This window comes from Oryctolagus cuniculus, chromosome 16 (assembly GCF_051225735.1).
Source record: "Oryctolagus cuniculus isolate XC-2025 breed Fujian yellow rabbit chromosome 16, ASM5122573v1, whole genome shotgun sequence".
Classification (NCBI taxonomy): Eukaryota; Metazoa; Chordata; class Mammalia; order Lagomorpha; family Leporidae; genus Oryctolagus; species Oryctolagus cuniculus.
In genome coordinates, this window is record NC_142882.1 from 13,573,569 (window position 1) to 13,645,657 (window position 72,089).

A 72,089-nucleotide genomic window follows, 5' to 3' on the forward strand; every position below is an offset into this window, starting at 1 on the left:
GGCAGGGCAAAGTCACTATCTATCAATAGTCACATGGAACATTAATGGACTCAACTCTCCATTTAAAAGGCACAGACTGGCTGAACGGATTAAGGAACAAAACACATCTATTTGCTGCTTACAAAAAACACATCTTTCAAACAAAGATGCATGCAGACTGAAAGTGAAAGGTTGGAAAAAGATATTCCATGCCAACAGAAATGAAAAAAAGCAGGTGTAGCCATATTAATATCAGACAAAATAAACTTTAACACAAAAACTGTTAGGAGAGACAAAGAGGGGCACTATATAATGATTAAGGGTTCAATTCAACAGGAAGATGTAACTATTATAAATGTATATGCACCTAATTACAGGGCACTGGTTTATTTAAAAGGTATGTTAAGGGACTTAAAGGGAGACTTAGACTCCAATACAATAGTACTGGGGGACTTCAATACTCCACTCTCAGAAATAGACAGATCGGGATGTCACACAGTCACCAGTGGAGAGAGTTGGGATGCCCAGGGCTCCGATTCCACACATTGGCTCTGGAAGGGGAGGTGAGCTCAATAACCCAAGACATTGGCGGGGAAACGGAGGTCAGAATCTAGAGGGGAGCGGGAAAGTGCACCAGACTGACTATAGGAGAGAAGGAAAAAAAGGTGGGGGGTTTCTCTCTCCACCAACCTTGCAAAGGTTGCAAGGTTGCAAGGCTTGGGAGAGTTTGCAAGAGTTTGCAAGAGTTTGCAAGAGACAAAGAGCAGGCCCCCTCTCTGGATTTACATAACAACAGGGGAGAGCTAAGGAACTGAGTCACTACAATTCAGTAGCCTATGCAACCCAGTGGGAGTCCAGAGGAGAAACAGAGCCTGCACAGACTCTTTGGGTAGAAGCCAGAGACTGGAAGCTAAATACCATCAATTCTGCACAGCCGTGCATGCGGTATTACTTACCCCCTGAATAAATAAAATAAATAAATAGATAAATAAATAAAAAGAGAGAGATTTAGCACGCATAACCTGAGGGTGTCACCTTTGCACACCCGTAACAAGGAAAAACCAAGCAGAGCTCTCAGGCCACACCCATCTCAAGCCTCCAAGGCTCCTCCAACAGCATGCAGGCCACTTAACACAGACATAGTATAAAATAAAAAAAAAAATAAAAAGAACGCACAGTTATGAAAGAAGAATTAACTATGCCAAGCAACAAACACAGAAATCGAGGGAACAAGATCAACGATGACACTATGATGCCTCCAAATAAACAAAACACCCCAAACCAAGATTATGAAGATGATGAGATAGAAGAAATGCAAGATACGGATTTCAAAAAATTTATGATAAGAACAATTAGAAGTTTTCAAAAGCAAATCCTTGAACTACAGAAATCCTTATTGACAGGATTGAAAATCCCTCTCGTGAAAATGAAATTTTCAGGAAGAATCAAAATGAAATAAAGCAACTAGTAGAACAGGAAAGTGTGACAGTGAGGAGAAATCAAAACGAAATGAAGAGCTCAATAGATCAAATGACAAACACATTAGAGAGCCTTAAAAACAGAATGGGTGAAGCAGAAGAGAGAATATCAGACTTAGAAGATAGAGCACAGGAAAACATACAGTCAACCCAAAGAAAAGAAGAGGAAATTAGAAATTAAAAAATATTGTCAGGAATCTACAGGATACTATTAAAAAAAAAACAACATTCGAGTTCTAGGAGTTCCTGAAGGCATGGGGAGAGAGAAAGGATTAGAAGGCCTTTTTAGTGAGATACTAGCAGAAAACTTCCCAGGTTTGGAGAAGGACAGAGACATCCTAGTACAGGAAGCTCATAGAACCCCTAATAAACATGACAAAAAGAGATCCTCACCACGACACGTTGTAATTAAACTTACCACAGTGAAACATAAAGAAAAGATCCTAAAATGTGCAAGAGAGAAATGTCAGAATACTCTCAGAGGATCTCCAATTAGACTCACAGCAGACTTCTCATCAGAAACCTTACAAGCTAGGAGGGAATGGCGAGACATAGCACAGGTGCTAAGAGAGAAAAATTGCCAGCCCGGAATATTATATCCTGCCAAGCTCTCATTTGTGAATGAAGGTGAAATAAAGACCTTTCATAGCAAACAGAAATTGAAAGACTTTGCGGCCACTCATCTGGCCCTGCAAAAGATACTTAAAGATGTGCTGCACTCAGAAACACAGAAACATGGCCATCAATATGAAAGAAGGGAAAGGAAGAACACCTACCAGTAAAAGAGCATGGGAAGCTCAAAGCATACACGAGAAAATATCTCCAGGAAAATGGCAGGGCAAAGTCACTATGTATCAATAGTCACATTAAACATTAATGGTCTGAATTCTTCACTTAAAAGACACCGATTGGCTGATTGTCTCAAGGAACACAACCCAACAATTTGTTGCCTACAAGAAACACATCTCTCTAACAAAGATGCATGCAGACTGAAAGTGAAAGGTTAGAAAAAGATATTCCATGCCAACAGAAACCAAAAAAAAAAAAAAAAGGTGTAGCCATATTAATATCAGACAAAATAAACTTTAATACAAAAACTGTTAAGAGAGACAAAGAGGAACACTATTTAATGATTAAGGGTTCAATTCAACAGGAAGATGTAAGTATTAGAAATGTATATGCACCAAATTACAGGGCACCGGTTTATTTAAAATATATGTTAAGGGACTTAAAGGGAGACTTAGACTCCAATACAATAGTACTGGGGGACTTCAATACTCTACTCTCAGAAATAGACAGATCATCCGGACAGAAGATCAACAAGGAAATAGCAGATTTAATTGACACTATTGCCCAAATGGATCTAACAGATATCTACAGAACTTTCAACCCTACATCTACAGACTTCACATTCTTCTCAGCAGTGCATGGAACGTTCTCTAGGACTGATCACATACTAGGCCATAAAGCAAGTCTCAGCAAATTCAAAAGCATTAGAATTATACCATGCAGCTTCTCAGACCACAGCGGAATGAAGCTGGAAATTAGCAACTCAGGAAACCCTAGAAAGTAAGCAAACACATGGAGACTGAACAACATGCTCCTGAATGAACACTGGGTCATTCAAGAAATCAAAAATAAATCAAAAATTTTCTGGAAGTAAAAGAGGATAACAACACAACATATCAAAAATTATGGGATACGGCAAAAGCAGTGTTGAGAGGCAAGTTTACAGAAATAGGTGCCTATATCAAGAAATTGGAAAGGCACCAAATAAATGAGCTTTCAGCGCATCTCAAGGACCTAGAAAAACTGCAGCAAACCAGACCCAAATCTAGTAGGAGAAGAGAAATAATTTAAATCAGAGAAGAAATTAACAGGATTGAATAAAAAAAAAAAAAACACTACAAAAATCAGCCAAGCAAGAAGCTGGTTTTTTGAAAAAATAAGGAAAACCGAAAACCCATTAGCCCAACTAACTAAAAAAAGAAGAGAAAAGACCCAAATCAATAAAATCAGAGATGAAAAAGGAAACGTAACAACAGACACCACAGAAATAAAAAGAATCATCAGAAATTACTGCAAGGATTTGTATGCCAGCAAACAAGAAAATCTATCAGAAATGGATAGATTCCAGGACACATGCAATCTACCTAAATAGAACCAGGAAGACATAGAAAACCTAAATAGACCCATAACTGAAACAGAAATTGAAACAGTAATAAAGACCCTCCCAACAAAGAAAAGCCCAGGACCAGATGGATTCACTGCTGAATTCTACCAGACATTTAAAGAAAAAGTGATCCCTTAATCCCTAAGCCAGAGAAAGATACAGCACTGAAAGAAAATTATAGACCAATATCCCTGATGAACATAGACGCAAAAATCCTCAATAAAATACAATACAACAACACATCAGAAAAATCATCCACCCAGACCAAGTGGGATTCATCCCTGGTATGCAGGGATGGTTCAACATTCGCAAATCAATCAATGTGATTCACCACATTAACAGACTGCAAAAGAAAAACCATATGATCATATCAATTGATGCAGAGAAAGCATTCGATAAAATTCAACACCCTTTCATGATGAAAACTCTAAGCAAATTAGATATAGAAGGAACATTCCTCAATATAATCAAAGCAATTCATGAGAAACCCACAGCCAGCATCCTATTGAATGGGGAAAAGTTGGAAGCATTGCCACTGAGATCTGGCACCAGGCAAGGATGCCCACTCTCACCACTGCTATTCAACATAGTTCTGGAAGTTTTAGCCAGGGCCATCAGACAAGAAAAAGAAATTAAAGGAATACAAATTAAGAAGGAAGAAGTCAAACTATCCCTCTTTGCAGACGATATGATTCTTTACTTAGAGGATCCAAAGAACTCTACTAAGAGACTATTGGAACTCATAGAGGAGTTTGGCAAAGTGGCAGCCTTTGTATACACAGGCAATGCCATGGCTGAGAAAGAACTGCTAAGATCAATCCCTTTCACAATAGCTACAAAAACAATCAAATACATTGGAATAAACTTAACCAAGGACGTTAAGGACCTCTACGATGGGAATTACAAACCCTTAAAGAAAGAAATAGAAGAGGATACCACAAAATGGAAAAATCTTCCATGATCATGGATTGGAAGAATCAACATCGTCAAAATGTCCATTCTCGCAAAAGCAATTTATAGATTCAATGCAATTCCAGTCAGGATACCAAAGACATTCTTCTCAGATCTAGAAAAAATGATACTGAAATTCAAATGGAGGCACCGAAGACCTCGAATAGATAAAGCAATCTTGTAAAACAAAAAGAAAGCCAGAGGCACCTCAATACCAGATTTCAGGACATACTACAGTGCAGTTATAATCAAAACATCATGGTACTGGTACAGAAACAGATGGATAGACCAATGGAACAGAATTGAAACACCAGAAATCAACCCAAACATCGACAGCCAACTTATGTTTGATCAAGGATCTAAAACCAATTCCTGGAGCAAGGACAGTCTATTCAATAAATGGTGCTGGGAAAACTGGATTTCCACATGCAGAAGCATGAAGCAAGACCCTTACCTTACACCTTACACAAAAATCCACTCAGCATGGATTAAAGACCTAAATCTATGACCTGACACCATCAAGTTATTAGAGAACATTGGAGAAACCCTTCAAGATATTGGCACAGGAAAAGAGTTTCTGGAAAAGACCTGGGAGGCACAGGCAGTCAAAACCAAAATCAAATATTGGGATTGCATCAAATTGAGAAGTTTCTGTACTGCAAAAGAAAGAGGAGAGTGAAGAGACAACTGACAGAATGGGAAAAACTATTTGCAAACTATGCAACAGATAAAGGGTTGATAACCAGTATCTACAAAGAGATCAAGAAACTCCACAAGAACAAAACAAACAACCCACTTAAGAGATGGGCCGAGGACCTCAATAGACATTTTTCAAAAGAGGAAATCCAAATGGCCAACAGGCACATGAAAAAATGTTCAAGATCACTAGCAATCAGGGAAATGCAAATCAAAACCACAATGAGGTTCCACCTCACCCCGGTTAGAATGGCTCACATTCAGAAATCTACCAACGACAGATGCTGGCGAGGATGTGGGGAAAAAGGGACACTAACCCACTGTTGGTGGGAATGCATACTGGTGAAGCCACTATGGAAGTCAGTCTGGAGATTCCTCAGAAACCTGAATATAACCCTACCATAAAACCCAGCCATCCCACTCCTTGGAATTTACCCAAAGGAATTTAAATTGGCAAACAAAAAGCGGTCTGCACCCTAATGTTTATTGCAGCACAATTCACAATAGCCAAGACCTGGAACCAACCTAAATGCCCATCAACGGTAGACTGGATAAAGAAATTATGGGATAGGTCCTCTTTAGAATACTATACCGCAGTAAGAAACAACAAAATCCAGTCATTTGCAACAAAATGGAGGAATCTGGAACACATCATGCTGAGTGAAATAAGCCAGTCCCAGAGGGACAAATACCATATGTTCTCCCCGATTGGTGACAACTGACTGAACACCAAAAAGGAAACCTCCTGAAGTGAAATGGACACTATGAGAAACGGTGACTTGATCAGCATAGCCCTGACTGTTAATGAACAACTTAATACATTATCCCCCTTAGTAGTTTTTTTGTCTGTTCTACTTAATATGACTGGTTTACTTCTGTAATTAATACACAGTTATTCTTAAGTGTTGAAATTTAACTGAAATGTGATCCCTGTTAAACATAAGAGTGGGAATAAGAGAGGGAAGAGATGTACAATTTGGGCATGCTCAGGCTGACTTGCCCCAAATGGTAGAGTTAGAAACATACCAGGGGACTCCAATTCAATCCCATCAAGGTGGCATGTACCAATGCCATCTCACTAGTTCAAGTGATCAATTTCAGTTCACAATTGATCATAATGAAAGGACTAAGAGTCAAAGGGAGCACATAAACAAGTCTAGTACCTGCTAATAATAACTGATAGAATAAATAAAGGGGAGAGTGATCCAACATGGGAAGCGAGATACTCAGCAGACTCATAGAATGGCAGATGTCCTAAACAGCACTCTGACCTCAGAATTAGCCCTAAAGGCATTCAGATCTGGCTGAAAAGCCCATGAGAGTATTTCAGGCATGGAAAGCCAAGACACTCTGGAGAAAAAAAAAAAAAAAAAACACAAACCTAAATGAAAGATCTCTGTGAGTGAGATCCCAGTGGAAAAAACAGGTCTTCAAAGAAGGAGGTACCTTTCTCTAAAGGGAGGAGAGAACTTCCACTTTGACTATGACGTTGTCTAAATAAGTAAGAGTCGGAGAACTCAAAAGGCTTCCATAGCCTTGAAATCTCATGAATGGAGCATAGGGAGATTAGTGATGCCATAAACAGGTGTGTCAATTTGTAAAGTCAACAACAGAAGTCACTGTGCTCTTACTCCTCATGTAGGATCTCTGTCCTTAATGTGCTCTACATTGTGATTTAATGCTATAACGAGTACTCAAACAGTATATGTCACTTTGTGTTTCTATGGGGGTGCAAACTGTTGAAATCTTTACTTAATGTATACTAAACTGATCTTCTGTAAAAAAAAAAGAAATTATCAATTCCCAACTTGACTCTCACTGGGATTAAACATAACAATAGGTCTGATCTGATTTCATTATCATTTAAAAAATCATCTATTATTTTTCACTTTATGTTTCTGTGTGGGAGCAAACTGTTGAAATCTTTACTTAATGTATACTAAACTGATCTGTATATTAAGAGAATCGAAAATGAATCTTGATGTGAATGGAAGGGGAGAGGGACTGGGAAAGGGGAGGGTTGAGGGTAGGAGGGACGGTATGGGGGAAGCCATTGTAATCCATAAGCCGTACTTTGGAAATTTATATTCATTAAATAAAAGTTAAAAAAAAAAGAAAGTTACACACTAAGTGAAAATATTTGCAAATCATATACCTAAAAGATATTATATTAATAATATCTAAATATTTCTTTCAACTCAGTATACTGTAAGACAATCTTAAAAAGCATAGAAGAAATCTGTCAAACAGAAATAAAAACATAGGTTCACATAAGAACTGGGGAGATTTTTTTTTCTGGCAGTCAGAGTTGGACAGTGAGAGAGACAGAGAGAAAGGTCTTCCTTCCATTGGTTCACCCCCCAGATGGCTGCTACGGCTGGCACTGCACTGATCCAAAGCCAGGAGCCAGGTGCTTCCTCCCGGTCTCCCATGCGGGTGCAGGGCCCAAGCACTTGGGCCATCTTCCACTGCCTTCCTGGGGCACAGCAGAGAGCTGGACTGGAAGAGGAGCAACCGGGACAGAATTTGGCGCTCCAACCAGGACTAGAACCCAGGGTACCAGCGCCGCAGGAGAAGGATTAGCCTAGTGAGCCATGGCGCCAGCTGGAGATGTGTTTTTGATAATATTATTCATAATAAAAAAATCTGAAAGCAATTTAAGGTCTATTCCAGATAGATGAATAAATCAAATGGGTATATTTGTGCAGTGGAATTCTATTCAGCAATAACAACCTAGATACTTGATACATGCCACAGCATGTGTGAAGCTCAAAATGATTATGCTAAATTAAAGAAGCTAGTCTTTTTTAAACTAGAAACCTTTTATTTAAGGTATAGAAACTTCATGCATTTCATATATACAAATTAAGGATCATAGTGATTCATTCTTCCCACCCCACCCTCCCTCCCACCTTCTTCCTGCTACCCTTCTTCCTCCTCCCTCTTCTATTCCCATTCTTATTTTTCACTAAGATCTATTTTCAATCATCTTTATGCACCTAATTTTTAAAAAAAATTTTATTTGACAGATAGAGTTAGACAGTGAGAGAGAGAGAGACACACACACACACACACACACACACACACACACAGAGAAATTTTCCTTCTGTTGGTTCACTCCCCAAATGGCCACCATGGCTGGTGCTGCACCGATCCGAAGCCAGGCACTTCCTCCTGGTCTCCCATGCGGGTGCAGGGCCCGGGCACTTGAGCCATTTTCCACTGCCCTCCAGGGCGCCACCAGAGAGCTGGACTGGAAGAGGAGCAACCAGGACTAGAATTCGGTGCCCATATAGGATGCCGGCACTGTAGGCAGAGGATTAACCAAATGAGCCACAGCGCCAGCCCTATACACCTATGATTAACCTTACATTAAGTTAAAGAGTTCAACGAATGGTATGAAAAAGAAGTCTGTTCCTCAATTGTTGAGACAAGGGCTGTTCAAAGTCATCACATCTCAAAGTGCCAAATTCAGTTCTATAGATTACCTTTTAGGTACTCTATTATATTAGTTACCACAGATTAGGGAGAACATATGGTATTTGCCTTCTTGGGACTGGCTTATTTCACTAAGTGTAATGGTTTCCAGTTGCATCCATTTTGTTGCAAATGACAGGATTCCATTTTTTTAATTGCTGTGTAGTATTCCATGGTGTAATATACCATAATTTATTCAGTCTTCAACTGATAGACATCTGGATTGATTCTATATCTTAGCTATTGTGAATTGAGCGGCAATAAATATGGGGGTACAGATAAAAAAAAAGAAATAGATCAACAGGACAGATCAACAAGGAAACAGCAGATTTAATTGACACTATAGCCCAAATGGATCTAACAGATATCTACAGAACTTTCAATCCTACATTTGAAGATTTTACATTTTTCTCAGCAGTGCATGGAACCTTCTCTAGGATTGATCACATACTAGGCCATAAAGCAAGTCTCAGCAAATTCAAAAGCATTAGAATTATACCATGCAGCTTCTCAGACCACAGTGGAATGAAGCTGGAAATTAGCAACTCAGCAATCCATAGAAAGTAAGCAAACACATGGAGACTGAACAACATGCTCCTGAATGAATAGTGGGTCATAGAAGAAATCAAAAGAGAAATCAAAAGCTTTCTGGAAGTAAATGAGGATAACAACACAACATATCAAAAATTATGGGATATGGCAAAAGCAGTGTTGAGAGGCAAGTTTATAGAAATAGGTGCCTATATCAAGAAATTGGAAAGGCACCAAATAAATGAGCTTTCACTGCATCTCAAGGACCTAGAAAATCTGCAACAAACCAGACCCAAATCTAGTAGGAGAAGAGAAATAATTTAAATCAGAGAAGAAATTAACAGGATTGAATCAAAAAAAAAAAAAAAACTACAAAAAATCAACCAAGAGAAGAACTGGTTTTTGAAAAAATAAGGAAAACCGAAAACCCATTAGCCCAACTAACTAAAAAAAGAAGAGAAAAGACCCAAATCAATAAAATCAGAGATGAAAAAGGAAATGTAACAACGGACACCACAGAAATAAAAAGAATCATCAGAAATTACTGCAAGGATTTGTATGCCAGCAAACAAGAAAATGTATCAGAAATGGATAGATTCCTGGACACATGCAATCTACCTAAATTGAACCAGGAAGACATAGAAAACCTAAATAGACCCATTACTGAAACAGTAATAAAGACCCTCCCAACAAAGAAAAGCCCAGGACCAGATGGATTCACTGCTGAATTCTACCAGACATTTACAGAAGAACTAACTCCAATTCTTCTCAAACTATTCAGAACAATTGAAAAGGAGGGAATCCTCCCAAATTCTTTCTATGAAGCCAGCATCACCTTAATCTCTAAGCCAGAGAAAGATGCAGCATTGAAAGAGAATTATAGACCAATATCCCTGATGGACATAGATGCAAAAATCCTCAATAAAATTCTTGCCAATAGAATACAACAACACATCAGAAAGATTATCCATCCAGATCAGGTGGGATTCATCCCTGGTATGCAGGGATGGTTCAACAATTGCAAATCAATCAATGTGACTCACCACATTAACAGACTGCAAAAGAAAAACCATATGATCATCTCAATAGATGCAGAGAAAGCATTCGATAAAATTCAACACCCTTTCATGATGAAAATTCTAAGCAAATTGGGTATAGAAGGAACATTCCTCAATATAATCAAAGCAATTCATGAGAAACCCACGGCCAGCATCCTATTGAATGGGGAAAAGTTGGAAGCATTTCCACTGAAATCTGGCACCAGGCAGGGATGCCCACTCTCACCACTGCTATTCAACATAGTTCTGGAAGTTTTAGCCAGGGCCATCAGACAAGAAAAAGAAATTAAAGGAATACAAATTAAGAAGGAAGAAGTCAAACTATCCCTCTTTGCAGACGATATGATTCTTTACTTAGAGGATCCAAAGAACTGTACTAGAGACTCTTGGAATGCATAGAAGAGTTTGGCAAAGTAGCAGGATATAAAATCAATGCAAAAAAATCAACAGCCTTTGTATATACAGGCAATGCCACGGCTGAGAAAGAACTGCTAAGATCAATCTCATTCACAATAACTACAAAAACTATCAAATACCTTCGAATAAACTTAACTAAGGATGTTAAAGATCTCTACGATGATAATTACAAAATCTTAAAGAAAGAAACAGAAGAGGATACCAAAAAATGGAAAAAATCTTCTATGCTCATGGAATAGAAGATTCAGTATCGTCAAAATGTCCATTCTCCCAAAAGCAATTTATAGATTCAATGCAATTCCAATCAAGATACCAAAGGCATTCTTCTCAGATCTAGAAAAAATGATGCTGAAATTCATATGGAGATGCAGGAGACCTCAAATAACTAAAGCAATTTTGTACAATAAAAACAAAGCTGAAGGCATCACAATACCAGGTTTCAGACATAATACAGGGCAATTGTAATCAAAACAGCATGGTACTGGTACAGAAACAGATGGATAGACCAATGGAACAGAATTGAAACACCAGAAATCAACCCAAACATCTACAGCCAACTTACATTTGATCAAGGATCTAAAGCCAGTCCCTGCAATAAGGACAGTCTATTCAATAAATGGTGCTGGGAAAATTGGATTTCCACGTGCAGAAGCATGAAGCAAGACCCATACCTTACACCTTACACAAAAATCCACTCAGCATAGATTAAAGACCTAAATCTATGACCTGACACCATCAAATTATTGGAGAACACTGGAGAAGCCGTGCAAGATCTTGGCACAGGCAAAGAGTTTCTGGAAAAGTCCCTAGAGGTGCAGACAGTCAAAGCCAAAATTAACATCATCAAATTGAGAAGTTTCTGTACTGCAAAAGAAAAAGTCAGGAGAGTGAAGAGGCAACCGACAGAATGGAAAAAATATTTGCAAACTATGCTACAGATAAAGGATTAATAAACAGAATCTACATAGAGATCAAGAAACTCCACAACAACAAAACAAACAACCCACTTAAGAGATGGGCCAAGGACCTCAATAGACATTTTTCAAAAGAGGAAATCCAAAGGGCCAAGAGACACAGGAAAATGTGTTCAAGATCACTAGCAATCAGGGAAATGCAAATCAAAACCACAATGAGGTTTCACCTCACCCCACTTAGAATGGCTCACATTCAGAAATCTACCAACGACAGATGCTGGCGAGGATGTGGGGAAAAAGAGACACTAATCCACTGTTGGTGGGAATGTAAACAGGTAAATCCACTATGGAAGTCAGTCTGGAGATTCCTCAGTAACCTGAAGATTACCCTACCATTCAACTCAGCCAACCCACTCCTTTGAATTTACCCAAAGGAAATTAACTTGGCTAATAAAAAAGCGGTCTGCACCTTAATGTTTATTGCAGCACAATTCACAATAGCTAAGACCTGGAATCAACCTAAATGCCCATCAACAGTAGACTGGATAAAGAAATTATGGGATATGTACTGTGCAGAATACTATACAGCAGCGAAAAACAATGAAATCTCGTCATTTGCAACAAAATGGAGGAATCTGGAAAACATGCTGAATTAAATAAGCCATTTAAATGGACAAATATCATATGTTCTCCCTGATCAGTGACAACTATCCGAGCACCAAAAAGGAAACCTGTTGAAGTGAAATGGAAACTATGAGAAATGGTGACTTGATCAGTCCTTGCTCTGACTGTTGATAAACAACTTAATACTTTATCCCTCCTAGTATTATTTTTGTTTGTTCTACTTAATACTATTGGTTTAATTCTGTAATTGATACACAGTTAGTCTTAAGTGTTGAAACTTAACTGAAAAGTGATCCCTGTTAAATATAAGAGTGGGAATAAGAGAGGAAAGAGATGTACAATTTGGGACATGCTCAAGCTGACTTGCCCCAAACAGCAGAGTTAGAAACATGCCGAGGGATTCCAATTCAATCACATCAAGGTGGCATGTACCAATGCCATCTTACTAGTCCAAGAGATAAATTTCTGTTCACAATTGATCATAATGATAGGACTAAGAGTCAAAGGGATCACATAAACAAGACTAGTGTCTGAACATACTAACCGATAGAATAAAAAAGTGAGAGAACCATCCAACATGGAAAGGGGGATACACAGCAGACTCATAGAATGGCAGATGTGCTAAACAGCACTCTGGCCGCAGAATCAGCCCTTAAGGCATTTGGTTCTGGCTGAAAAGCCCATGATAGTATTTCAGGCATGGAAAACAAAGACACTCTGGCAAAAAAAAAAAAAAATTGACCTAAATGAAAGGTCTCCACGAGTGAGATCCCAGTGGAAAGAACAGGTCATCAAAGAAGAAGGTACCTTTCTCTGAAGGGAGGAGAGAACTTCCACTTTGACTATGAACGTGTCTAAATATGATCAGAATCAGTGAACTCAAAGGCTTGCATAGCCTTGGCAACACATGACAAGAGCCTAGGGTGATTACTGATGCCATAAACAAGAGTGTCAATTTGTTAAGTCAACAACAGGAGTCACTGTGCACTTACTCCTCATATAGGATCTCTGTCCTTAATGTGTTGTACATTGTGATTTAATGCTATAACTAGTACTCAAACAGCATTTTCACTTTGTGTTTCTATGTGGATGCAAACTGTTGAAATCTTTACTTAATATATGCTAAACTGACCTTCTGTATATAAAGATAATTGAAAATGAATCTTGATGTGAATGGAATGGGAGAGGGAGCAGGAGAGGAGAGGGTTGCAGGTGGGAGGGAAGTTATGGGGGGAAGCCATTGTAATCCATAAGCTGTACTTTGGAAATTCATATTCATTAAATAAAAGTTAAAAAAAATGAAAATAGATCTCAGTGTAAAGTAGGAATGGAAATTGGAGAGGAAGGAGGAAGAAGGATGTGGAGATTCACAATGTTCCTAAGGTTGTATTTATGAGATGTTTGAAGTTTAGATACCTTAAATAAAAGTGTTCTGGGGAAATAAAAGAAAAAATTCATTTTGGCTATAAAATAAAAATAAATTAAAGGAAAGTAAAATGTCTATGTGTATCATTTTGGCTGAAAATACAATGTTTTGCCATACTTAGTTTTAAATCTTTGTGGAATAAATTATTAAGAACTACATGGTAGCTTTGGGATCCACAAGGAGAGAAGGCCTATACTTCTGGGAATGGAGAGACCCTACCCGCACTTCTGGGAAAGAAAAGTCCTTGTGAAGGTCCACCGGTTGCCTAAAGGTCAACCCACGAGGATCAGACCTGCCTCAACCTTTAACCTCTATGCCCTATATCTATAAAAGGAGCCCTTCCAACCTCTGACGCTCTGTTGGGGCTGGGAAACCTTGCCCAGGAGCGGAATCCCAATAAAAGCTTGTGAATTAATTGATTCATCTGCCTGGGAAGGTTTGTTATGTGCCAGAAAACTTCCACTGCACACTACCATAGCATGAATGTTCAAAAGTTATTTTAAAATTTGCTATATATAAGAGAAGTTGAACATTTTTCATTGGATTATCATTTATATCCCCTGCCTATATTCCTGCAGAACTATGGTCTTCTTTCTTGGTATTTGTTGAGCACTTTATTTAGTGCAGCATTAAGCCTTTGAGTCAAATGCAAACTAAAACTATACTATCTCAAAATAACAAATAAAATATTACTAGGTTGAGCAATAAAATGAATCAATAAAATTGTAAAACAGAATGATAAAAATCTGTAAGATGGAAAGTTATACAGTTTGAAAAAGAAATAAATGATGCCTGCTGCAATGTGGATGGGTTTGAAGCCAGACTCCTATGCTACATATTGATCAGAATTATTCAGAAAAGGTAAGCTCAGAGAAACTAAAGAAGATGATTTCTTGCATGATATGAGTTTGAAACTGACTTCTTATTGCATAAAGAAATTTTTATAGGGTGATGAAAATGTCTTCAATCCACTTAGAGAAGACTATTGACGAATGTGTGAACATACTATGCACAATCTGAATGTTCAATATGAATATGCATGTACTTAAATGCTTTTGACTTATCCAGTTTAAAATTGGTTCATCTTAGCTATGAGAATTTCACATTAATAAAAGCAACATTGTGTCGCATGTGCAAGTGAAAAAATAAAACTTAAAACAAAGACAAAAACAAAAACCAATATATTGATGAAAGAACATACAGTTAATGATTCGGTGCCATGTTTAAATGAATATTCCATATATGTTTGATAAAGACATCATTTCAAAATAGCTCAACAATGAGAATTTATTAAGATATTTTGGGCAACACAATATCTCTACAGAGGAACACTGTATGACCAAGCACCTCCCGTGTCTGGAAAAGGAATCTCACTTAAATGACAATGTCAACAAAGAGATGTCAAGCACTCAATAGCCAGGGCAAACAGAACATAAAGCTTGTATAATTAGATGTCTTAGCAAATATGAACAATTACATTGTCTGTACATTGATAAAAAATATAAATTAATTCAGTCTCCACCATTTCAGGGATAGCCTTTTAATATAAAATAACATTGTCGTTGTAGCCTGGATGAAAATTTACATCATAATTTATTTTTACTCAATATAAAATTTTTCTCTAAAATCCATTACTAACTCTGAGAGGGAGAGAAACACAACCCCATGCCTGTCCTGGACTGAGGCTACAACCAACAACAGGCAGTCAGACCCTAGTTTTTCAAATAGGTGGCCAGGACCAAGTTAACATGAAGATTCAACCCTTCCTTCCAGGGTCCCCAGGAGTCAGACGTCCATGTCAGGAGCCAAAGCCAAAGGTAGAAATTTATGCCATGCACTCAGAATGCTAGGATAATGTCCAATACAATAAGTTTTTAAAGGAAAAATCAATTTTAGTTCCCCCATATTTCTGGAATGCTATTTCAGAGTGGATTCTTGGTACTAAACTCTAAATATATGATAATAAAACAAGTGGAAAAAATTTAGAATCCTTTAGAACTTGCTTTTTTCTTTAAGCCTTTCAAAGTGTTCTTCTCAGGTCTAATAAGAATAACATAGCACTTGGGAAAAAAGATGCAGCCTAGGAGCCCTGCACTGGAGGCCAAGATAGAGAAGACCTCCACGGCCACCATGACCTTCCCCTTGATGCTGTGGTAGACAGGCAGGAAGGTCACCCAGACACTGCAGAACACCAGCATGCTGAATGTCAGGAACTTGGCTTCATTGAAGGTGTCAGGCAGATTCCTGGCTAGGAAAGCTACAGTGAAGCTCACCAGGGCCAAGGAGCCCAGGTATCCCAGGACACAGTAGAAGGCAGTGGCCGAGCCCTTGTTGCACACCAGGATGATGTGGTCAAGCTCAGAGTGTGTATCTAACTCAATAAAAGGAGGGTAGGTTCCCAACCAGATGCCACAGAGAGCCAGTTGGATCAAGGAGCAGATGGGAATAACAGAGTTATATACGCCTGATACCAGCAATCTCCTCATTGTTCTTCCAGGTTTTGTAACCTTGAAGGCCAGAATCACAGTGATGGTCTTGGCCAGCACAGTGGAAAGAGCCACTGTGAACACAAGGCCAAATGCTATTTGTTGCAGGAGGCAGGTGGCTGTGTTGGGACGGCCAAGGAAGAGTAAGGAGCAGAGGAAGCACAGGAGGAGGGTGATAAGCAGGATGTAGCTGAGGGTCCTGTTATTGGCCTTGACAATGGGAGTGTCTCGGTGCTTCACAAAGACCCAGAGGACCGCAGCTGTGAGGACAGAGAAGCACAGAGCCATGCAGGCCAGAGCCATCCCCAGGGATTCTTCAAAGGCTAAGAAGGTCACCAGTTTAGGGAGGCAGCGACTTCTTTCCTGGTTTGGGTACTCATCGTCTGAACACTGCATGCACTGCTTTGCATCTGATGAAGGAGAAATACTGAATTTTTACTTTGCAGAAATTTTGAATTTTTTCCTATTGTCAAAAATGGTCAACTCTGCAATGCCAGTGGGAGCTTGTGATGTATACCAGGGCACACCCAATCAGGTTTCTGCATTGCTGACCAGGGAGCATGCCCATCGGCAGATTGGAATAAACTCATTCAAACAACACCTTCAGGAGATGGGGGCTCAGTTAACTCATCCTGTGACACAGTGCTGTTCCCACGAGCATGGATGCTTTCCAGCCTTTGTCTGTACTATCTCCTAAGTCAGCCTCATGTCACATCCTGTATCTCCATGCTTCAGACACAGAAATAAATAACCCAAACCTCGCAAGATAAACTTACCATCATCAATACTCCAATTGCTAGCATTTCCTGACTGCATACTACTTGATATCTGCAGAAAATGTCTTTTCTCATTTTATATTTTTATTTCCTTGGGAACCTTGTTTCAATTTTAATGTAAACTTGAGGTGCATTTTATCAAGTAAGCAACATTTGGATTTGAACAGAGGTGTTTTTTATAAATAAAGAAATTTGAGTGCAATTGATAATTTATCAAGTTATTGATTGAGAAATTAGATATTTTTCAAGTTAGTACATAGTATAAATTAATTTCAAAATGAATTTATTAATATATTACATTCTCTGGGTCACAACAATTGCATGATAATTACTATAACATAATTCTCACCAATTCTCATGTTAGTATGATATTAATAAAAGCAAAAGAGCTAACATTCCATTCATTGGTACCATTTTAAGATACTTCCTTTTCTCCACCTCACCTCTACCTTCCTCCATCCCTCCCTCCTTTCCTTTCTTTTTTCTCTTTTCCTTTCTTCTTTTCTTCTTTTTTCTTAATTCCTTCCTTCATTTCTTCCTTTTTATTTTTTGAAATAGCATATTTTTAATTTACATTATAGTCAAAGGCTTAAAACTCCACTAAATCAAGAATTCAACAAGTAAAAATTAATGACTATAGTTCAGTGGGAATGGAGGCAAAGGCTATAAACAATAACCAAAACAAAGTGTCCATTTCACTTATACATATTAAATTTTAAAATAATCGTAGAAACTCTGAGTAATTTTTTATTTTGTATTTTTTGAACTTTTCAACTCATTTTCATGAAATCATGGCTTGTTACCCCATTGTTCTTGTGGATGGTGGGGAAAAACGTCAGCTCTGAACACCATGTTGTCTCTCTTGAAATAACATTTCAGTGCCAGTACGGCAAGAAATAAGTCATAGAGACAAGTCAATGAATGGACATATCTCTGTTTTAGTTAAATACAGAAGATGGGCTCCGGCGCTGTGGCATAGCAGGTAAAGCTGCCTCCTGCAATGCCAGCATCCCATATGGGCCCCAGTTCAAGTCCTGGCTGCTCCACTTCCAATCCAGCACTTGGTTATGGCCTGGGGAAGCAATAGAGAGTGGCCCAAGTCCTTGGTTGGGCCCCTGCATCCACATGAGAGACCCAGAAGAAGCTCCTGGATCCTGGCTTTGGATCAGTGCCACCCTGGCTATAGGGGCCAAATGGAGAGTGAACCGACAGATGGAAGACTCTCTCTCTCTCTCTCTCTCTCTCTCTCTCTCTCTGCCTCTCCTTTTCTCTGTGTCAATTTGATTTTCAAATAAATAAATAAATCATAAAAAATACAGATGATGATATTGGGGTCTGGCTATACTTGTCATAAGGTTTTGATTTAGGTTTTGTAGATGATACTTCTTCAATCATACAAGATCCCAATGTAATTTAGAGTAAATCTTTCTGGATTTCTTATCTTGAAGTACTCATTCCTGCTCTTGGGGTCTCCAGAGGCTCTGTCTTCAATCTCAGATACTTTACACAGTATTTGCACATACAAGCAAGTATTGTTTTACAACATGTTTCCAGAATTAGTTTTTTTTTTAATTCTTTTTTACTTGTTATTGAATTTTTGTTAAAAAAAAAAGCATAGGTTAACTCTGTTCTGTTATCTTCTCCATGTCCAAAACTATATATTTCCTCTAGGAAATGAATAAAGCCAGATGGTTGCTACTGCTAACACAATGGGAATTGAGATGCTCTTTTGGAGGTAATCAAATCATTACTAGGTCTATTTCTAATATATTGAAAAAAAGAAATTATTTCTCAATGAGACCTTGCATAGTTTTTACATTCTCGGTACATTTTGTTTGATAGGTAATTCTTTTTATGTTTGTCTTGTTCAAACATTTTTAATGAGTATGCCAAACTATATATTATAGCAGGATGTGATATTCATACTTCACCTTGAATCTTTCCTTTAATAAATTCTAGAAATCTAAATGTAACTGTGGTACTAATTAGACATCCTTAATACCATGCACAAGATTAATGAAAGTGCAGGAAGGAATATGGTATTTTCACGATGACATACAAGCGCTTGCTCTGTGCTTATCATGTGTTTGTAAAGATGAATTGGTTTCATGATCTACAGGCACCAATAGAAAGTCTTGATTATTATACTTCCTGAATTTCTCAGCTGCAATATAGCAGGTTCCACCCGCAAATCTCAGATGATGACTCATCTAATGTGTTGTGATGTCTTTTGGCATCAGTGCTAAAGTTGACTTTCTAGAATGAGCACCACCAGACAACAGCTTAAACATAAAGAAATAGCTGTAGTGATCATAAGTTGATATATTGAATTAACAAGTACATATGTGCATAGAAAAAATGATGCACTAAAAATTCACTGGGTCCTACTGAAACTCTTTGGTTTCCCTTTTGTGGAGAATTAATTAGGACCATAAATTATGGATTGGAAATTTTCTACCTGTCTGATTGGCAATTTCTCTCTCGGGACACAAAACACAAGTATAGCAGCAGATAGGTCTTCCTTCCTGTGACATTTTCCTGAATCCAGGACCACAGCTCTGGCTACACACAGATCGAGGAGTCTGAAGGAAAAAGAGAAGCATGATCATGGTTTGGTTTATTATCAGCCACCGTGAAGGATGTCAGTAGAGCCCTCCTCACTACATAACACCTTGGTCTTCAATTGAAAGTCACAACTATATCCCCTCCTCCTGTACCTGTGGTCAATACCTAGACATCCATTTCAGTATTTCAACTATTACCACTCCTGTTTCACTGACCCTGATTCCCAAGGATTACAAAGGAACCTGATCATTTCACACTTAATCTCCTCACAAGACTACTCACGGATCTCTCTATGGGTATTCCTTGTCAAAAGAGAATCATACCACTTTGAATGCAACAGGCCATTCTATCATCTCTTCATTGATAAGTAAGCTTTGTTCATGTGGATTCTTGGAGGAAAACTCTCCAATTTTAATAAGCAAACGCAGACCACTAGGAAAATTCACAACGTTCTGGATATAGTAATGCACCATGTGGTTTCTTGTTTCATGGAAGGATACATCTTCTCCAGCGCTGTTTGTAAATTGGATTTTCCTAAGAAATGGATGGAGCTGGAGGACAGATATAATTGAAATACAGAGCACATCCAAATTAGTTGTTGGAAGTCAGATGCTCTAAACAAGCCCTCTTTCTTGTCTTCTGCATTCAGATTTTCCATTTGGTAGAACATTAGTTTTCTTTGGATGGTTAAACATCTCCTGGGTCAGGTACTCCTCTGCTCCCTCAACAAAACATCAAAGAGTGATTGTCCCCAATCAGAAAGCTATAGTTTTTGGTCCAGAGGTTGACTGGAGCATAGGCTCTATTGCAGCCTTGGTCATGAAAGATTGGTTGGGGCTTTGTGGAATCTAACTTTACTGTTACTAGTTTGGAACCACATAGATGGCTACTGAAATAACTTGATAGGTGTTGTGATATATCACAAGTGTGCATCTACATAAGTTCTTCATAAGGTTCAAAATATAGTTGATGATTAGTGTATTTTGGTTGGGGAAAAATTAGAGATTTATGCATGATTGTTTCATAAGATATTTTCCATCAAGAGACTCAAGACAACTGGTAACACCTCAGAGGTCCATATTTATAAATATGTACATTATGTACATTACATATATCAGCAATATGTCTTATACCTTATAAGGTATACCTTAACACAGGTTGAATGTGGTACAACATGGTGTTCTTCCTTTCTTTGGTTTTGGGTCACTTATTGTGATGACTGTGACTATCTTTGACATATCAGGAAGTATGGTATGACTAAAGGCAAAATTTCAAATCTTTGAAAGCTTATTATGTTTTATATAGTATGTGTTAACCTTGGACCTTCTAGATCACAACACACCTGCTATGGGATACAACTAAGTTCTTATTTTTTTTTTTTAATTTTTTTAATTTTTTTTTTTATTTTTGACAGGCAGAGTGGACAGTGAGAGAGAGAGACAGAGAGAAAGGTCTTCCTTTGCCGTTGGTTCACCCTCCAGTGGCCGCCACTGCAGCCGGCGCACCGCGCTGATCCGATGGCAGGAGCCAGGATCCAGGTGCTTTTCCTGGTCTCCCATGGGGTGCAGGGCCCAAGCACCTGGGCCATCCTCCACTGCACTCCCTGGCCATAGCAGAGAGCTGGCCTGGAAGAGGGGCAACCGGGACAGAATCCGGCGCCCCAACCGGGACTAGAACCCGGTGTGCCGGCGCCACAAGGTGGAGGATTAGCCTATTGAGCCACGGCGCCGGCTTAAGTTCTTATTTTTTAAACAGTTTTCACTTAATTTTTAAGTAATGTAGAGGACAAAATTCACAAATAATTCAAAATTATATCTATGGAAGCCTTCTTGAAAAATTCATTTTCTTTACCAAGGTTTGACTCTAATCATGTGGATTATAAAATATGCTTCTTATGAGTAAAATATAATTAATTTATGAAGTAAACTTTCTCATGTTAATTTTTGCATATACATTTTACCTTTTCTACATATCACACTTATTTAATTTATTCTGCAAATTTATGAATGTATTTGTCCTTTGCATACACAAACAGAAGTTCCTAAATACATTCTATATATAGGGAATGGATTATGTAAGCTAGGGTTAAAACCCAGACAGATTCATTTGTAATCCAGAGGGCATATCCTGTGCTTACGTGCATCCTCAGTAGTCTCATGTATAAGAAATGGGACTACAGTCCATGCTCCCTGATTGCTGCAGAGTTTGTAAGGACAATTGGTCTAACATGCTTTATTTCCCATCCATTTCCTATCATGTTTAGGATATTATGTGAAATCCATTTCTATTTTCACAAAAAGTATCTTATGTCATTAAGGGCTGAAGCCACAGATTATACAGAATTATAGATCAATTTATTAATCGATAATTAATTATTGATCTAAAATCAATTATATAATAGTTAATTATTGATATAATAATTAATTGTGTACTATATTATATAATTACATAATGTATATAATTAACTTATATTATATATAATTAATCAATTATAGATTTGATCAATATTTGCAACAAAATACATGGAATTGAAGATCACTATGCTGAGTGAGATACTGCAGGCCCAGGAAAGAAACATCAGGTGTTTTTCTGATTTGTTCAAGTTAATATACAGAGTACAAACACCGTGCATGTTGTTTCCATGAAGCATACCATGTATATGATATATACCCTAATTTCCCTTTATTAGGAACATTGTCATTAATCCCTCACCTTTTTAAATTAATAGTCCTATTCCAAGAAAAAGCTGTATATATGAATATATATAAATATCTACATGTGATGTACACGTAGCAGGATGCCAAAATTGTTAAATTTTACAAATGAAAAATGAATAGAAATGAAAAATAATTGGTCAATATGTCTTTTTTGGCTTTATATAAATTCCAAAGAATGTTAGGGAATGACAACTTTTTATCTGTTGTTTACTCATGTGTTTCATTGTATACTTTACAGTATTTCAGCCAGCATTAGAAACTTTTCTAATATGATTTCTGATTAGAACGTAAACATTCAAAATCTACAGTGACTGAAATTTCCAGCCAAAGCCAACAATCACAGATATACCACTAACCAAAAGAAAGAGCCCATATTCTTTTGTACCTAATCTCTCTGAACTTGAGATGAAAAGCAGGGTCATGATGCTGTACCTCAATAAAACATCTTTAGATTCCATCAAGTGGCCAGTGCTTGTTCTGTTCTAAGGGAGGTTTACCTGCCAGGGAAGAATCATGGGCTGGGCTGCTTCTCCTGGAGATCCCATTTCTACTTTCTCCAAAAGCATTTTATGGAGGACATGAGCCACTGTGTAGACAGCATTGTAGACTAAATAGCTGGAGTCAGATATGGTCAACAGGTCAATATGTCCTGGAAGAAACTCTAAGGAAGTATTTCGTGAGCAGGTTCCAATACGTCCACAAAATGACCCTGCAAGTGAGCAGTCCAGATGGAAAAGCCATAATTTACTAAAGTAAAAGTCTTCTGGGTAGTGGGAAGGGTTTGCCATCTTGACAAAATGTTTGAGGCCAGGGATTTCTTCCTTGTGGGGTGAAAATGAGAAGCCTCCATGTAGAGAGTGCAACATGTGGTTTGTCTCAGACATAACAAGATCCCACTTTGATGTCAAGATCCACACCTTCCCCATGGTTAAAAAGGACCTCACTGAAATATCCACAATGATGAGACCTCTTACATCACCATAGAGTATATGCACATTTGCAGATGAAGCTCTGATGCTACTCATGAAAGTGAGATCACTATCCCCATACAACTTCTTTGTGACAGGGAGCTTCACTGTAAAGGCCACACAGACACTTTTCTTGAGCATCTCTGCTTCAAAGTACTGAAGGAACTGCTCTCCCTTCATGTCATCAGACACAAAGAGAGCCACCCACATCCAGCCAAAATGCAGCAACAAGGAGATCATTCCATGGCCCAAAGAGCTGTCACTGGTGGCCATCTGATAGAGTGAGGGAAACTGGTCCTTATCATTTAGCATGGGATCAAAAGGGCCATAGGTGAGCTGAAAGCAAAGAAAAACATGATCACATTTTTGTGAGATTTGTCTTATCTCACTTGGAAGTGAGTGAAAAAAAATCTCCCCAAGGTGAGCTTTAAGTAGGTTACTATTGTGTGAAAAGAAAAAGTGCAGTGAGATGAAAAATCTTGCTATATTGACCACAGAGAAGACCATGCTTCACATGCACATTACTTTAGGTTAATACATGTGACTCCTCATCCTTAGCTTTAAAGAAAATCTGTCAGTTTCTGTATGCTCTTCATGTCCTGCAGTGGGGACTGAGGAATAAGAAACTTTGGATGCTGCTTCACCCAGCCAGTGGTCTTTCCCACATCCTTGCCCAGGGTGACTGGTGGAGCAGAGCCACCTTCTCCATGGTAGATAACTTTAGACAGAAATCTCTACTGTGTTGATCTCTTGGTATTTGGTGTACACGGATTACCACAGGAATCCTGCATTGTCTCCAAGAATACAATTACCAACACTCTTTGATTTGGGGCAAAATAATTTTTCCAAAACAGAAACTTCTGCTCACCATGTGGCCTATGTTTGGCAGGCACATTTTCTTGTGTAGTGTGTCCCTGGGGAAGTATTTTTTAGATACTGGTGCAGACCTAGGGAGGAAGTGATAATGTCTCAAGTCATTGGGTCATGGAATTCATGTGGAATGACTTCCTGGTTCTACACATCTGCTCTGGCAGACTCAGCCCAACATCATGACAGACATTTGGTGAGCAAACCAGCAGAGCTGGTTATATTGGAGCCCCTTGTCTGACTGGCTGCTTCGCTGTCTCCTGAAGATTTGATTCAATGTCCACATGTTTGATATGTAGAGTTGTATATGGCATGGCCACTGAGAATGTGAAAAAAATCAATCTGTGTGCTTGTGACTAATTAGGATTGAAAACATGATTGGTTGAGCTCCAGTATAACTGGATATGAGTCTCAACACTCCATGGTGGAGCCAGCCTTGTGGCACTGTGTGTGAGCCTATCAATGATGATACCAGCATCCAATTTTAAATTGTCAGTTCAAGTCCTGGCTAATATGCTTCCGATCTACTTGCCTGCCAATGTGCCTGAGGATTCAGCAATGTGTTACACAAGTACTAGGCCCCTTTCTACCATGTGGTATAACTGGAAGGAGATAGTGGCTGCTGGCTGCTGGCTGCTGGCTGCTGGCTGCTGGCTGCTGGCTGGCTCAGATCTAGGTGTTGTGGGAGTTTGGGGAGTGACCCTGTGGAATAGGAGATCCACCCCACCTCTGTGTGTATGTGTATGTGCCTTTCCTTCTTTCTCCATTGCTTTGCCATTTAGATAAACAAATATAGAAGTCTTTTTAAAAATAATTTTTCACTGTTACACTCAGTGTTTTCCCAAAGAGAACCAAGAGGTAGATCCCCATATCCATTAGTCCTAGATCTCTGGGTGCCACCTGAGACAGTGCTGTCCTAGGATGGGGCATGTCTATGTGCTGTGGACATTTTTTATGAGGCATAGAGGTGAGACTATTAGATAGTCAATGCTTCCAGCAGGTGGGAGATGGTTACACAGGCCCTAGACAGGAATATTAAGAATATGGTCAGCCGGCGCCGCGGCTCACTAGGCTAATCCTCCACCTTGCAGCACCAGCACACTGGGTTCTAGTCCCGGTTGGGGCACCAGATTCTGTCCCAGTTGCCCCTCTTCCAGGCTAGCTCTCTGCTGTGGCCAGGGAGTGCAGTGGAGGATGGCCCAAGTGCTTGGGCCCTGCACCCCATGGGAGACCAGGATAAGCACCTTGCTCCTGCCATCAGATCAGTGCGGTGCGCCGGCCGCAGTGCACTGGCTGCAGCAGCCATTGGAGGGTGAACCAACGGCAAAGGAAGACCTTTCTCTCTGTCTCTCTCACTGTCCACTCTGCCTGTTAAAAAAAAAAAAGGAATATGGTCAACATACCCTGCTATTTGCCTTTATTCCTTATCCTTCCCCTGTTAATAATCTCATGTCCCTGAAAAATCCATGGGATCTCTCCTATACCATGGTGGAATATGTACACTCGGCTGCCCCATTTCCATTTTTCAGAGGTGAGAGAATGGTGTTGGAGGAGATTCAACTATTGTTCTCCAAATTCACAACTCATTTACCTGTGGGGTTTTGTAGAGCTCCAAAAGTGTTCCAAATTCAATGGACAATGCTGATGTGGTTCCAGCAATGATGGCAACATGTCTTCCTTGTTTATGGCAGCTGTAGTTAGGAAAAGCCAGATTCATCCCAGCCAACCAATACACTAAGCTCAATAAGGTATACTGTTCACTGGCAAAGGCATTGAAGAATTTGAAACCCAGGGTCAGGTTGGGGAGTAGCTGGGGGTCCTTATTGATCTCCTGGATGGCAAAGCGGAAGGCCAGCACGTATTGGTAGTTCTTCCACAGCCACCTAAAAAGAGGGGCAGCATCAGGGAGAAGGTTCAGAGCATGGAATTCAGAGCAACAACACAGCCATGCCCTGAAGCAGCAATAGTCAGACTCAGGCTTCCACTCAGTTGTGCCACAGCTCTTGCACATGGAGGAGGTGTGAGGGAGGTTCCAAGGGCTCTAGAAGATCCTGGCAAGGTCCTTGGACTCCTCTGAAGCAAACCATGTCTATGATCACTCTCACCTTCATGAACCCTCTAGGGAATCTTTGATGTGTTCAACCTAAGGACAACACCCAGGAGCAAGCATTTCTGTTTTCAGTAATTTCTGGAGTAGCCTGAATACCACCTGACTCATCTGTTGTCCAAAATTTTAGAACATTCTCAGGGCCACCTGAGCTGTTTTTCCCTAGTCCTCACTTTAATTTTCTACTCTAATATTTTGCTTTGCTCAAATCAGATTTAACATTTTGTTTTCCTTGAATGTAAACATTTGACTCCTGAAATCTGTCAGATAATGGCTGATGATTGCTTAGTTTCCATTTATTTTTTCTTTATTGAATTCACATTTGTCATTTCATATTTTACACTTGCATGTTGCCTCCTGTTTTCTATATATGTTCTTAAAATTGTTATTAATACAAAGATTTCATATATTTCATAGATATTCTAAGAGGATAACCATATGTCCCTCCCTCAATTATCCCTCCTTCCTTTCTCTTTTTTCATTTAATCTTTGATATAACATAATCTCAATTTACTCTATAATCACAACATATATCTTAAGTGAAAATAGGATTTCTGAGAATTTAGGAACTCTCACATTTTATGAGAGAGTAGATGGTCTATTTCCTCACTATGGATTTCTTTTTTCTTCTTCCCTTGGAATTCTTTTGAACTTTTATAACTTATTACATTGCTTCCATAATTTGAAAGCTAAGAAAAGTCATACATGTTAATAAGTTACCTGGGACTCAATATATTCATCCAATCATTCCTTTAGTTACTTTGCATTGGATATTATGTTTCTGTTTTGGGCTTAATTAAGAGTTTGTCATTTATCCTTATCCTCAATATTATAAACACATTCAAAAAGTTTCTAATTGACAGTGCTTTATTTTTAGCTGAACAGTATTTATTGGGTCAGACAGTGTTGTGCATGTTGTTCTTATATGTGGAGTTTAAAATTTAATTTTGTCCTCCAGGTAAAAGTCAGTATTCTAGACACACTTAATCCAAGGAGATTTTCAGATATGTCGAGGACTTACTTGTTAAAAATGAAGTCAACCTGGCACAGAAATCATGCTACTGTCATGTGTCCATAGCTTAAATTTATTTATTTGAATAATAAATTCAAACCATTGAATAAACTTTTTTTTCTTTTACACATTTAGTCTTAGTAATAGAATTTTTCATTGTGAAGGGCATACTGCATTCACCCTGGGTTATTTACAGCATGTGCTATCAGCTGAAAGTTGACTAGCTTAATTCTTTTTTTTTCCTGAATGCAAAGTTGTGAGTTGTTAAGTACAGAACCTGGCATGCAGAGTTATTATTTTAAGTAAACAGGAGTGTCTGACACCAAAGCAGACCTAGATATTAAGATATTTTGAGAAAAGTATACTAAATGCTGTTGCAAGCCACAACATGGATAAAATAGGAAAACATGGTGCACTGCAAGATGTTAGTCACAAAAGACCACAAGGGGTATGAATCAGTTCACATGGAGGGGCTATAACAGACTGATCTTCAGACACACAAGACAGATGGGTGGTATGGACTAGGAGAGAAAGAATGAAAAATGTAGAGACACTGAAAAGGACTATGGGGATTTGTGAGTGGGTGATGAACATTAACAGGTTTATCAGCAATGAGTTGGTAACTCTTTTAAAAATCTTGATAAAAGACTTTATCTCATTATTCAATGATGTACCCCAATCATCTCAGAGAAATATGCAGCTTATTAAATGAAATTGATCATTAGAGTATTACATACAGTCACACAAAATGAATGCCAAATTAAAGGCCAAACACTGGGTAAACAAGTGTGGGATCTGCACATAAAATAACTCCTTTTATGCAAATAACAACACATCTTCCATCAGCTTTAAGGGAGTTCAGTCATTGTATTGAAGCTGGAGCTTGAAGCCAAAGTCCGCAAAGAATTAATCATCTGGCCCATATTAACTAAAGGAGACTAAAGCATACATAATTTTATTTTAGAGTGTGACAAGCACATGAAGGCTGGCATGTCTGCACAAACAAGGGTGACCAGACACTTTTCTACCTGGGGAACAGAAGGCAGGGCAAAGCCTGTCCTCCTCTTTTTGGCGTGGGCTGACCTCACCCTGAGATCATGAACAAGACAGGTCCTCACTGTCTCCCAGTGTCCCTGAGATGAGAGATTACATGGTAACACTGTGCCTCAGAGGTTGCCAGGCCCATTATCAGTTGCCCACACTGCATGGCAATCTGCTGAGTGGATAAGCTTTGAATTCCAAAAAGCATGGAAAAGCCAGACACACACCATTTAAACCAACAGCTCTCTGCCTCACCCTCTTCTGAACACATGAGCATGTGGTTCTCTGCAGTGAGTCAGAAATACACTCCACTGTCACCATCAACAAGGGTGCAGAGACAGGATGTTTGTTTCTAATCCTCTTCAGACATCCATGTTAAAAGTTACTAAAACACATGCTGCACAGGTACGTCAAGCCCAGAATTTTCTGTGTGATTCCTGGAGAACCATCAGGATCCAAGCGAAAGAATTGGGGAAGACAAACCCCTTTCTCCTTGTGACTTTCAGAGACTTAATGCCTGCAGTCTGTTGGGGCTAAGTTATTGACATGTGGTGAGACACAGTCTGTCACAGTCTGTTTATGGTGGCACATCTCAGACACACATTGATTCACTATCAAGTGCATTTCAACAATGCTCTTGTCAGCACTGACACTCAGAATGACCTCTTAATCCTAACGCTGACCCCAGACCAGGGTCTCAGTGTCTCAGGACACCTGTGCCCACTCCATGCATGCAGGTGGGATGGGATCTGGAGTCCCCACATTTTGACTCATCCCAAGATGTCCAGGGCTACATGGAGTGGGCACATTTCTATTGATGTCACTGCTCTGTCCCTGAAAGACTAAGAAACAAATGGAAAAATGAACAGGAATGTGTGGAAGGAACAAGAGTGGAGGGAACCTATGCCTTTCTTTATTGGCATTTATGCCACTTTCTGCATACCTTCCAGCATTCTCAGAAAGTATTAAACACAGACATAGTAACATACACTCACATTCAAGAATAACCAGACTTAACACATATGCACAATCTTGAACTTACCACGAAACAACAGTTTTATACTGGGGACGATGTAAAAAAGATATCTGGACCTTTTCAGTTTCTGTTTCTGGATAGTAGAGAGGGAAAAAGCCACCCAAGATCAGGTCTCCGTCTTGGTTGATACTTGGCTTAAGGTAATGATGGCATTCCCTGTGAGTCATGCCCTGTAAAGTGTGTATAGTATGCAGGAGTAGGCACAGAAGGCTCACAGACAACATCTTGCCAGTGTTTTCACAATGCAGAGATGAAGCCCAGAACATCAGCTGAGGTTAGGGAACAAGGAGCTGGCAGGTGTCAGCAGGCTCAATCCCCTGCAGAGAATTGCTCTCTGTGCAGGGCACTGCCGAATCCCAGTATCGCTGTCTTCAAGTCTAGTGAATCAGAAAGGGGCACAACTAGCAACTACAGGGAGTTATTTCTAAGGAAGTCCATGCAGTGAGACATTGCCCTTGGTGTCCATGTGATCAGCACAGCACTTGCAGCTCAGCCTTTTCATTGCTTCACTGTGTCCCACACAGTAACTCAAGGGATCACCCAGCCCTGGGGCCCTGCACCTGTCACCCTCCATTATTGGGGAAAACATGTTGGAAAAACATGTTTTGGACTCTCTTTCCTCTCCTCCTTGTATGATTTCATCATGGTCCAACAAAGCACTGGGGACCACTGAATGATTGGACTGTGTACAAAGTGTTAAGTGTTACTCCAGGGGACTTCTTGGTGTGTTTGGCAAGTTTAGAAAGAGTCGATGCTAGGATCAACAAAATATCTAGTTGCATAATTCCACATATGAGTTGGAAAGAAGTCAAGGGCTGATGTCTATCATTGATGACTCTGTGCTCCCCACCCAGTCTCTTCATTGCTGTATCTAACATCAATCTCAAGTCTACAGAACGCTGCTGGGAACATTGGCTTCATGATTAAGAATGAACGGGCATATTCAGAAAAGGGGACCAATTCTTTCACCATGTATACCCCTCCACACAATTTATCCAGTTACCCACCTCCCTGAGGTTCTCCCCATTTAACAAGCCTTTAGCATTGGTATGGTTTCCATGTGACAAGTGAAAGGAATTCTGTTCTGTATCAAACATGGATTTCTCAGGCTATTTTCTCTCACTTTTTACAGGAAACATTCTAAACAATATTCCTCTACCTTTTTTTAAACTTTTATTTAATGAATATGAATTTCCAAAGTACAGCTTATGATTACAATGGCTTCCCCCCATAACTTCCCTCCCACCCCCAAACCACCCCTTTCCCTCTCTCTCCCTGCTTCCATTCACATCAAGATACATTTTCAATTCTCTTTATATCCAGAAGATCAATTTAGCATATATTAAGTAAAGATTTCAACAGTTTGCACCCACATAGAAACACAAAGTGAAAATACTGTTTGAGTACTAGTTATAGCATTAAATCACAATGTACAGCACATTAAGGACAGAGATCCCACATGAGGGGTAAGTGCACAGTGACTCCTGTTGTTGACTTTACCAATTGACACTCCTGTCTATGGCATCAGTAATCTCCCTATGCTCCAGTCATGAGTCGCCAAGGCTATGGAAGCCTTTTGAGTTCTCCAACTCTGATCATATTTAGACAAGGTCGTAGTCAAAGTGGAGGTTCTCTCCTCCCTTCAGAGAAAGGTACCTCCTTCTTTGATGACCTGTTCTTTTCACTGGGATCTCACTCGCAGAGATCTTTCATGTAGGTTTGTTTGTTTGTTTTTTTTTTTGTTTGTTTGTTTGTTTGTTTGCCAGAGTGTTTTGGCTTTCCATGCCTGTAATACTCTCATGGGCTTTTCAGCCAGATCTGTGTGCCTTAAGGGCTGATTCTGAGGCTAGAGTGCTGTTTCCTCTACCTTTTTAATTAATAATCTTCTTACCTGTTTTTAATTGTTAACTTTAAATCGTCTAGACTTATGGTTCCAAGTGAATGAGTTGATATCTGTGCACATTGTGAATCAGTTCATCCAGCTCTTTGCCATGTATTTACCTCACATCCTCTCATCATCTTCAATTTTTTGGGTTAACCACATTAAAGTCAACTGCCTCAGACATTTTGCAAGTAAACTGCATGCTGTTCCCAGGCTCCCCATGATGCGCAACACATCACTTGAACTCATTGGTCTTGTCTAAATGAAATTTTATTTTTCTAACTTCTGAGCATTGAAACTCCCAGCCTTGGTAACCTTTGTTCTTTTCTACTTCTGTGAAAAATGACATGGGGATTTTGACATGATTTGAACTAAGTTATTATATGCCTTTTCATATTATGTATATTTTAAGGCTATTAATACTTATAATACATGAATACCATATTTCTTTGCATTTATTTGTGTGCACATCCGTTTATCTTATGAAGATCTTAGTTTGTATATCTTCTACTTCCTTGCTTAAATTTATTGAGTTTAGTTTCCCCATCATGATCATGCCCTTCAAGGTTGTACCAATTACCTATGAGAAATCTGGTAGCAACCAATTACACTCATTCACATATAGGCCTCCATTCTACAAGACTCACACACCAACCTAAAAAGAAATGTGAAGAGTACTTAGTGCAGGAAGAATTAGAAATTGAATAAATAACATATCATAAAACAGAAGACCAATGCTTGACAATTTCATTAGATCAGGAAAAAAAGGGGTCATGTAGGTAGTGGGTAAGAATGTGATTTTTTATAGAATTCTAGAGGAATCTTTGATAGAACGGTAGCAGTAGTGGTGGGGAAGGGGCCTGACTTCCAAGGGCCACCATGTAATTGAGAGATGGAGGGTCTAGAATTTGTGGAGGTTGACAGCTGAGCCTTATGCTTCCTGGACTTCATCCAACATCTCTCTAACATGGCAATGATTCAGGGAACATGTATGGATAATAATATTTTTAGCAAGCTGTCATCCTTATCTGAGCTGGAACTTTAAATTCTATATAAAATATTCTAATGATAGCATATTGTAGGCACAATACTTGGGGTAACTACTCAAAAATATATAGGCCAACAGAGAAATGAATGATATCACATTGTTGACATGAACACATATAGTCACATGTACATGGTTCATGTTTAAACCATTTCTAAGATTCTGAATCTGGGGTATGAGGGTTCCACTACTTAGGAACTAACTATGCATTAGGAATTCAACCCCTGTTGTTATGGAAAACACTTGAAAAATTCCCTAGGATTGTCCCACTCTGGCAACACAGCATGAAATAATGGCCTTGCCTGAGATCCTCCACAGAGAGGGGTTGAATGGAATAAAAGTGACAAAGGCAAATATGTATGGTATCTACAAAGGATGACTGTGTCAATCATAATCTCTTGAATTAGGGTGTACCATAGTATGATAATTATTCAAATCATATATACCTAAGGTTTTAGAATATATGAAGGAACACTTTTGGTATTTATATAGATGCATTTGGGTCACTGCCTCTTTCTGTACGACTTCCATCTCTATTCATTAGCTTTTTTGGAAAACTTTTATTTAATAAATATAAACTTCAAAAGAACAACTTTTGGATTATAGCAATTTTCCCTCCATAACCACCCTCCCACCTGCAAACCATTCCATCTCCTAATCTTTTTCCCATTTCATTCTTCATTTTTTGAAAGACTTACTTATTTGTGAGTCAGAGTTACACAACAGAGAGAGGAGAGGCAGAGAGAGAGAGAGAGGTCTTCCATCTGATGGTTCATGCTCCAATGTCCACAACAGCCAGAGCTATGCCAATCCAAAGCCAGGAGGCAGGAGCTTCCTCAAGGTCTCATGCAGGTGCAGGGGCTTATGGACTTAGGCCATCTTTTACTTCTTTCACAGGCCTTAGCAGAGAGCTGGATCATAAGTGGAGCAGCTGGGTCTCAAACAGGTGCCCATATGAGACACCAGTGCTTCAGGCTAGGGTGTTTACCCTCTGTGCCACAGCACCTGCCCCCCATTCTTCATTAAGATTCATTTTCAATCTTTATATACAGAAGATCAACTTAATATACACTAAGCAAAGATTTCAACAGATTGTACCGAAACAGACATACAAAGTATAAAGTACATTTTAATACCAGTTTTACCATAAATTTACAAAGGAAAAACATTAAGGACAGAGATCCTACATGGGGAGTAAGTACACAGTGGCCCCTGTTGTTGATTTAACAATTGACACTCTTATTTATGACATTTATGACATCTGCCATTCTATGAGTCTACTGTGTATCCTGCTTTCCATGTTGGATCTTTCTCTCCTTTTTAATTCTTTCAGTTATTATTAGCAGACACTAGTCTTGTTTATGTGATCCATTTGACACTTAATCCTATCATTATGATCAATTATGAACTTTGAACACTTTGATGAGTAACATGGCATTGGAACATGCCACCTTGATGGGATTGACTTGGAATCCCCTGACATGTTTCAGCTTTACCATTAGCGGTATGTCCGAGTGAGCATGTGTCTAACTGTACATCTCCTACCTCTCTTATTCACATTCTTATATTTAACAGGAGTCTATTTTCAGTGAAATTAAACACCTAAGAATAATTTTGTATTAATTAAAGAGTTCAACCAATGGTATTAGGTAGAACAAAAAAAATATTAAAAGGAATAAAATAGTAGGTTGTTCCTCAACAGTCAGGACAAGGGCTAATAAAGTCATTGTTTCTCATGGTGTCCATTTCACTTCAACAGTTTACCTTTTAGGTGCTCAATTAATTGTCACCAATCAGGGAGAACATATCATATTTGTCCGTTTGGGACTGACTTATTCACTTAGCATGATGTTTTCCAGATTTCTCCATTTTTTTGCAAATGACTGGATTTCATTTTTTATTGCTATATAGTATTCTATAGGGTACATATCCCATAATTTCATTTTCCAGTCTTCTGTTGATGGGCATTTAGGTTCATTCCATGTCTTAGCTATTGTGAATTGAGCTGCAATAAACATTGAGGTGCAGACAGCTCCTTTATTTGCCAATTTATTTTATTTTGGGTAAATTCCAAGGAGAGGGATGGCTGGGTCATATGGTAGGGCTATATTCAGGTTTGTGAAGAATCTCCAGATTGACTTCCATAGTGGCTTTACCAGTTTGTATTCCCACCAACAGTGAGTTAGTGCCCCTTTATCCCACATCCTTGCCAGCATCTGCTGTTAGTTGATTTCTGTATGTAAGTTATTGTAACAGGGGTGAGGTGAAGCCTCACTGTCGTTTTGATTCGCATTTCACTGATGGCCAGTGATCCTGAACATTTTTCATGTGTCTGTTGGCCATTTGGATTTCCTCTTTTTTTTTTTTTTTTTTTTTTACAGGCAGAGTGGACAGTGAGAGAAAGAGACAGAGAGAGAAAGGTCTTCCTTTTTCCGTTGGTTCACCCCCAATGGGTACTGTGGCCAGTGTGCTGTGGCCGCCGCACTGCACTGACCTGAAGCCAGGAGCCAGGTGCATCCTCCTGGTCTCCCATGCGGGTGCAGGGCCCAAATAGCTGGGCCATACTCTACTTCACTCCCGGGCAACAGCAGAGAGCTGGACTGGAAGAGGAGCAACCGGGACAGATTCCAGTGCCCTGACTGGGACTAGAACCCTGGGTGCTGGTGCCACAGGTGGAGGATTAGCCTATTGAGCCACGGCACCAGCCCGGATTTCCTCTTTTGAAAAATGTCTATTGAGGTCGTTGGGCCATCTCTTAAGTGGGTTGTTTGTTTTGTTGTTGTGGAGTTTCTTGATCTCTTTGTGGATTCTGGTTATTAATCCTTTATCAGTTGCATAATTTGCAAATATTTTTTCCCATTATGTTGGCTGCCTCTTCACTTTCCTGACTGTTTCTTTTGCAGTACAGAAACTTCTCAATTTGATGCAATCCCAAATGTTAATTCTGGCTTTGACTTCCTGTGCCTCTGGGGTCCTTTCCAAGAAATTTTTGCCTGTGCCTGTATCTTGGAGGATTTCTCTGATGTTCTCTAAAAATTTGATGGTGTCATGTCATAGATTTAGGTCTTTAATCCATGTTGAGTGGATTTTTGTGTAAGGTGTAATTTTGGGGTCATGCTTCATGCTTCTGCACGTGGAAATGCAGTTTTCCCAGCACCATTTATTGAATAGACTGTCCTTGCTCCAGGAATTGGTTTTAGATCCTTGATCAAATATGAGTTGGCTCTAGGTGTTTGGATTGATTTCTGGTGTTTCAATTCTGTTCCATTGGTCTATCCCTCTGTTTCTGTACCAGTACCATGTTTTGATTATAACTGCCCTGTAATATGTCCTGAAATCTGGTATTGTGAAGCCTCTAGCTTTGTTTTTCTTGCACAAGATTGCTTTAGCTATTCAAGGTCTTCGGTGCCTCCATATGAATTTCAGCATCACTTTTTCCAGATCTGAGAAGAATGTCTTTGCATTTTGATTAGTATCGCATTGAATGTATAAATTGCTTTTGGGAGAATGGACATTTTGATGATGTTGATTCTTCCAATCCATGATCATGGAAGATTTTTCCATTTTTTTGGTATCCTCTTCTATTTCTTTCTTGAAGGTAATTATCATAGAGATCTTTGACATCCTGGGTTAAGTTTATTCCAAGGTATTGGTTTGTCTTTGTATCTATTGTGAATGGGATTGATCTTAGAAGCAAATTGGGTATATTAGGAGCATTCCTCAACACAATCAGGGCAACTTGTGAAAAACCCCCAGCCAGCACCATATTGAATGGGGAAAAGTTGGAAGCCTTTCCACTGAGATCTGGCACCAGACAGCGATGCCGGCTCTCACCATTGCTATTCAATATAGTAATGGAAGTTTTAGCCAGAGCTATTAGGCAAGAAAAAAAAAGTTAAAGGGATACAACTTGGGAAGAAAGAAGTCAAACTATCCCTCTTTGCAGATGATATGATTATTTAGGGGATCCAAAGAACTCTACTAAGAGACTCTTAGAACTCATAGAAGAGTGTGGCAAAGTAGCAGGATATAAATTCAGTGCACAGAGAGCTGGATAGGACATGGAGAAGCCAGGACTTGAATTGGTGCCCATATTGATGCCAGGACTACAGGTGGTGGCTTTGCACACTATGCTACAGTGCTGGCCCTATGGAATACTTTTGAAGACCATAAGCAAAATTTCTTTCTTCCCTTCAGAGAAAAGTACCTTATTTTTTGAAGACCCCTTTTTTCCCCTGGGGTTTCACACACCGAGGTGCTTCATGTAGGACATATTTTTTCGAAGTGTCTTGGCTTTCCATGACAGATATGTTCTTGTGGACTTTTTAGCCAGACCAGAATGCCTTGAGGGCTGATTCTGAGGTCAGAGTGCTGCTTAATGTGATTATAATTTAATGAGTCTGCTGTGTGGACTGCTTCCCATGTTGGAACAGTCTCTACTTTTAAATTCTATTATTATTAACAGACACTTGATCCTATTTATATGATCACTTTAACACTTAATTCTATCCAAATGATCATTTTCACACTTAAGGTGGTATTTTTACCACCCAGCCTATGGGGATTTTTGGTTCCTATGGATGCCTACTTCTTTCATTATGGTACTGATATTATGATGTGTTCAATGTCCAAAGTCATCAAAATATATGCATGTAATGTGCTAAATTTGTATACTATACCTAAGGAAAGCTTGAAAAAGCAATAACATACATTTCTCCCCTGTACTCCCATAGCCCAATGAGGAAGTTCAGGGTTGGCCCCTGAGAGATGTTCCTCAGCCCTGGGCTGACTTCTGACACTTCAGCACAGTTTCTCAGAGTCTTCACTAAATTTAAATCAAAGGAATTGTCTGGTATCTCCCTGGTGAGTAGAAATCATTATTGATTTCTTCTGGTTTCTGGTCTGTGAGTTGACCTATCAGGGATTGTTGGAAGGCTGGACACAGCACTACTTCCAGAACCAGGTCTGAGTTTTAGACGTCATCTCAGACCTCTGGTTTTGGTTTTCTGGTTTTGGTTCAACCTAATTTGTATAGGATTCATCTTTATCTGTTCATTCACTGTTGTGCCTTGTGTGCTCAGTGTTTTACTCATTTAGGAGATGGGACAGGGATCTTCTCTTCCAGCTGATCCCTCATTGGGTTTCTTCCTGAAAGACTTTGAGGAAGTCAAAAAGTGTGCGATTGTATCTTTTGGATATTAAATAAATGCTCTTAATGTCCACCTTTTTTGTGAGCAGGAGTGGCCAATCTGTAATGTTGGGTGGCCACCGGAAAGAACCACTTACCTCTTTATAGTTTTACAGTTTCAATGGGTGATTTTTGGGAAGCCAGATCATCCTGCCCAGGCCCCGTATATTGGGGTCTGGATGGATTTTCTCATAGACGCCCCCCAACATGGCTAAAAACCAACCTAAAGAAACAGATAAGGTCATCAAAAGGAAAGAGTGTTTTGGTGGCCCAAGGGAAGGATAAGTCACCCCCTTCAGTCATTCCAAGTCTTCCAGAGGATTCAGATGTCCTAGACACTCCCCAGTTTGGAATTATGCCTATGACTATAAGTGCCCCTGACTCTTCCACTCCAATGTCCCCTGAGGGCCTGTCAACACCAGTAACTCTGAGGACCTCAGTGAGTCCTCTGTTGACAGGGTCTGGAGATGACTGGCCTCATTAGTCCTCTGCACACACAGAGTGGGATGAGGTATTATCTTTACCCAGAGCTGCCAGAGGTTCCAGTCTTCCCTTTATGTCATGTTACCTCCCCATTCAGGGAGGGCAGGACCCCCTGCATTATCTATATTCCCTTATTCACTAGTGATCTCTTTAATTGGCAACAGCAAAACCCTTCTTTCTCAGAAAAACCACAGGTTCTAATCTCTCCTCTTGAGAGATTGGGATAACTGCCAGCAGCTTCTTCAGACACTTTTCACCTCAGAGGAGAGATTGTATCTGGCAGGAGACCCAAAAACTGGTCTTGGGCCTCAATGGACAGCCTACCTCTGAACCCATCAGACAGGAGAGCATACTTCCCCTTAGCTGCCCCACAACACATATTCCTTAAAAAGATTTTATTCTTCAGCTGCGTGAGCTAGAAGAATTGTAAACAATGGCATCAATCAAAATGACAGAGGTGAAACTTGACCGAGCTTTCAAATGTACGAATTGTCACTGATCTCTTCACTTGAAAATACTTCAGAGGCTGACCCTGTGGCATGGTAGGTTAATTCTCCACCTGTGGTGCCAGCATCCAATATGGGTGCTGGTTGGTGTCCCAGCTGATCCTCTTCCATTCCAGCTCTCTGAAAAGGCCAGGGAAAGTAGTAGAATATAGATGAAGTGCTTGGGCCCCTACACCAAAGTGGGAGACCCAGAAAAAGCTCCTGGCTCCTGACTTCTGATCAGCACAGCTTCAGCCACTGCAGCCATTTGGGGAATGAACCAGCAATGGAAGACCTTTCTCTCTGTCTCTCCCTCTTACTGTCTGTAACTCTATGTCAAAGTTAAATAAATACATAAACTATTTTTTTAAAAAAGAAAATGGAGGATTGCCCAAGTCCTTGGGCCCCTGCACCCATGTGGGAGATCCTTAATAAGCTCCTGACTCCTGGATTCAGATCAGATCAGCTCCAGCCTTTGCAATCAAATGGGAGTGAACCAATGGATGGAAGAACTTTATTTATCTCTTCCTCTCCAGTTCCCTCTGTGTAGCCCTGACTTTCAAATAAATAAATAACTCTTTAAAAAATTCCTCTAAAATTGGACAAGGCTATGGAAAATATAATCATATCAAGCAGTGAGGGTACTTGTTTAACAGAATTGCATACCATAGGGAGTTCTTACTGGATTGGATTTTTCTTTTACTTTTATTGAATAAATATAAATTTCCAAAGTGTAGCTTTTGGATTACAGTGGATTTTCCCTCCCCATAACTCCTCTCCTACCCACAACCCTCTTATCTCCCAAATATTCTCCCATTCCATTCACCAAAATTCATTTTCAATTATCTTTATATGCAGAATATCAATTTAGTATATATGAAGTAAAGATTTCAACAGTTTGCACCTACACAGAAACACGAAGTGTAAAGTACTGTATGAGTACTAGTTATAGCATTAAATCACAATGTACAGCACATTAAGGACAGAGATACTACATAGAGAGTAAGTGCACAGTGACTCCTGTTGTTGACTTAACAATTGACACTCCCATTTATGGCATCAGTAATCACCCTTGGCTCTTGTCATGAGTTGCCAATGATATGGAAGCTTTTTGATTTCACCAACTCCAATCTTATTTACACAAGGTCATAGTCAAAGTGGAAGTTCTCTCCTCCCTTCAGAGAAAGGTATCTCCTTCATTAATGGCCTGTTCTTTCAACAGGGATCTCACTCACGGAGATCTTTTATTTAGATGGTTGTTTGTTTGTTTGTTGGGTGTTTTTTTTTTTTTTTTCTAAAGTGTCTTAGCTTTCCATGTAGAAATTTTCTCATGGGGCTGGGGCTGGGGCTGGCTATATTTGATTGACTGTCATGGATAGACAGACTGCCAGACTATCATTATCCCAATTGACTGAGTTCTGCTCAGCAAACCCCACCTCTCATCAGCCCATCAGGCTTTAAATACCAGAATGAAGCCAAGGCTACCATTCCTCCCTGGCAAATCGGCTGGCTCTACCTCTGTCTACCACACCTGGAGGCGTTCCCAGGAGCTCACTGTCTTTGAGCTCACTCTGCCAGTGAAAGGCCACAGGAAACCTCCCCAGTGCTCAAGTTGTCTGGGGTACCAGCTATGGAGTGAACCCTCTGACTCAGGTGAAGAGAAGGAGCAGGAGCCAATGGGACATCTGCAGGAAGCAGACAATACCTGGGGTTGGCACAGACAGACCAGAAAATCTGTACCATGAGTGGCTGCTGGTGCCCAAGGAGCCCCAGTGACTCCAGTCCAGAAGGGACCAGCAGCCCTGTTGGAGACAGCAGGTATGTTGGAGGAGAGTGTCTATGTGACAGATTGAGTGTGTTTGGGGGGTGAATAAGCAGAGAGAGAGAGAGAGATGCCTCATAGGTTCCTGTCCCATGTCGGTGTGTGCTGAGGTGAGCACAGTTTCAGGGGTGGGAACATCAGCCCCCTGGGTCCAGTGATGCTCTTTTGTTCAGCCTGTGCTAAAGGATCTGCAGGTGGGACCCAGATTGCAGAACAGCAGAGCAGACTCCTTTTTAAGCTGAGTGGTCGGTATGGCCCCCAATTGATGTTGTAATATCCACATGGGCCTCGGCAGATCAGAAGTCCCCACCCTCAGGGGAGAAGGGGGATTCGGGCAGCCCCAGCGTTGGGCGTTGAATCTGGGGGACTGGGATGGGCTCAGGGCTGCAGGGCTGTAATGAGGTAGGGGCTTTGTGTAACAGGTCTCGCTGGTCTCAGCTGACTAAATTCCATTCTCCTGCAGGCCATACGGGACACAAGGCAACCTCCCCAAACGGCAGAGACTGCAGCAGCGTCCCAGGCCAGGTAAGGCATTTTCTATGCCCTCTCCTGAATCCCTCCTCTAGGAAAGGTTTCCCCTTCCAAGGCTGACTGGAACAGGAGAGGGACTGTCTCTAGGATGCCCAGGGCTGGAGCCACCTCAGCTCTGGGAGCAGCTATGCTGTCCTGGGTTTAGGAGTCCCCAAATCAGCCCCTCCACTGGGTCTCCTGAAGGACAGCTGCCTCTCCTCAACAAACTCTGTGTACCCAGAGGTATAGAAGCTACAAAGGTGTGACCATGTTCAGTCCACAGTGAAGTGTTGCCTCAAGTAACACTGAATGTAAGTCCTGGGGTCCCACCCAGCTGTTTGGGCTCAAGCACCCAGGGAATGTCCATAGGTTGAGCTTGCTGAGAGTTTCAAGATGGTGAGGTTTCTGTGCAGCCATGCAGATTCGGTTTCGGGCTAGGGTTGCAGTTTGTGCTGTCCTCTGCCCTGTGCCCTGAGAGCCTCTCCTTGACTAGCCCTACCTGCTGGGTTTTCCTCCCCAGGGCCAACAGAGTGCCAGCCCCTCTATGATCATTTATGTCTTGGAAGCAGGAACAGAGCTGCAGGTTTGCCTGGGAGCTGAGGGCCTGGTTCTGGCCCCACAGAGACCACTGCAGCTCACGCTGGGCCATGTGGTGGTCGTGGTGGTCCCTGAGCATGTCCTGACAGCAGCAGAGGGGCTCTGGTTCCCTGGCCAGGCCTGCTGGCTCCTGCTCACAGGTGCTGACCCCACCTGGGAGATCAGCATGGAAGACGGGTCTGCCGTTCCTCAGGGAGTAGCTGCTGTGTGTGTCCCTCAGGCAGACAGGGTGGCTGGTGCTCCCCACAGCCCCCAGCCATCTTTGAAATTCCCAGCCAATACAGCCCCAGGAGCTTGCTCCTCTGGCCACCCAAACACCCCCTTCCTCACCCCTCGCTACAGCTACAGAGCCGCCGCCCCTCGGGGCTCCTCCCACATGCCCAAGCCTCACTCGGAGAGGCATCCTCTGCCAGCTGAGTTCCAGTTGAGTCTCCATGGCCTGGAACCCCTGGCCTGCTCTGCCCTCAGACCTCTGCCTCCCTCTCCCTCTCCCAGCCCAGGGCCCAGAGCCCCTCCCATCAAGGCCTTCTGCAGGCCAGGCTGCAAGGGGCACAGACATGTCTTCCAACACTGATGCCCCCCACCCCCGGGAGCCCTCAGGCCCCACACAAACTGCAGACAAGCTGACAGCAAGACCATGGACACCTGCCCCTTCCAGGATTGCCCCCTCCTGACCTCACCCCCTGTTGATGAGGGGGACCTTCTGGGTGTGGGGGGCTGTTGAGAAATGCCATGTGCTCTCACATCTGCCTCATGCACTGGAGAAATAGAGGCAATGATGAATTTCAGGTGTCAATGATTTCCGGTGTCCTCAGCTGTCAATGGGATGAGAGTTTTGGTGACACCATTGTTACCCAATTCCAATTGTGAATACCAGGTCACTGTGATGACAATCAAAATAGCAGCACTGTCAGTTCTTACACATCTTGCATTTATTGAAGGTGAATTTGGACAGTTTGGGATTGTCAGGTTAATCTGGGGCCTGTAACTCTTGTGAAAACTGTGTTCATACCTGGTGTGTTACATGAACTGAAGTTTCTTTTTTTATTTTTAATTTTTTATTTTTTTAACTTTTATTTAATGAATATAGATTTCCAAAGTACAGCTTATGGACTACATTGGCATCCCCCACCCCCCACCCCCGATGACTTCCTTCCCACCCGCAACCCTCCCCTTTCCCGCTCTCTCTCCCCTTCCATTCATATCAAGATTCATTTTCATTTTTCTATATATACAGAAGATCAGTTTAGTATACATTAAGTAAAGATTTCAACAGTTCACACCCACATAGAAACACAAAGTTAAATATACTGTTTGAGTACTCATTAAAGCGTTAAATCTCAATGTACAGCACATTAAGGACAGAGATCCTACATGAGGAGTAAGTGCACAGTGACTCCTGTTGTTGACTTTACAAATTGACTCTCCTGTTTATGGTATCAGTAATCTCCCTGTGCTCCAGTCATGATGAACTGAAGTTTCTTGTGGAGTCCTTCTGCATGTGTGAAACACACCCTGGATTTAGAATTCAGAAGGAAGGACTTTGATCTGGATTATGTTTGATCTGGATTATGGGGCTCAATCCTTGGATTTCTTGGATTGAATAAAACTACAAATAATCATTTCCATGTGTTTTGTATTTATTTTTTCTCTCTTAGAAATGCAGATCACAGAGAGAGAAGGAGAGACAGAGAAAGAGGGAGATTTCACATACATGAATCACTTCCTAAATGGCTGCAATATTTAGAGGCTGGACCAGACTGAAGCCAGGAACCTGGAGTTTCATTTGGATCTCCCACAGAGGTGGCGGGGACATAAGCACCTGGGTGTTCTTCCACTGTCTTCCCAGGAGTGTTTGCAGGAAGCTAGATCAGAAGTGCAGCAACCTGTGCTCTGAGGACACTCAGCTGGAATGCTGCAGCCATGTGGGTGGCAATGTACGCTGGGCCACCACGCTGGCCCTCATGGATTTTGGTTCTTGTGTTCACTGTCACAATTTTCAAGGCATATTTTAGCAGTGCCAATGAGCAAGTCTGCAGGATGCCATCTCTACATTGAAAGGACTTAGAGGGCCTCAACCTGGACGCAAGGGTCCAAGCACTGGGGCCATCTTTTGTTGCTTTCCCAGGTGCATTAGCAGGAAGCTGGATGGGAAATGGAGCATTCAAAATGCAAACCTCTGCTCCAATGTGTGATGCTGGCATTGCACAAGGGCTGTTTAACAAGCTCTGACATGATGCTGGCTACAAATGTGTAGTATTTTCATACATGTGAGCAGTGCACAATGACCCAAACCTGCTAACCAGTATATCCATCACCAAAAATATTTATCCATTATGGGGCTGGCACTGTGGTGCAGTGTGTTAAATCCCTGGACTGCAGCACTGCACCCCATTGGGTGCCAATTTAAGTCCCAGCTGCTCCACTTCACTCCAGCTCTCTGCTATGGCCTAAGAAAGCAGTGGAGAATGGCCCAACTCCTTTTGCCCTTGCACCCATTGAGTGACCTGGAGGCAGCTCCTGGCTCCTGGCTTTGGATTAGCTCAACTCTGGCCAAGGTGGCCATTTGGGGAATGAACCAGCAGATGGTAGACCTTTCTGTGTCTGTGTCTCCCTCTCTCTGTAACTCTTTTAAATTAAATAAAATAAATCCTTAAAAACAATAGGTATATTTTTGGTCATTTTAACCCACAAACGTATGAGATGTTTTAAAGATGTTCATGGAAAATATGATTTATAAAGAAAACCAGCCTTTCAACATTTTTACCCATCGTATTTTAAATCCATTCTTCACTCACATTTTAAAGACCTTTGCAGAGAAATTGTCAATTAAAAATAACAAATAGGGACAAGTCTTTGGTGCTGCAGTTAAGAAGCCACTGTGACATGGACAGTGCTGTGGCATAGTGGGTAAATTCACTGCCTGCACTGCTGGCATCACATATGGGTACCAGTTCAAGTCCTGGAGGCTAACCTTCTGGTGCAGCTGTCTGCTATGGCCTGGGAATGCAGCAGATGGTGGCCTCAGTTCTTGAGCCTATAAACTCCTGTGAGAGACCTGGAGGAAGCACATGCCATTGGGGAGTGAACCAGCAGATGGACGATCTCTCTCTCTCTCTCTCTCTCTCTCTCTCTCTCTTTCTCTCTCTCTCTGGCAAACTATGTGTGTCTACCTCTCTATTTAATTCTGTCTGTCAAATAAATAAAATAAACCTTTAAAACAATAGGTATCATCTTTTGGTCATCTTATCCCAAAAATGTATGAGATGTATTCAAAATGTTCATGGAAAACAAGAAAAAACTATCCTTTCAACATTTTTACCCGAATCATGGATTTTTCAATCCATTCTTCACACACGTTTTTAAGGACCTTGGCACAGTAATTGTCATTAACTTTAGAAATAAGGACAAGTCTTTGGTGCTGTAGTTTAGAAGCCACTGTGATGGTGCCAGTGCTGTGGTGTAGCCGGTAAAGACACCACCTACAGTGCTGGCATCCCAAACAGGCACTGGTTCAAGTCCTGGCTGCTCCATTTCTGATCCAACTCTCTGCTATGGCCTGGAAAAGCAGTAGAAGATGACCCAAGCCCTTGGGCCCTTGCACCCATGTAGAATCTGTAGACCTGGAAGAATCTTCAGGCTCCTGGCTTCAGATCTGCCCAGCACCTGCCATTGCAGCCATTTGTGGAGGGAACCGACAGAAGGAAGATCTCTCTCTCTCTCTGCCTCTCTGTTACTGTGTCTATAAATAAAATAAATAAATATTTTTTTAAGATTTCTTTATTTTTACTTGAAAGTCAGAGTTACACAGAGAGAGGAGAGGCAGAGAGAGAGAGAGAGAGAGAGAGAGGTCTTCCATCAGATGGTTCACACCCCAGTTAGCCACAATGGCCGGAACTGTGCCGATGCGAAGCCAGGAGCCAGGAGCTTCTTCCAGGCTTCCCATGTGGGTGCAGGGGCCCAAGGACTTGGGCCATCTTCTACTGCTATCCCAGGCCATAGCAGAGAGCTGGATCAGAAGTGGAGCAGCTGGGATTAGAACTGGCACCTATATAGGATGCTGGTGTTTCAGGCCAAGGTGTTAACACACTGTGCCACAGCACCAGCCCCTAAATAATTTTTTTTTAAAATAAGCCACTTTGAATGTCTGTATCCAATATAGAAGGCCTGAGGTCTGGTACCAGCTCTGCTCCCAATTCCAGCTTCCTGCTGATGCGACCTTCAGAGATGAAAGTGGTAGCTGCATGGTTAGGTGCATGCCATGCCTGTGTGAGAGCTGCATTGGGTTACAGGCTTTGGAGTTGGTCCACACCCTGGTATGCTTGTGACCATCTCTCTTCCTGTTGCTCCCCCCATCCCTCTCATCATTTCTCTTTCAAATACATTTTTAAAAATAATGAGGGGCCAGCACTGTGGCGCAGAAGGGTTAACACCCTGGCTTCAAGCCACGGCATCCCATATGAGCTCTGGTTCGAGTCCCAGCTGCTGTGCTTCCAATCCAGCTCTCTGCTATGGCCTGGGAAAGCAGTAGAAGATGGCCCAAGTCCTTGGGGCCCTGCAACCACATGGGAGACCCAAAGGAAGCTCCTGGCTCCTGGCTTCGGATCGGCGCAGCTCTGGAAATTGTGGCCTATTGGGGAGTGAAACATCTGAGGGAAGACCTCTCTCTCTCTCTCTGCCTCTCCACTCTCTGTAACTATGACTTTAAATACATAAATAAATCTTCAAAACATGAGTAGAAATATACATACAGGAAATAAGAATAAAATGCAAACATAACCACATCTATATTTTTACAATTACAATTTCATCATGGTTATAAAAATACAGAATATTCACAAAGTTAATCCTTCATGAATGAATACGCAAAGTCTCAAGAAAAGGAAACATCATATTATTCACTCCTTATATGATGGGTAGTGGGGGGTTGAACAATGTACAGAGATGATGTCTTTAGGAGCCTTATTTATTTACTTATTAATTGAAAAAAATCATATTTACAGGGAGAGACAGAGAGAGCAAGCACAATCTTCCATCTGCTGGTTCAATCCTCCAATGGCCTCAATGGCCGGGGCTTGGCCAGGCTGATGTCAGAAGCCTCAAACTCCATCCTGGTCTCCCACAGGGAAGGTGTAGGCTCAGGTACTTGGGACATTACTTGCTGCCTTCCAGGGCCAGTAGCAGAAACCTAGATGGAAAGTAGAGTAGCTGGGACTCAAGCCAGCACTCCAATAGAGAGTTGCAGTTTCACAAGTTGCAGCTTAGTGCACAGGGCCACATTGCTGGCCTTGTCTTTTCATTCCAAATAAAATGAACCATACTTTTCTTTTTAATTTTTATTCATCTGAGAGATAGAATTGCAGACACAGAAAGACAGACAGACTGCTAAAAAGTTGATTTTCAAAAAGAATCTTGCAAAGAATGTTACTCATAATTTGTAGGAACTCCTCATAGAAGTAGAGATAAACGCATCACATTATGTCACTACCTTCCAGAGCCATTAGCAGAAACCTAGATGGGAAGTAGAGTAGCTAGGATTTGAGCCAGCACTCCAATAGATAGTTTCAGTGTCACAAGTTGCAGCTTAGTGTGCAGGGTCACAATGCTGGCCTTGTCTTTACATTCCAAATGAAAGGAACCCTACTTTTTTTTTTTTACAGATTTATTCATCTGAGAGGTAGAATTGCAGACAGAGAGAGAGAGAGAGATAGACAGACTTAAAGGTCTTCCATCTGCTGGACAACTCGCCAGGTAGCCACAACAGCCAGAGCTGAGCCAATCCGAAGCCAGAAGATTCTTCCAGGTCTTCCATGGAGATGCAGGAGCCCGAGCACTAGGGCCATCTTCCACTGTTTTCCCATGTGATGAGCAGAGAGCTAGATTGGAAGTGGAGCAGCCAGGACATGAACTGGCACCCATGCGGGATGCCAGCACCACAGGTGGAGGCTTAGCCAACTATGCCACCATGCTGTCCCCAGGAACCCTACTCTTGACCCAGCGTCTGGATTGTATCATGCCACAATTCCATAGTCAATTTCTCTGATATGTGACTGTTCTCTGAATCACTGAGTACATGAGCCCGATGCTTAGGAGGAAGAAGAGGCTGACATTTTATGCACACTCATGGAAAAGTGCGCCCCCATCTTATTTGGTCATGGCCCATGCCAGACTCCAGCTGCACGCAACTATTTCTAGTTGGACTCTAGACTTCCTGTTTATGCAGCTTCCTCCTTTTAGGTTCTGATTTGTTCCCAAGTTTTGTGGAAAGCATGGGTCATGTTGAAATCTCATGCATTAGTTTCTTTTGACAATTTTCTTGTTTGCAGAACTGGATGTTCTAGCAGATGATATTGGCACATTCCTGGGACTGATTTAATAATTCCAGAAAGGAGGGACATGTTTATCTGGGTTTCTTTAAGAAGATTTATTTTTTAATTTTTTAAAGGCAGAATAACACAGAGAGGTGTAGGAGGAATATAGAGGGAAAGAATGAGGAAGGAGGAGAGGGAATGAGAGAGATAGAGAACGAGAGGTCTCCCATCCATTGGTTCACTCCCAAAGAGGCCACAACAGCTGGGGCTGGGCAAGACTGAAGCCAAGAGCTAGGAGTTTCACCTGGGTTTCCCACATGTGTGCAAATAAAAGGAACCCTGCTTTTTTTTTTATAAAGATTTATCCAGCTGAGAGGCAGTATTACAGAGAGAGAAACTGACAGATTTAAAGGTCTTCCATCTACTGGTTCACTCCCCCAGCACTTGGGCTGTCTTCTGCTGTTTTCCCAGGTGCATTAGCAGGGAATCTAGAAGAAGTGGATCAGCCGGTTCTTGAATCAGTGCCCATATGGACTGCCAGTGTCTCAGGCAGAGGCTACACCCAAACACCAGCCCCAGAAGGAATATGTTGACCACTTGATCTGCTAATCTCGGTGCTTTCTGGTGAGTTGGAAGACTTGCTCTCTTATCCAGAAAATATTTCATAGTAGTGATATTCACTTTAAGCTATACCATATTATTCCTTCCATGAAATAATTGCTTAGGAATGTTTACACTGCTAAAAAGTTGATTTTCAAAAAGAATCTTGCAAAAAATGTTACTCATAATTTGTAGGAACTCCTCAGAGAAGTAGAGATAAATACATCACATTATGTGAGTTTCTGATTAGAACTCCTACCTAATTGTCCAAACAGACCTCCTTGGGTTGTCCTTAAAGGAAAGAGTTTTTTTGGGGAAAAAAGCTTTCCTTATTCATTTTTTATTTATTTGAGAGAGATCAAGATCCCACTTGCTGTTTCATCCCCCAAATGCATGCCATCATGGGGTTGGGCTAGGCCAGATCAAGCGCTGTGAACTCAGGCCTGGTCTACTGCCTAGGTGGCAGGGACCCACCTACTTGAGCCGACACCTGCTGCTTCCCAAGGTACAAGGACAGGGAGTAGAGCCTGAACTTGAACTCAGTTACTCCAGTATTGGAGTGTGCATATTAAGCATGCTCCACAACATCCAGCCCAGAAAAGACTGTAAAAGGGCAAATTCATGCCATTGAGAAATCCTGAGGGAGTATGAAGATGACCTTAAGTGAACTTATGTGGGAGTTGTGGACATCTTTTTGGGATTAGGTACCTGAGGATGTGGGCCAGATGGTAGAAGGGTGGGTGTGAGCTTCTCTGTCTTTTTTGTTTGTTTGTTTCAAGATTTAACTATTGGGGCTGACACTGTAGGGTAGTGCGCTAAGCCTCCACCTGCAAGGTCGGCATCCCATATGGGTGCCGGTTCGAGTCCCGGCTGCTCCTATTCTGATCCAGCTCTCTGCTATGGTCTGGGAAATTACAGGAAGATGGCCCAAGTACTTGGGTCTCTGCTCAGGCAGGAGGCCAAGAAGAGGCTTCTGGCTCTTAGTTTCAGATCAGCCCAGCTCCATATGTTGAGGCAATTTGGAGAGTGTGCCACTGGAAAGAGGAAAAATCTTTCTCTCTATCTCTCCCACACGCTGGATGTAACCTCACAAATAAATACATCAATCTAATTACAGAGAAATGGAGACAAAGAGAGAAAAAGAGATCAACCATCTGCAGGATCATGTCCAAAGAGATGAAATGGCCCAGGCTGAAGCCAGAAACCAGGAAGTCCATCTGGGTCTCCTTCATGGGTGCAGGGGCCCAAGGACTTGGGCTATCCTGTGCTGTTTTCTGAGGCACAGTAGCAGGGAGCTGCACAAGAGGTGGAACAGCCGGGACTAAAACCGGTGCCTATATGGAATGCCTGCACCACAGCCAGCAACATCATCTGTTGCACCAAAATTCCATCCACGAACTTCTAACTCATGGAGGTGGACACCACTACCTTGAGAATGTCCCTCCCTGTGTGTTCACAGTGACTTTGTCAAAAGGTGACATCTTCCAGCCAACAATTTGCCTTTTCAAATGTCTGCTTGGGAAAGAAAATAAATACAACACACACACAACTCATTTTTCTGCTTAATTCAAGCCAAAGAATCCAAGTAGCATGATTAGAAACAAAGAAATCATGTAGTGAATATGTGAATAAATTTGTCCTTTTTTTCACAGGCAGAGAGGAGAGACAGAGAAAGAGACAGAGAGAAAGGTGTACCTTTTTCCATTGCTTCACCCTTCAATGGCTTCTGCAGCAGGCACGCTGCGGCCGGTACATCTGGCTGATCTGAAGCCAGGAGCCACATGCTTGTCCTGGTCTACCATTCGAGTGCAGGGCCCAAGGACTTGGGCCATCCTCCACTGCCTTTCTGAGACACAGCAGAGAGCATGACAGGAAGAGGAGCAACCAGGATGAGAACCCGAGGTGCCAGTGACACAGGCAGAGGATTAGCCTATAGAATGGAGTGCTGGCCTCTCCTTTTTCTGAATTCTAAAGGCAGAGTATATACCACAAAGAGTATGAATCTCCATATACCATTTGAATACCAAGGAGTATGGATACATTTCGTGAGTTACAAACAAGAGAATGATTGTATATGGGCAAACTGTCTCATGTAGCGGAACATTTCCTGCCATTGGAAAGTGGAGCAGCAGATGGAAGATCACACACTCTCTCTCTCTCCCTACTCTCTCTCCTTCTCCACCCCCTACTCTCTCTCTCTGCACCTACCTCTCTCTATGTCTGTCAAATAAATAAAATCACTCTTTACAAACAATAGGTATCATTTTTTGGTCATCTGCAAGGTGCCTTTCAAAATGTATGCTTGGGAAAGAAAATAAATAGAACACACACAACTCATTTTTAAATCTTTTTTAAAAAAAAAAGGCATCCCACCTGGATCCTGGCTTTGGTTCGGCACATTACCAGCCCTAGCAGCCATCTGGGGAAGCGAACCAAAGGAGGGAGGACTTTTCTATTTGTCTCTCTCTGTCTCTGTCTACTCTCTCTCTCTCTCTCTCTCTGTGTGTGTGTGTGTGTGTGTGTGTGTCTATCAATCTATCTGTCAAATAAATAAACAAACTCCTCCGGGGGCCGGTGCTGTGGCATAGCGTGCAAAGCCGCCGCCTGCAGTGCCGGCTCCCATATGGGCACCGGTTTGAGTCCTGGCAGCTCCATTCTGATGCAGCTCTCTGCCATGGCCAGGGCAGGGAATGCAGTACAGGATGGCCCAAATGCTTGGGCCCTGGCATCCCTGTGCGAGACCCAGGAAGGCTCCTGCCATTGGGGAGTAGACCAGCAGATGGAAGATTTTCTATCTCTCTCTCTCTGTCCCTCTCACCCTCTCTCACCCTCTCTCCCTCCCCCTCACTCTCTTTCTCTCTCTGCACCTACCTCTCTCTATGTCTGTCAAAGAAATAAAATCACTCTTTACAAACAAGAGGTATCCTTTTTTGGTCATCTGCAAGGTGCCTTTTGAAATGTATGCTTGGGATAGAAAAGAAATAGAACACACACACAACTCATTTTTCTGTTGTATTCCAGCCAAAGTATCCAAGTAGCATCATGAGAAACTAAGGCATCACACGTTGTGACTCTCTCCCCTTTTTCTGAATGCTCAACCCAGGGTGTAGATCACAAAGAGAGCACATCTCCATAGAACATTTGCATACCAAAATGTGTTGATAGGATTCAGAAGAGTTACAAACAGGAGAATGATTGTCTATGGGCAAACTGTCTCATGGAGCGGAACATGTTCCAAGGACTGCGTAAGTCTCAGTTCTTGATGGTGGCTTTTCCACAGAGACAATGGCAGCGCACAAAATTCTCATCCAGATACAGCAGAGGAGACAATCCTCCCAGCGGGTCACAGTTGGTGAGTTCTCTCACTGTGGAGTGAACTTGGAGTCTCTTCTTTCAGCCACTAACAAGGCAAGTGCTAGGAGCCTTTCCACCATCTTCCCCAGCCAGCACAACGGGAGGGTCGCTGGCAGCATTCCACCCCCACCCCCACTCCAGCGAATCCGGAGCTCCACTTCTCCTCCAAGCTTCTCCAGCTGGTGACAGTCTGGCGAGAGCCCACGGCATTTCTCCACAGCCCCCCACACCCACAGTGTCCCCCTCGTTCAGCGGGGCGTGAGGTCAGGGAGGCGGCAATCCCAGAAGGGGCAGGTGTCCATGGTCTTGCTGTCAGCTTGTCTGCAGTTTGTGTGGGGCCTGAGGGCTCCCGGGGGTGGGGGGCATCAGTGTTGGAAGAGACGTCTGCGGGCCTTGCAGCCTGGCCTGGGGCGGGCCTTGATGGGAGGGGCTCTGGGCCCTGGGCTGGGAGAGGGAGAGGGAGGCAGAGGTCTGAGGGCAGAGCAGGCCAGGGGTTCCAGGCCATGGAGACTCAAGTGGAACTCAGCTGGCAGAGGATGCCTCTCCGGGTGAGGCTTGGGCATGTGGGAGGAGCCCCGAGGGGCGGCGGCTCTGTAGCTGTAGCGAGGGGTGAGGAAGAGGGTGTTTGGGTGGCCAGAGGAGCGGGCTCCTGGCGCTGCATTGGCTGGGCGTGCCGACGGTGGCTGGGGGCCATGGGGAGCACCAGCCGCCCTGTCTGCTCCCTGGGGAACGGCAGACCCGTCTTCCACGCTGATCTCCCAGGTGGGGTCAGCACCTGTGAGCAGGAGCCAGCGGGCCTGGGCAGGGAACCAGAGCCCCTCTGCTGCTGTCAGGACGTGCTCAGGGACCACCACGACCACCACATGGCCCAGCGTGAGCTGCAGGGCTGTCTGTGGGGCCAGCACCAGGCCCTCAGCTCCCAGGCGAAGCTGCAGCTCTGTTCCCGCTTCCAAGACCACCACGATCATCTGGGCGCTGGCTCTCTGCGGGCCCTGGGGAGGAAAAGCCAGCAGTTAGGGCTTGTCGTGCAGTGGCTGGCAGGGCACAGGCCAGGGCACAGCCCCAACTGCAAACCCAGCCCCCAATCCAGCCCTGCATGGCCACCCAGAAACCTCACCGTCCTGACACCCTCAGCGAGCTCAACCAATGGACTTTCCCTACACCTTGGATCCCAACAAGTCACGTGGACCCCAAAACTTACCCTCGAGCTTCCACGGGGCACCGCTACAGCATGGCATGGACACGGCCGCCATTCCTGGGCAGCTTCTGCACCTAGGGGAACACGGAGTGTGTTGAGGGGAGGCGGCTGTCCCGCAGGAGTCCCAGTGGAGGGGCATAGTTGCTCCCAGCGCGGAGGTGGCTGCAGGCCTGGGCATCCTAGAGAAAGTCCCTCCCCCGTTCCAGTCAGCCTTGGAAGGGGGAGCCTTTCCTAGTGGGGGCAGTCAGGGGAGAGCATAGAAAATGCCTTACCTGGCCTGGGACCCTGCTGCAGTCTCTGCCGTTTGGGGAGGTTGCCTTGTGTCCCGTGTGGCCTGCAGGAGAATGGGACTCGGTCAGCTGAGACCAGCGAGACCTGTTACACAAAGCCCCTAACTCATTGCAGCCCTGCAGCCCTGAGCCCATCCCAGTCCCCCACATTCAATGCCCAACGCTGGGGCTGCCCGAATCCCCCTTCTCCCCTGAGGGTGGGGACTTCTGATCTGCCAAGGCCCATGTGGATATTACAACATCAATTGGGGGCCATACCAACCACTCAGCTTAAAAAGGAGTCTGCTCTGCTGTTCTGCAATCAGGCTCCCACCTGCAGATCCTTTAGCACAGGCTGAACAAAAGAGCATCACTGGACCCAGGGGGCTGATGTTCCCACCCCTGAAACTGTGCTCACCTCAGCACACACCGACATGGGACAGGAACCTACGAGGCATCTCTCTCTCTCTCTCTCTCTCTCTCTCTCTCTCTCTCTCTCACACACACACACACACACACTCAATCTGTCACCTAGACAATCTCCTCCAACATACCTGCTGTCTCCACCAGGGCCTCTGGTCCCGTCCTGGCAGGAGTCACTAGGATTCCTTGGGCGCCGGCAGCCACTCATGGTACAGATTCTCTGGTCTGTCTGTGCCAACCGCAGGCGATGTCTGCTTCCTGCAGATCTCCCGTTGGCTCCTGCTCTTTCTCTTCACCTGAGGCAGAGGGATCAGCCCCCCAGCTGGTACCCCAGGCAACTTGAGTGCTAGGGAGATGTTCCTGCGGCCTCACATGGGCATGGCAGAATGAGCTGGGACAGAGGGAGCTCCTGGGAACGCATCCAGGTGTGGGAGGCAGAGGTGGAGCCAGGGAGGAATGGTAGCCTTGGCTTCCTCCTGGTATTTCAAGCCTGCTGGGCTGGTGAGGGGCGGGGCTTGCTGAGCGGAACCCAGTCAATCGGGATAATGATAGGCTGGCAGTCTGTCTATCCAGAACAGTCAAAATCCAATAGAACCCTCCCTGATGAAAATCCCATCCAGGAAGAACTGCCTATGGGATGCAGTTCTGGTCAACAGGTCCTCTCACTCCTTGATGTGGTTATCTTTTCCCATGAGGCTTGTGTGATTTTACAGGAATGGATTTTTTAAAAGAACACTTTTATTTATTTTTATTGTATTTATGTTTTTGAAAGTCAGAGTTCCACAGAGGGAGCTGGAGAGGCAGAGACGGAGAAAAGTCTTCCATGCACCGGTTCGCTCCCCAGTGAATTGCAAAGCCATAGCTGCGCCGATCCGAAGCCAGTAGCCAAGAACTTCGACTGGGTCTCCCCCGTGGGTACACAGGCCCTAGGACTTGGGCCATGCTCTCTGGCCTTCCCAGGCTCTAGCAAAGAGCTGGATCAGCAGTGGAGCAGCCAGGACTCAAACCAGCTTCCCCCTGGGATGCTGACACGGCAGGCGGTGGCTTGACCTGCTACACCACAGCCCCGGCCCCAGGATGGAATGGTTGAGATCAGTCTTTTCCCATCTTTACTACTGGTTTCCTTCCTTCTGTATTGATTGAGAAAGGCGGAGGGACAGTGTGAAAGGGAGACCCAAAGAGCCATCTTGCATCCACTGGCTCTTCCCACTGCTTTTCCAGGCGCATCAGGGAGCAGGATTGCAAGGGCAGCAGCCAGGACTCCAACCTGTGCCTCTACGGGATGTGGGCATTTCCACAGGTGGCTTCCTCCCCTGGGCCACAACAGCAGCACAGTTTCTCCTGTAGCCTAGTAAAACGGATGCCCTATGCAAATTGGTGTGTCTGCAAACTTGCTATTGATTTCCATAGAGAAAATATGTTTCCCACCCAGATTTTTCCCTTGGCCTGTGGCTTCACTGCTGATGGGATTGTGACCGGGGAAAGTGACTGCATTTTTCCTGGGAGCTGTGGAGTTCCTGATGAGTTGGTTGTGTACTGTCTTCCTCTCGAAAGATGAGCCAGATGGCAGAGCTGCAGCATTGTCCAAGGATCCACAGGCTGTGTGCGCATCCCGCACTGAGGGCAGCCAGGCAAACCTTGTGAGCATGGGAGAGAGAACCTGTGTCCTTCCATTCTGCAAGCCAGCCCTCCGTGGTGAGTAGAGAATGATTGTGACTCCCCAGTGTCCACTGGTATACTTCTGCCTTCACTCACATTTCTCTCCATAACTGACAGGATGTTTTCCTTCAGATTCAGTGATCTATTTGGAAGGCTGGGTTACAGATGGGGTGGGGGGAGAGCTGGGGAGAAGCCCTCCCCCTGCTGGTTCACCCAAACATGGCCACAACCTCAAACAGTATTATCTCATGGGTCTTCACTCCATGGTGTCGAGGGACAGGCAATGTCATCTACTCTTTGTCATGTGAACTTTCTTGGGGTCATAGACCAGATTGTGCTGACACATTTCTTAATTGATTTCAAAGAAAGAGTTACTGAGAGCAATTGGAAGAGCAAGCGTGACACCATCTTCCACCTCCCCTTCTCTCCTTCACTCTCTGTTACTCTGCTCTCCAAGAAAAGCAAACCCTGCAACACACAGCTTTGCTTTCTCATCCCCACAAACTGCCCGTGGTCCCCGTGCACCTGGCTCCAACCTTCTGGATGACAGTGGTGCCCAGTGGGAGGCAGCCTCACCCAGGAGAAGGGGAGGTGGAGGCAGCTGGGACCCCATCCACCGCTGGCGGGCTGCGTCTTCCACCACACCTCGCTCTGCTTTGCCCACCATTGCAGCAATCTGGCGAGTGAACCAGCAGATGGAAGACCTACCACTTTGGAACTCTACATTTAAGATAAAAGAAATACATCTTTAAAAAAAAAAAAAAAGGCGTCCCACCTGGCTCCTGGCTTCGGTTCGGCACATTACCAGCCCTAGCAGCCATCTGGGGAAGCGAACCAAAGGAGGGAGGACTTTTCTATTTGTCTCTCTCTGTCTCTGTCTGTCTACTCTCTCTCTCTCTCTCTCTCTCTGTGTGTGTGTGTGTGTGTGTGTCTATAAATCTATCTGTCAAATAAATAAACAAACTCCTCCGGGGGCCGGTGCTGTGGCATAGCGTGCAAAGCCGCCGCCTGCAGTGCCGGCTCCCATATGGGCGCCGGTTTGAGTCCTGGCAGCTCCATTCTGATGCAGCTCTCTGCCATGGCCAGGGCAGGGAATGCAGTACAGGATGGCCCAAATGCTTGGGCCCTGGCATCCCTGTGCGAGACCCAGGAAGGCTCCTGCCATTGGGGAGTAGACCAGCAGATGGAAGATTTTCTATCTCTCTCTCTCTGTCCCTCTCACCCTCTGGCACCCTCTCTCCCTCCCCCTCACTCTCTTTCTCTCTCTGCACCTACCTCTCTCTATGTCTGTCAAAGAAATAAAATCACTCTTTACAAACAAGAGGTATCCTTTTTTGGTCATCTGCAAGGTGCCTTTTGAAATGTATGCTTGGGATAGAAAAGAAATAGAACACACACACAACTCATTTTTCTGTTGTATTCCAGCCAAAGTATCCAAGTAGCATCATGAGAAACTAAGGCATCACACGTTGTGACTCTCTCCCCTTTTTCTGAATGCTCAACCCAGGGTGTAGATCACAAAGAGAGCTCATCTCCATAGAACATTTGCATACCAAAATGTGTTGATAGGATTCAGAAGAGTTACAAACAGGAGAATGATTGTCTATGGGCAAACTGTCTCATGGAGCGGAACATGTTCCAAGGACTGCGTAAGTCTCAGTTCTTGATGGTGGCTTTTCCACAGAGACAATGGCAGCGCACAAAATTCTCATCCAGATACAGCAGAGGAGACAATCCTCCCAGCGGGTCACAGTTGGTGAGTTCTCTCACTGTGGAGTGAACTTGGAGTCTCTTCTTTCAGCCACTACCAAGGCAAGTGCTAGGAGCCTTTCCACCATCTTCCCCAGCCAGCACAACGGGAGGGTCGCTGGCAGCATTCCACCCCCACCCCCACTCCAGCGAATCCGGAGCTCCACTTCTCCTCCAAGCTTCTCCAGCTGGTGACAGTCTGGCGAGAGCCCACGGCATTTCTCCACAGCCCCCCACACCCACAGTGTCCCCCTCGTTCAGCGGGGCGTGAGGTCAGGGAGGCGGCAATCCCAGAAGGGGCAGGTGTCCATGGTCTTGCTGTCAGCTTGTCTGCAGTTTGTGTGGGGCCTGAGGGCTCCCGGGGGTGGGGGGCATCAGTGTTGGAAGAGAAGTCTGCGGGCCTTGCAGCCTGGCCTGGGGCGGCCCTTGATGGGAGGGGCTCTGGGCCCTGGGCTGGGAGAGGGAGAGGGAGGCAGAGGTCTGAGGGCAGAGCAGGCCAGGGGTTCCAGGCCATGGAGACTCAAGTGGAACTCAGCTGGCAGAGGATGCCTCTCCGGGTGAGGCTTGGGCATGTGGGAGGAGCCCCGAGGGGCGGCGGCTCTGTAGCTGTAGCGAGGGGTGAGGAAGAGGGTGTTTGGGTGGCCAGAGGAGCGGGCTCCTGGCGCTGCATTGGCTGGGCGTGCCGACGGTGGCTGGGGGCCATGGGGAGCACCAGCCGCCCTGTCTGCTCCCTGGGGAACGGCAGACCCGTCTTCCATGCTGATCTCCCAGGTGGGGTCAGCACCTGTGAGCAGGAGCCAGCGGGCCTGGGCAGGGAACCAGAGCCCCTCTGCTGCTGTCAGGACGTGCTCAGGGACCACCACGACCACCACATGGCCCAGCGTGAGCTGCAGGGCTGTCTGTGTGGCCAGCACCAGGCCCTCAGCTCCCAGGCGAAGCTGCAGCTCTGTTCCCGCTTCCAAGACCACCACGATCATCTGGGCGCTGGCACTCTGCGGGCCCTGGGGAGGAAAAGTCAGCAGTTAGGGCTTGTCGTGCAGTGGCTGGCAGGGCACAGGGCAGGGCACAGCCCCAACTGCAAACCCAGCCCCCAATCCAGCCCTGCATGGCCACCCAGAAACCTCACCGTCCTGACACCCTCAGCGAGCTCAACCAATGGACTTTCCCTACACCTTGGATCCCAACAAGTCACGTGGACCCCAAAACTTACCCTCGAGCTTCCACGGGGCACCGCTACAGCATGGCATGGACACGGCCGCCATTCCTGGGCAGCTTCTGCACCTAGGGGAACACGGAGTGTGTTGAGGGGAGGCGGCTGTCCCGCAGGAGTCCCAGTGGAGGGGCATAGTTGCTCCCAGCGCGGAGGTGGCTGCAGGCCTGGGCATCCTAGAGAAAGTCCCTCCCCCGTTCCAGTCAGCCTTGGAAGGGGGAGCCTTTCCTAGTGGGGGCAGTCAGGGGAGAGCATAGAAAATGCCTTACCTGGCCTGGGACCCTGCTGCAGTCTCTGCCGTTTGGGGAGGTTGCCTTGTGTCCCGTGTGGCCTGCAGGAGAATGGGACTCGGTCAGCTGAGACCAGCGAGACCTGTTACACAAAGCCCCTAACTCCTTGCAGCCCTGCAGCCCTGAGCCCATCCCAGTCCCCCACATTCAATGCCCAACGCTGGGGCTGCCCGAATCCCTCTTCTCCCCTGAGGGTGGGCACTTCTGATCTGCCAAGGCCCATGTGGATATTACAACATCAATTGGGGGCCATACCAACCACTCAGCTTAAAAAGGAGTCTGCTCTGCTGTTCTGCAATCAGGCTCCCACCTGCAGATCCTTTAGCACAGGCTGAACAAAAGAGCATCACTGGACCCAGGGGGCTGATGTTCCCACCCCTGAAACTGTGCTCACCTCAGCACACACCGACATGGGACAGGAACCTACGAGGCATCTCTCTCTCTCTCTCTCTCTCTCTCTCTCTCTCTCTCTCACACACACACACACACACACACACACACACTCAATCTGTCACCTAGACACTCTCCTCCAACATACCTGCTGTCTCCAACAGGGCCGCTGGTCCCTTCCTGGCAGGAGTCACTGGGACTCCTTGGGCGCCGGCAGCCGCTCATGGTACAGATTCTCTGGTCTGTCTGTGCCAACCGCAGGCGATGTCTGCTTCCTGCAGATCTCCCGTTGGCTCCTGCTCTTTCTCTTCACCTGAGGCAGAGGGATCAGCCCCCCAGCTGGTACCCCAGGCAACTTGAGTGCTAGGGAGATGTTCCTGCGGCCTCACATGGGCATGGCAGAATGAGCTGGGACAGAGGGAGCTCCTGGGAACGCATCCAGGTGTGGGAGGCAGAGGTGGAGCCAGGGAGGAATGGTAGCCTTGGCTTCCTCCTGGTATTTCAAGCCTGCTGGGCTGGTGAGGGGCGGGGCTTGCTGAGCGGAACCCAGTCAATCGGGATAATGATAGGCTGGCAGTCTGTCTATCCAGGACAGTCAAAATCCAATAGAACCCTCCCTGATGAAAATCCCATCCAGGAAGAACTGCCTATGGGATGCAGTTCTGGTCAACAGGTCCTCTCACTCCTTGATGTGGTTATCTTTTCCCATGAGGCTTGTGTGATTTTACAGGAATGGATTTTTTAAAAGAACACTTTTATTTATTTTTATTGTATTTATGTTTTTGAAAGTCGGAGTTCCACAGAGGGAGCTGGAGAGGCAGAGACGGAGAAAAGTCTTCCATGCACCGGTTTGCTCCCCAGTGAATTGCAAAGCCATAGCTGCGCCGATCCGCAGCCAGTAGCCAAGAACTTCGACTGGGTCTCCCCCGTGGGTACACAGGCCCTAGGACTTGGGCCATGCTCTCTGGCCTTCCCAGGCTCTAGCAAAGAGCTGGATCAGCAGTGGAGCAGCCAGGACTCAAACCAGCTTCCCCCTGGGATGCTGACATGGCAGGCGGTGGCTTGACCTGCTACACCACAGCCCCGGCCCCAGGATGGAATGGTTGAGATCAGTCTTTTCCCATCTTTACTACTGGTTTCCTTCCTTCTGTATTGATTGAGAAAGGCGGAGGGACAGTGTGAAAGGGAGACCCAAAGAGCCATCTTGCATCCACTGGCTCTTCCCACTGCTTTTCCAGGCGCATCAGGGAGCAGGATTGCAAGGGCAGCAGCCAGGACTCCAACCTGTGCCTCTATGGGATGTGGGCATTTCCACAGGTGGCTTCCTCCCCTGGGCCACAACAGCAGCACAGTTTCTCCTGTAGCCTAGTAAAACCGATGCCCTATGCAAATTGGTGTGTCTGCAAACTTGCTATTGTTTTCCAGAGAGAAAATATGTTTCCCACCCAGATTTTTCCCTTGGCCTGTGGCTTCACCGCTGATGGGATTGTGACCGGGGAAAGTGACTGCATTTTTCCTGGGAGCTGTGGAGTTCCTGATGAGTTGGTTGTGTACTGTCTTCCTCTCGAAAGATGAGCCAGACGGCAGAGCTGCAGCAGCATTGTCCAAGGATCCACAGGCTGTGTGCGCATCCCGCACTGAGGGCAGCCAGGCAAACCTTGTGAGCATGGGAGAGAGAACCTGTGTCCTTCCATTCTGCAAGCCAGCCCTCCCTGGTGAGTAGAGAATGATTGTGACTCCCCAGTGTCCACTGGTATACTTCTGCCTTCACTCACATTTCTCTCCATAACTGACAGGATGTTTTCCTTCAGATTCAGTGATCTATTTGGAAGGCTGGGTTACAGATGGGGTGGGGGGAGGGCTGGGGGAAGCCCTCCCCCTGCTGGTTCACTCCAAACATGGCCACAACCTCAAACAGTATTATCTCATGGGTCTTCACTCCATGGTGTCGAGGGACAGGCAATGTCATCTACTCTTTGTCATGTGAACTTTCTTGGGGTCATAGACCAGATTGTGCTGACACATTTCTTAATTGATTTCAAAGAAAGAGTTACTGAGAGCAATTGGAAGAGCAAGCGTGACACCATCTTCCACCTCCCCTTCTCTCCTTCACTCTCTGTTACTCTGCTCTCCAAGAAAAGCAAACCCTGCAACACACAGCTTTGCTTTCTCATCCCCACAAACTGCCCGTGGTCCCCGTGCACCTGGCTCCAACCTTCTGGATGACAGTGGTGCCCAGTGGGAGGCAGCCTCACCCAGGAGAAGGGGAGGTGGAGGCAGCTGGGACCCCATCCACCGCTGGCGGGCTGTGTCTTCCACCTCACCTCGCTCTGCTTTGCCCACCATTGCAGCAATCTGGCGAGTGAACCAGCAGATGGAAGACCTACCACTTTGGAACTCTACATTTAAGATAAAAGAAATACATCTTTAAAAAAAAAAAAAAAAGGCGTCCCACCTGGCTCCTGGCTTCCGTTCGGCACATTACCAGCCCTAGCAGCCATCTGGGGAAGCGAACCAAAGGAGGGAGGACTTTTCTATTTGTCTCTCTCTGTCTCTGTCTGTCTACTCTCTCTCTCTCTCTCTCTCTCTCTCTCTCTCTGTGTGTGTGTGTGTGTGTCTATAAATCTATCTGTCAAATAAATAAACAAACTCCTCCGGGGGCCGGTGCTGTGGCATAGCGTGCAAAGCCGCCGCCTGCAGTGCCGGCTCCCATATGGGCGCCGGTTTGAGTCCTGGCAGCTCCATTCTGATGCAGCTCTCTGCCATGGCCAGGGCAGGGAATGCAGTACAGCTTGGCCCAAATGCTTCGGCCCTGGCATCCCTGTGTGAGACCCAGGAAGGCTCGTGCCATTGGGGAGTAGACCAGCAGATGGAAGATTTTCTCTCTCTCTCTCTCTCTCTCTCTCTCTCTCTCTCATCCTCTCACCCTCTGGCACCCTCTCTCTATCCCCCTCACTCTCCTTCTATGCATCTACCTCTCTCTATGTCTGTCAAAGAAATAAAATCACTCTTTACAAACAAGAGGTATCCTTTTTTGGTCATCTGCAAGGTGCCTTTTGAAATGTATGCTTGGGATAGAAAAGAAATAGAACACACACACAACTCATTTTTCTGTTGTATTCCAGCCAAAGTATCCAAGTAGCATCATGAGAAACTAAGGCATCACACGTTGTGACTCTCTCCCCTTTTTCTGAATGCTCAACCCAGGGTGTAGATCACAAAGAGAGCACATCTCCATAGAACATTTGCATACCAAAATGTGTTGATAGGATTCACAAGAGTTACAAACAGGAGAATGATTGTCTATGGGCAAACTGTCTCATGGAGCGGAACATGTTCCAAGGACTGCGTAAGTCTCAGTTCTTGATGGTGGCTTTTCCACAGAGACAATGGCAGCGCACAAAATTCTCATCCAGATACAGCAGAGGAGACAATCCTCCCAGCGGGTCACAGTTGGTGAGTTCTCTCACTGTGGAGTGAACTTGGAGTCTCTTCTTTCAGCCACTAACAAGGCAAGTGCTAGGAGCCTTTCCACCATCTTCCCCAGCCAGCACAACGGGAGGGTCACTGGCAGCATTCCACCCCCACCCTCTCCCCCACCCGCACTCCAGCAAATCCGGAGCTCCACTTCTCCTCCAAGCATCTCCAGCTGGTGACAGTCTGGCGAGAGCCCACGGCATTTCTCCACAGCCCCCCACACCCACAGTGTCCCCCTCGTTCAGCGGGGTGTGAATTCAGGGAGGTGGCAATCCCAGAAGGGGCAGGTGTCCATGGTCTTGCTGTCAGCTTGTCTGCAGTTTGTGTGGGGCCTGAGGGCTCCCGGGGGTGGGGGGCATCAGTGTTGGAAGAGATGTCTTTGTGCCTTGCAGCCTGGCCTGGGGCGGGCCTTGATGGGAGGGGCTCTGGGCCCTGGGCTGGGAGAGGGAGAGGGAGGCAGAGGTCTGAGGGCAGAGCAGGCCAGGGGTTCCAGGCCATGGAGACTCAAGTGGAACTCAGCTGGCAGAGGATGCCTCTCCGGGTGAGGCTTGGGCATGTGGGAGGAGCCCCGAGGGGCGGCGGCTCTGTAGCTGTAGCGAGGGGTGAGGAAGAGGGTGTTTGGGTAGCCAGAGGAGCGGGCTCCTGGCGCTGCATTGGCTGGGCGTGCCGACGGTGGCTGGGGGCCGTGGGGAGCACCAGCCGCCCTGTCTGCTCCCTGGGGAACGGCAGACCCGTCTTCCATGCTGATCTCCCAGGTGGGGTCAGCACCTGTGAGCAGGAGCCAGCAGGCCTGGGCAGGGAACCAGAGCCCCTCTGCTGCTGTCAGGACGTGCTCAGGGACCACCACGACCACCACATGGCCCAGCGTGAGCTGCAGGGCTGTCTGTGGGGCCAGCACCAGGCCCTCAGCTCCCAGGCGAAGCTGCAGCTCTGTTCCCGCTTCCAAGACCACCACGATCATCTGGGTGCTGGCACTCTGCGGGCCCTGGGGAGGAAAAGCCAGCAGTTAGGGCTTGTCGTGCAGTGGCTGGCAGGGCACAGGCCAGGGCACAGCCCCAACTGCAAACCCAGCCCCCAATCCAGCCCTGCATGGCCACCCAGAAACCTCACCGTCCTGACACCCTCAGCGAGCTCAACCAATGGACTTTCCCTACACCTTGGATCCCAACAAGTCACGTGGACCCCAAAACTTACCCTCGAGCTTCCACGGGGCACCGCTACAGCATGGCATGGACACGGCCGCCATTCCTGGGCAGCTTCTGCACCTAGGGGAACACGGAGTGTGTTGAGGGGAGGCGGCTGTCCCGCAGGAGTCCCAGTGGAGGGGCATAGTTGCTCCCAGCGCGGAGGTGGCTGCAGGCCTGGGCATCCTAGAGAAAGTCCCTCCCCCGTTCCAGTCAGCCTTGGAAGGGGGAGCCTTTCCTAGTGGGGGCAGTCAGGTGAGAGCATAGAAAATGCCTTACCTGGCCTGGGACCCTGCTGCAGTCTCTGCCGTTTGGGGAGGTTGCCTTGTGTCCCGTGTGGCCTGCAGGAGAATGGGACTCAGTCAGCTGGGACCGGAGAGACCTGTTACACAAAGCCCCTAACTCATTGCAGCCCTGCAGCCCTAGCACATCCCAGTCCCCCAGATTCAATGCCCAACACTGGGGCTGCCCGAATCCCTCTGTTCCCCTCAGGGTGGGGACTTCTGATCTGGGAAGACCCATGTGGATATGATGGAAATAATGAGGATACTGAATAAACAAAACTCTCTGCTATCCAAATATGCAAAATATTTAAATATAAATTTTTTCAGTGTTAAATTTCTAGTCAAATATAAGTTATAATATTTAACCAGTATAGTAGTATTTTATGTGATATGAATTTTACATGACATTACTTAATGGATTGCTTTTTAATGACTATTATCTTAAGTGTCTATTTCATAAACCATTTTATATTGCTTTTTAAAAATATTTTCTAAAATTAGTCATTAATAATATTGAACAATGATAATATTCTCTAGTGGTTTAATTGCTTTGCTAGTGAGTACACTCATCCCAGAATCTTTTACAGTTACACAAATACTAAAACAATTGAATAAAACTTCCATTGTTCTTAATTGATTAAAGTCTATTAAGATAACCTGCTTATCTAAATCATTTTTAGATGTCAATTTATAGAAACAGAGGGAAGCATACTTTTAGAATTCTCTATGTAACGTCTAAAGTAAAACGAACATATATTTTAAATAGAGATGTGGCTCAGGGATATGGATGGCCATGGCCTGGGCTTACAGCCTACTTGACTTCCTGTATCCTGTGTGTCCCCAGCTCACTGTGGGAAGGCTCACCTCTGTTGAGACTGGCTACCACTTGTGCCCAGGCATGAGTATGCTCTCGATAACATCTAAATCAGTGTTTACTTTTTCTCAAGGACAGGGATGAGAGTAGATATCCTTCCTGCACACCATGAGATGGTCAGGGCAAGTCTTGTTCTGACCACACCATGCTCATAATGCCGTGCTGTCTTCCAGAGTTGCCTCCCATTTCACCCACTTATCCTGTCATGTGGTCCCCAAAAGGCCGTCTTGTCATATATCCGGGTCTTTAAAAAGCAAATCCTCTCCAAATCTCTCAGTTCAAGCCCTTTTCCAATAAAAGGTCCTGTGCTCAGAAACTGTTGACCCAGAGAAAGCCCGTTGACAATCATAACTTAGGATATTGGCAGGCAGGAGGCTCCAATACTCAGGTAAGCTCAATAGGAGAGGAATAGAACCCTTGGACCTTGGGTACAGTCAGCCCTTCACACATCCTGGTGAAGAAAAGTCAGAACCATGCACAAGGACAATTCAAATCCTGGCATCAGGAGAGACAATGCACGGATGTTAACCTCCACACATCCTTTACAATTATTTCCCAGTCACAGTGCAGAGCATCAGGGCTGGGGGTTTCCCTGACTTCCTGGGATGGAGAGGGATATAGCAATAAAAGGACACAGAATTCTGACCTGCTCTGACCACAGAGACACATAGGCGAGGTCTCAGCACTGTGACTGACTTAGAAATCTCTCCCTTTGGCTTCGAGCTGTGTCCTTGTCTGGATCACCAGACTGTGACATGCATTCTGTAGGCTGTGGACACAGCAATCCTGGGATTGGCTGTGCCCTACACAGAGACTAGTTCTCCCTGCAGAGGGCTGGCCCTGCAGACAGTATCTACCCCATGTTCTCCCCATTTCAGCTGACACTCTGGTCTCTAACTCTATGCTGAGGAGATCTTGACATGTCATCATCTCTGTATTTTCTTTGCCTGCAACTCCAACTCTTGCACACTTCACTGAATATGTCAGTCTGCAGCTACCAAATTTATCTGAGGATAAATGTCTACACAGAAAGTCTACCAATAGAGATACAACCAGACTCTAATGTTCAAACCAGAAAATACAGTGTCCTCATCTTGGTAAGTTCAAGGTTGTGTGTATGTGTTAAGTATCATTGTGACTGCAGGTGAGTGTATCTTTGTGCCTTTGTGTATTCTGTCCCTATTGGCAAATCTGACAAATGTATGGCAGAAAGGCAGATGAATGAAAGCAGAGGTCCTCACCCTTGGTCTGCCTTCCATAGAATTTTGTGTTTGCTCCCCAGCCTTTGAGAGGTAGAAGACAGGCATCAAGATTTTTGGGCTCACCCCATAAGCACATCCCCTGATCCAACTCCAGGGTCTTGGCATGGATGAATTTTGAGACCCAGGACCACTACTAACAATGCGCAGATGTGTCTGGAAAGGTGCCTAGGTATTCTGATGCATGCACTACCTCATTCAACCTTGCTGCCTTGCTTATCATTCCTCCATCTTATATCTGAAATTAATTTCTTATCGGAAGACAAGAACCTCTATTTCACTTTGTCAGCCTTTGGGATGAGCTTCTTTCACTGCCCAATATTTTCACTTTTTACCCATGTTGTACTGTATCAGTGAGAAGTATACTTTTTTCAGAACATATACATGGACTTTTTGTATTAGTATATTTTTGGTTGCTTATAATAAGGTGGGAATTTTACAAGTATTTGTTCTTGAGTCTTTGATTTTTCTTCCAACTTTGTGCACAGTACAGAACTTAATAGATGACAGCTTCATATTTTGGAAAAATATTAAGGTACTCAATATTCAGCTGATTATCAGTGCTATAAATAACCCAGGGGTGAACAAATATACCCATCATAATGGCAAAGTATATCACTAGGGTAAAATGATTTTATTTTTTAATTTTTATTTAATAAATATAAATTTCCATGTACAACTTTTGGATTACAGTGGCATTCACCCCTCATAACTTCCCTCCCACCCACAACCCTCCCGTCTCCCACTCCCTGTCCCATTCCATTCACATCAAGATTCATTTTACTGCGCCATAAACAAGAGTGTCAATTTGTTAAGTCAACAACAGGAGTCACTGAGCACTTACTCCTCATGTGGGATCTCTGTCCTTAGTGTGCTGTACATTGAGATATAATGCTATAACTAGTACTCAAACAGTATTTTACAATTTGTGTTTCTGTGTGGGTGCAAACAGTTGAAATCTTTACTTAATATATACTAAACTGCTTTTCTGTATATAAAGATAATTGAAAATGAATCTTGATGCATATGGAATGGGAGAGGGAGCGGGAGATGGGAGGGTTGCTGGTGGGAGAAGTTATGGGGGGGGAGCCATTGTAATCCATAAGCTGTACTTTGGAAATTTATATTTATTAAATAAAAGTTTTAAAAAAGATGCATTTTTGATTATCTTTATATACAGAAGATCAATTTAGTACATATTAAGTAAAGATTTCAACAGTTTGCTCCCACACAGAAACACAAAGTGTAAACTACTGTTTGAGTACTAGTTATAGCATTAATTCACATTGGACAACACATTAAGGACAGAGATTCTAAATGGGGAGTAAGTGCACAGTGACTCCTGTTGTTGACTTAACAATTGACACTCTAGATTATAGTCTCAGTAATCACCCTAGGCTCTTGTCGTGCATTGCCAAGGCTATGGAAGCCTTTTGAGTTCGCCAACTCTGATCTTATTTACACAAGGTCATAGTCAAAGTGGAAGTTCTCTCCTCCCTTCAGGGGGAGGAGATGGGGGTTTGATGGCTCATTATTTCCACTGTGATCTCACTCGCTGAGATCTTCCATGTGGGTTTTTTTTTTTTATTTTTTGTGGGTTTTTTTTGTTTGTTTGTTTGCTTTTTGCCAGAGTGTCTTGGCTTTCCATGCCTAAAATACTCTCATGTGCTCTTCAGCCAGATCCAAATGCCTTAAGGGCTGATTCTGAGGCCAGAGTGCTGTTTAGGACATCTGACATTTTTATGAGTCTGCTATGTATCCCGCTTCCCATGTTGGTTCATTCTAGTCTTTTTAATTCTATCAGTAATATTATCAGACACTAGTCTTAGTTATGTGATCCCTTTGACTCTTAATCCTATCATTATGATCAATTGTGAACTGAAACCGATCACTTTGAATAGTGATATGGCACTGGTAAAGCAAAATGATTTTAAATAATTTAATTCACCACTCTTATCACTCAATTACTCAATGGATCCACAGCATAATTTTTGCACCAGATATGTTTAGTGTCCCACAAGCGAGTCCTCTCTGTGATCAGAAATCCAATTTGGTTCAGGTGTGTATGGAAAAGGAACACTTGTTTATATGTTTATACCACAGGAAAAATTTTAGATTCATGTGGCAGGATAATATATACAATACAGTGTGACAAAATAGAAAAGTACCTTATATTAAAAATGAAACACTGCCATTTTGAAACTGTGAATATACTATATGAAGTAACGAAAGTTTTCTAAAAAAAAAAAGAGAAATGTATCCCTTTGTTATTTGATACCATAGCTTACATGTAGAATATATTTAAGACCTTGTATATCCATGTACATGGGACAAACACATTAATTAAATTAGTTGGAGGAATTAAAATCTGGGGAAAAGGCAAATAACCATATGTAAAAATTATCCTGGAAAGTTTCTTTCACCATCTAATTTCTCTTTTTATGTATAGTAATATTGATTGAAATGCTCTGTGTACCAAAGAATCCTTAGAAAAGAATGAATTATGGGGCTGGACTGTGGTGCAGTGGGTTAATGCCCTGGCCTGCAGCACCAGCATCCCATATGGGTGCCAGTTTGAGATGTGGCTGCTCCACTTCCCATCCAGCTCTCTGCTGTGGCCTGGGAAAGCAGTGGAAGATGGCCCAGGTCCTTGGGCCCCTGCACCTGTGTGGGAGACCCAGAAGAAGCTCCTGGCTTCAGATCGGCACAGCTCCAGCCGTTGCAGCCAACTGGGTAGTGAACCATCGGATGAAAGACCTCTCTCTCTCTCTCTCTCTCTCTCTCTCTCTCTCTCTGCCTCTCCTCTCTGTGTAACTCTTTCAAAAAATAAGTAAATCTTAAAAAGGACTAAGAGTCAAAGGGAGCACATAAACAAGTCTAGTAACTGCTAATACTAACTGATAGAATAAATAAAGGGGAGAGTGATCCAACATGGGAAATGAGATACTCAGCAGACTCATAGAATGGCAGATGTCCTAAATAGCACTCTGGCCTCAGAATCAGCCCTAAAGGCATTCGGATCTGGCTGAAAAGCCCATGAGAGTATTTCAGGCATGGAAAGCCAAGACACTCTGGCAAAAGATCTCTGTGAGTGAGATCCCAGTGGAAAGAACAGGTCTTCAAAGAAGGAGGTACCTTTCTCTGAAGGGAGGAGAGAACCTCCACTTTGACTATGACCTTGTCTAAACAAGATAAGAATCGGAGAACTCAGAGGGCTTCCATAGCCTTGGAAACTCATGACTGGAGCATAGGGAGACTACTGATGCCATAGACAGGAGTGTCAATTGGTAAAGTCAACAACAGGAGTCACTGTGCACTTACTCCTCATGTAGGATCTCTGTCCTTAATGTGCTGTGTATTGAGATTTAATGCTATAACGAGTACTCAAACAATATATTTCACTTTGTGTTTCTATGGGGGTGCAAACTGTTGAAATCTTTACTTAATGTATACTAAACTGATCCTCTGTAAAAAAAAAAAAAAAGAAATTATCAACTCCCAACTTGACTCTCACTGGGATTAAACATGACAATAGGTCTGATCTGATTTCATCTTCATTTAAAAAAAAATCATCTATTATTTTTCACTTTATGTTTCTGTGTGAGAGCAAACTGTTGAAATCCTTACTTAATGTATACTAAGCTGATCTTCTGTATATTAAGATAATAAAAAATGAATCTTGATGTGAATGGAAGGGGAGAGGGAGTGGGAAAGGGGAGGGTAGTGGGTGGGAGGGACGGTATGTGGGGGAAGCCATTGTAATCCATAAATCGTACTTTGGAAATTTATATTCATTAAATAAAAGTTAAAAAAAAGAAGTGAATTTGTCAAAAGGTTCCAACAATATATTCCTGATATACGCTATATTAAGCATCTTGTGACCCAGAAGACAAGGGTTAGCTAACACTATAGATAATTTCAAAACAATGGGAAGATTTGGAAGTTTTCTTTTTGGTCATACCCTGAACTTATAATACCAAAAGAAATCACATTCTCACAAAATAGTCCAATGGTAGAGACAGAAGAAAACCTGAGTAATATGTATACATAGAATTGCATTTATACATTTTTTGTAAGTTTGGGTCTACCAAGTAATACAAGGTGCCTATAAACAGAAATTGTGAATTCTGAAAAATCTATGATGGATTTCTAATTGTGGAACAAAAACACAACTTGAATTTCATTTTTTTAACTTAAATAGAATTATTTTAAAAAACTTAATCCTGTATGTACACAGTAGTGCAACCTACCCAAAAATCATACAAACATCTCCATCCATGTTTTGCTTATGTTATTGAAGTACTATAATTAGCTAACATAAAGTTGCAACAAAACCTCCGTGGGATGGGTTCCAGAACAGTCCATACCATAATCACCCTTGCAACTACTTCATAGACTTTTCTTGATTGAGTTAAAGCAATTCCCAATTTGTTGAAAGGATGCATGGACAATCAATTTCTCATCATTTAAACTCATGAGATGGTGGCCACCAAAAACAAAAGACTAAGCTTCTACCAAAATGAAACCTTTAGGATAGGGAGGTTGAGGAAAAATAAGGACTACTGAGTACACATGCACCTCCCACCTCTCATTTGAGTGCTCTCTCTCTTTCCAATTATGCCTGTCCTACAGCTTCAGCAACTTCCAAGGAAAAGCAAATTTGCAAACAGTGCTGGGGATAACATATTCTTCCATGATTCAGGCACTGTATGACACACTGTGATATCCAGAGTGTGTGTATTTTCCTCTGGGTCTTGGGTTGTTGGCTAAAATTGGAGAGTTCCCCTGCCAAGAGTGTACATGAATAAGTCTTGGTCATCAATGCACAGATGATAGAATGGCCTCCTGCATTCAGGGATGTGTCATTCTATGAGAAGAATTAGAAACAGAGAGAGGTGGGAGGAGATGATATGTGAAATTTTAAATATGCATTGAATTCTCATTTCACATATATGCATAAAATATGATGTTCCTCACACATGTCCTCAGCCACTGTCTTTCATATGTGCAAGTTTGTATCAGCAGCTGAGAGAACGGTAGGAGCAAAGTTAATACATGGAGAAAGAAGCAACTTAAGAAAACAGAAGCACAAACACACACACACATACACAGATGCTACATATATTTCTTTATACATTCTAAATCATTTAGTCATATATGGTGAGAATCTTTGCTGTATTTTGATATACTTCAAAATCAAGCAGATTACACAAGAAGTTGAGTAAAAGTATTAATTTTGTGGATGTGTCAGTAGGGGGATGAACTTCTGCCCTTCTCTGGATATGCTTACACATTGGCAAATCATGAAGCCCATTTCTCCATTAAAGTTCTGTAGGCCTGAGAGAGATATTAGACAAAGCCATGAAGAGACTTCCTAGGGTACACATAGGGTCATCAGTCGTGAATGTGACCTTTCACCTTCTCGATGAAGGATCATGTGAAATGATGAAACTGGATGTGTTTTTTTTTTTAATTCGAACACTAATTCTTTCTACAATTGCCAAATCCCAAATTCCCATTACATCTACTGATGTAATGACCCTTGCCTCTGTGCACGCAGGTTACAGAGTTCTTTTCCAGCAATGCCCTAGGGAGGAATGAGAGTCCAAATCATGTTTTTCCAAAGCTGTTTTTATGCTCATAGAGAGTGGCAGATGCATAGCCTCAGGACAAGGTGATGCCTACAGTTCCTGGATAGGGCAGAAGTGAAGCAATGAAAATCAGATCAGCTGATCTGATCACAGGGACATTAAGGCAAGGCCTCAACCCTGTGACTTCCTTTGAAATGTCTTCCTAGTGATTCTAGCTGTGTCTCTGTGTGACTCAGTAGATTAGCACACACTGTCTACTTGTTGAGAGCATACAGCAATACTGGGACCAGCTTTGCCCTACACAGAGATATCCCCCCTGTAGGGAGCTGAGATAGCAGACATAATCCAGTCTGTTTTTTCCTAATATCAGTAGAGACTTGGGCTTTTAACTTTATGTTGGGTGGACTTGGCATGTTTTCTGTGATTTTTCTCAAACTACTCCTGAATCCTATATGCAGTTCACAAGACATCCCTCCCTTGATCTGTTATAATTTCATGAGTGTCTACAAAGATGGAGACTTGCTATTGGGTGGGTTTTCCACCCTTTACATCCTGGAACCAGAAACAGACATGGCCTGGTTACCTTTTTTATCAGGGCCAAAGTATAAAATGTCAGTTAATTGGTAAGTTCAACATTGAGTTATGTGTCAATTGTG

The 72,089-nt window shown here is 43.6% G+C and overlaps 1 protein-coding gene across 1 annotated transcript; it reads right to left on the minus strand.

Moving 5' to 3' along the window:
* Window positions 1–15,706: 15,706 nt before the first annotated feature.
* On the minus strand, window positions 15,707–25,820 carry LOC138847808 (vomeronasal type-2 receptor 116-like). The gene is made up of 7 exons (XM_089315549.1): window positions 25,695–25,820; window positions 23,186–23,572; window positions 23,017–23,089; window positions 22,766–22,929; window positions 19,875–20,102; window positions 19,445–19,568; window positions 15,707–16,620 (listed from the first exon to the last, which is right to left on the minus strand). The coding sequence occupies exons 1-7, from the start codon at window positions 25,818–25,820 to the stop codon at window positions 15,707–15,709; spliced, it is 2,016 nt and encodes a 671-aa protein (XP_089171675.1).
* Between the last annotated feature and the right edge of the window lie 46,269 nt (window positions 25,821–72,089).

What these genes read in the sequence shown, in the direction of transcription:
- LOC138847808 (XM_089315549.1), bottom strand. Translation starts at nt 25,820, where the DNA reads ATGAATCTGGCTTTTCCTAACTACAGCTGCCATAAACAAGGAAGACAT. An exon ending in CCATGATTCTTCCCTGGCAG is followed by an intron (nt 20,103 to 22,765) that starts GTAAACCTCCCT and finishes TCTGTCCTCCAG; the next exon opens with CTCCATCCATTTCTTAGGAA. An exon ending in GGCCTGTTGCATTCAAAGTG is followed by an intron (nt 19,569 to 19,874) that starts GTATGATTCTCT and finishes TTTTTCCTTCAG; the next exon opens with ACTCCTCGATCTGTGTGTAG.